At 48.9% G+C, this 70908-nt stretch overlaps 3 long non-coding RNA genes across 4 annotated transcripts; 2 read left to right on the top strand and 1 right to left on the bottom strand.

Moving 5' to 3' along the window:
- The first annotated feature begins 23877 nt into the window (after positions 1–23877).
- On the top strand, positions 23878–41742 carry LOC139045681 (uncharacterized). Its single transcript, XR_011504553.1, has 3 exons — positions 23878–24363; positions 39620–39833; positions 40293–41742. It is a non-coding gene; the product is annotated as an uncharacterized lncRNA (long non-coding RNA).
- On the bottom strand, positions 32318–41875 carry LOC123287061 (uncharacterized). The gene is made up of 4 exons (XR_011504552.1): positions 41736–41875; positions 40873–40985; positions 33214–33369; positions 32318–33068 (listed from the first exon to the last, which is right to left on the bottom strand). It is a non-coding gene; the product is annotated as an uncharacterized lncRNA (long non-coding RNA).
- A 19705-nt stretch (positions 41876–61580) lies between these two features.
- Positions 61581–68509, top strand: LOC123286832 (uncharacterized). 2 transcript variants are annotated; one of them, XR_006529629.2, is made up of 4 exons: positions 61581–61646; positions 64703–65269; positions 66259–66366; positions 67734–68508. It is a non-coding gene; the product is annotated as an uncharacterized lncRNA (long non-coding RNA). The 2 variants fall into 2 exon arrangements; XR_011504868.1 differs by having other exon boundaries at positions 61587–61646; positions 64703–64785; positions 66256–66366; positions 67734–68509.
- The last annotated feature ends 2399 nt before the right edge of the window (positions 68510–70908 follow it).

Below are 70908 nucleotides of genomic sequence, written 5' to 3'. Positions count from 1 at the left end.
CTCAAGATTCCACTAACCTCTCGCCTCCCACGTGGGTTCTTTGGCTTTGTGAGACAGATAGGGTAATATATTACCATCACCATTTTATTGATAAGGAAAACGAGGAGCCAGAGAGGTTATGTGACTTGTTGAAAGTCACACGACTAGTTAGTGGCAGGGCTGGACCTGGGAGCCAGCGTCGTGATGGAGAGGCCTCCTCTGGCTAACATGCTGCTACTGCGTGCGCCAAGACTGGCTGCTCTTTCCGAGGCCATCTTTAGAATTGTTCTCCCAGCTGATGCCCTTGAGAAATGAGGTAACATCTCCCCAGCCCCTACCCCCTAAAGAGCAGACGCTTACTATTTGCTGTGAAAGCAGTGGATTCCCCAAGCTCAGTGTTTCTGGACTGTAAACCCACTTCATGTGTAGTGTCAGTCTGGGCCCCCCGGACCACATCTGTGGAACTCGAGGGCAAGGGGAAGCCATGCAAATATGCTGATGCTCATGCTGCTTGCTCTGTCGTGAGTAATATCATCTTTATTTCTGATCCAGGAGTCTCATGGCTCCTGCCAGCATCCACGAAATGGAATCGGCTAACTTGTTAGCTTGTAAAGGGAGTAAAGTCACATGTTAGACCTGATGCCCAGCTCCTGGCTGGGGCTCCTCCCACAATTGTACCTTATGTAGATAACTCAACCCAAGGGGAAAGAGTGATTGTCAGAAAGCTCACCTGGTGACGTAACTAGATCTGTTCCATGGTCCCTCCTTTTGATTGTCTAGGTCTGGGCTGCCATTTGCAGGCCTTCAGTAACATGTGGTTGACTGGTTTATTGGTAAGCAGAGATCCCTCGAAGCCAGTGAGGCTCGTGTAAACCAGCCGGTGGAAGTGATAGGGAGGGAGCAAGGAGGAAGAGAGAGAATAGAAAGGGAAAAGGAGGACCATTTTGCAAAGACATTTCTTTACCATTTTATGTACCTGCCATGTCAGGACAAGAAAGAAAATGGTGGGGAAGTTGTTCTGCTAAGGCCGCTGCATCCTTGAGGGTCTATGAAATGGGGCAGGGGAGCAGGGCTTGTGGGGGTGGGGAGGGAGCTAGTGAGGGTGGAGGGCTGGTGGGAGAAGAGCTAAGCTGGGAAACGTCACGCTGAGTGGGCCAGGGTAGCAGGGGGAAACGAGGCCAGGCAGGGTCACGACTTCACCCATGGCATTTTATGTTATTTTTTATTTTTGAGGAAGATTAGCCCTGACCTAACATCTGCTGCCAATCCTCCTCTTTTTGCTGAGGAAGACTGGCCCTGAGCTAAGATCCGTGCCCATCTTCCTCTACTTTGTCTGTGGGACGCCTGCCACAGCATGGCTTGCCAAGCGGTGCCATGTCCTTACCTGGGATCCGAACCGGTGAACCCTCAGCCTCCGAAGCAGAACGTGCGAACTTAACCCCTGTGCCACCGGGCTATCGGCCACCCATGAGATTTTCACCTTGCTGACCAGTTCCTTGCAAGAATCCTAAAGAAAGCTTAGACAGTGAGGAGAGGCCGAATCACGAGTGAAGCTTCCAGTTTCTTTAAGCCAGACAAGCCTCCTCACACATGTGGTCCACAGAAAGCGAGGCCAACTCTGGCCAAGACATGTCAACCACTATAGAAATCTGAAACGATAGCAGGTGTTTCTCAAAATAACTTTCCCATTATTGATTGAGGTAGATAGGCCTCTGTCATAACACCTTTAATTGCTCATCAAATGTTGACTAAAATTGAGTAGTTTTCTTTCAGGAGGAGTTAGCTTTCTTAAATCACTAGCAAATGAGAGGTTTGTAAAAAATTTGCCACAGAACTGTGTGTGTGTACACAGTGGTTAATGGTCAGTAACTAGATAATTTTCTCTATTGCCTGGAGATTCTATTTAATGTTTAATTTAAAAAAGTTGTACCACTTAGACGAGGTATCCAAAGGAGTCAGATTTGTAGAGACAGACAGTAGCATGGTGCTCCCAAGGGCCGGGGGGGGAGTGGGAATGGTGATTTGTTTAGTGGGTACAGAGTTTCAGTTTTGCAAGATGAGAAAGTTCTGGAAATCTGTTGCACAACAATGTGAATATATTTAACATTACTTTATGTTGTGTTTTTTACCACAATTCAAAAAAATTGCAGAGGACATCCATGTATAGAGTGAACACAGTGTTGACTTTGTAGTTTTAACTTCCCTGGCTGATTTAAATTAAAATGTTCATCCTGTGGGAAGAAGCAGAGATTGGAAAGGAAGAGACTTCTTTTTCATTGAATTTTGGAGAACTCCCCAGGCTGAAGTGGCGGCTAGGTGAATGTGTGGTCCATCTATGGAGGAATGGATAGAACACATGAGCACACATGTAGAAAATTTGAATACACTTTACATTCCACTAAAGGTCATTGCATGGTTTCTTGTGCAAAAGAAAATCATATCAATGCTTATTAATTTTTCAGCCATTATAAAAGATCACTAATTGGGGAAGACATTCCTGGGTATATATCCCAAAGAAATGAAAGCAGGGTCCTGAAGAGAGAGTGTTACGGAGCCCTAAGGGACCCATGACGCACAGGTACATCCTTTTGCCTGGAGCCGCCCGTGCCAATAGGATGAGACTGGGTTTGGAACAGCAGAGCAGAAACGTTATTCACTGATCAATGAATGGAGGAGGCAGAGCTCATGCTCTAACACACCTTCTCCCTGAAGGGAAGGTGAGCAGGGTTATTCTGGGATGTGAAGGGGGAGGGGTCTCCACATCATGGTTCAGGGCAGGGGCATTTGGGGCATGTCCAGATCTTCCCTTCTTGCACATGGCACCTTTTGTGTGTGTTTCCTTTTGCGCACAGAACCCCATCGCCATCTTGGACTTTTCTGGTTTGGACTGGTTCTATGATTTGGGCATTTGGCAATGCTCTGCCTTGGTTCCTATAAACAAGCACAACTTAAAAACAAAGTGTTAGACCTGGAAAATGTTTTACGGACTTCCCTGAGCAACAAAATTTGTACACTCATGTTCATTGCAGCATTATTCATAAAGACCAAAAGGTGGAAGTAACCTAAATGTCCATTGATGGATGAATGGATAAGCAAAATGTTGTCTATACATACAGTGGAATATTATTCAGCCCTAAACAGGAAGGATATTCTAACAAATGCTACAACATGGAAGAACATTGAAGACATTATGCTAAGTGAAATAAGTCAGTCACAAAAGGACAAATATTGTATAAATCCACTTACATGAGGTCCCTAGAGACAGAAAGTGGAATGGTGGTTGCCAGGGATTTGCAGGGGTGGATGGGTTGGAGTGATCAGGAAGGTAGTCTGTAATGGGGACAGAGTTTCAGTCTGGGAAGATGCAAAGAGCCCTGGAGGTGGATGGTGGGGTGTCTGCCCAACAGCGTGAATGTACTTCATGTCGCAGAACTGCACACTGGAAAATGGTTAAGGTTGTAAATTTTATGTTCTGTTTGTTTTACCACAGTTAAAAAAAATGATAGAAAATGCTGTTAAAAAAAGATCCCTAGTTAAGGAAGAAACTCATCCACTTTGCCTTTTGGGTCGTGGATTTCAGGTGGCCCTGGCCCGTGTGGAACTGGGCGCACAGGAGTGGGCCGTCCGCTTGACACCCTCTCCCCAGCCCTCCACGTCCCAGCTGGACAGGGGCTCACATGGTTGAAACGTCTAAGTCTTGTCTCACTCTTGCTCTTCTTTCTGACACCGAGTCCTCGTGTCTAAGGAGCTGGAAGGTGCTTGAACTAAACAAGACCTCCCTCCTGCCCCACTTGGTATTCTTTTCACGTTCTCAAGCATTTGCAGTTTCCCACCGTGCATATGTGTGAGGAAGATTTTCTGATATCAAGGATATTTTGTCTTTTCCTCATTAAAGAAAGCCTTTGATTCAGCCAGAATCCTCTCTGAGTGAGGTAATTTCTCCAAATGTTTCACTTGTAAGAATTAGTGATTCTTAAGCGAGACCATGGTCATATTGACCCAAGATGTCTGTTTGGAACTGCCCTCTGAGCCTCGCCAGGGTGAGCCCGACACCTGGACGTCAGCCTGCTCCCATCCGAGGGAACGTCGCCCACACCACCAGCCCACATTGACGATGATCGTGTGATGGGAAGGCTGTTCAGTGGCAACACTGACTTGCTCCCACAACCACAGGATCCTGTGTTGCTTTGTATGCAAAATTCCTGCCCCGAAAAGAGCAGTTTGAGCAGTTAAGACTCCGGACAAAGCCATGATGATTGGAAAGATGATTTACTCCATATTTCAAGAAAAACCGTGTTTCCCTGATCAGCATTAACCCACAGGTATTTAGTTGAATTAGAGGAAGGAAATGACGAAATTAATCCAAGTCAAAAGGAAGTGAATAATGGGTTCCTTAATCCAGAGCAGAGACAGAGTGGGCATTATGGAAACAAAGCACGATGTGAGGGCCTTGCAGCCCTGGTCCTCTGCCTGGAGTTTCGGCCTCAACTGCTTTGTTAACTCTAAACGAATAGGTAACCTAAAGTAGAAACATTTCTGAGCGTTAGGAGCTCTGTCTGTCTCTACATCAGGTTGTTTCGATTCCCCCTGATCTTTGGCGTTTATCCTGTCCTCGTGCATCGGCATCTCTTGGATGTTTGGAAGGCCCACAGCGGTGCAGGCCTTTCCTTCCTCCTGCTGAAAGAGTGCATCGGCGCACCCCAAAGAGGAAAGGTCTGTAATGAGCATCATCGTCCCATATCACAGAGAACAAACCAAAACTTAAAGAAATAATATACTCAAAATCACTAGCTGAGAAAGAGGTGCCTGGGATTGACCCCAAGGAGAGGGGTTTGACAGCCCAGGCCTCGCCCCGTCCATGCCCTAAGTGCCAGGGCGCTGCACTCCATTTCTTCCAGCCTCACTCAAGAGGGGCCTTGAGCAATTGGTCCCCAGGATAGGGAGGTCTTGAGCCCCGGTGCTGCATTCAGAGAGCCGTGCACACAGTGAGTGGTGTTTCCTTCGAAGCCGAGAGAGGAGTGCAAAGAGCCTCGGGGCTCGGAGAGCTGGTCTGCATGTATGCTGGAACAAGGTCCTAGGGGGGCTTTCTTAGGCTACTCTGCCTGGGGTACTGACAGACTTCCTCTGGCAACACTCTTCCCCTTGTTGACATACACTGTCTCTCCCTAGGATGAAAGCTGCTTCTGGGACGTGCAGTTAGGATGGCCTCAGGCATCTTCCACCGCTAGAATCTAGAGCCCCAACTAAATTGCCCCCTGACACCCCATGTTTCCTTGTGGGTTTGAAAGGTTTTCTCTTTCAACTCCTCCGTGTGAATGGATAAGAGAACTCTCCTCCCTTCCCTTAGGAGTAAGGGAACTACATAATTGTCCTCACCAGTCCGAACCCTCCCAGAAGAGTAATGTTCTGATGCGTCCCTTACTAGAGCAGGACGTCTCTCCTCAGCCCATTCAGCACTTAGCAAGTGCCCCGGCACCTAAGCTGGGATGAAAACAGTATTGGCCTGATCCTGAGGTTGGCAACATGGCTTGAACACTTGATTGAAGCAAATCCTTGCTAAAGTGTTTCTGCTTCATACTAGGCTTTCAAAATTCCTCCTTTAAACTTTTGTTTTCTCCTCATCTTCTACTTTTAGTCTCACTAACCATGTGCTTGCAGTCCATTTTCCTAACCACTCTCAGAGGGCATCGTTTGCAGTGGTGTCTATCTTTTCAGATGTATATTCGGAAATATATGATTGCTATTTAAAAAAGCGTTAAATAACAATCTTCAAGGGCACTGTGTGATGTATGACGAGATTCCTTAGTTATTGTCCAGGTTTTGAGTTAATGACGTCCAGCATTATTTTCTCCTATCTCTTTCTGTTCCCTGGGAGTTATTAGCTATCCATTCACCTCTGGATACTGAAATTTAACAGATGCATTTTCTTCACAAATTGCCCATTTGATCCTGACTCGAACGTCATCAACCTTACAATTGACTCGGATCGTGCCTTCCTCACTGGAGAGTCTGGGACTTGTCTCCGTCTACCCAGGGCTCTTTTCTTCTCACCGAACAGTTTTTTCCGAGAGTCTGTTCATCACCAGTGCAGACGCTTGGCTGAAACTTATCTTAATTTCTTCCCTTCTGTTTTTGAAGTTCTTATCCATTTTCTAATCGCTTCCTGACTCCAACTGCAATCTCCCGTTTATGGTCATCTTCAAATGTAGTTCTCTAAACTTCACATGGTTTAGATAGAACTCAGCCCAAAAAGGCTGTGACTTGGACGTGAGATGCTAGGATACCCAACACCTCCCAGTGGCTTACAGTTGACTTGAACTTTGAGTTCCAAATCCTCTTGGACATACATGTGGGACACTTCTGAGCACATAACTAGTTGCTTCTCTGTCCACTCCCTCTTCCCTTCTGTTTGACATGCTTGCCACTGAGACCTAAGGGAGCCTTCATGACCATGAGCAGGCGTCATCTATGAGAGGGAGGGCGGGTGGATTGGGTGAGGAGGAGCGGGAGGAGAATTAAAGAAGGAAGGTGGTTCGTTCATGCCCACGGATTGCCTTCACAGATGATAGCTAGTTCTCATTCACAGAAGGCACCTGTGTAGGATACAGGCCTACCTCACCTTATTGTGCCTCACTTAATGGCACTTCACAGATACTGGAATTTTTTACGAGACGCTCCACCAGTAAAAAGATTATGACTTGCTGAAGGCTCAATGATGGTTAGCATCTTTTAGTGATAAAGTATTTTTTAATTAAGATATGTACATTGTCTTCTTTAGACATAATGCTACTCCACACTTGGTAGACTACAGTATGGTGTAAACATAATTTTTATGTGCACTGGGAAACCAAAACCTTCATGTGACTCGCTTTATTGTGATATTTGCTTTATTGCGATTTTCACTTTTTTGCAGTGGTCTGGAACCAAACCTGCAATATCTCCAAGGTATGCCTGTATTGCTCTGTTCTTCCATACCCCCAGGGGGCTTCTGACACATGCCTGAAACTGTTTTAATAAGGCTAAAGCTTTTCATTCCACTGGCTGCAAACACTGGGGAAAAGTGCATATTGACTACAGCCATGCTAAGGTGTGAACACACCTGTGCAAATCCTATAGGGTATGATAGGGCCAGAGGGGAGGGAGAGAGAATCTTAGGGTTAGGTCATGGAGGGGAAAAGAAGATATGGGGCGAGCAGGTCTAGGGTGTTGCTGATTCCGCATCTGTCTCACAGTTCTGTACCATTAGGGCACACGTGGACACCAGTCATACCATGAAATTCTGGGGGAGTTTGCCTACATTAGGAAGAGGCAGGGTCATGACAATTCCTAGCACAGGTGCTGCAATGGTCTGAATGTTTGTGGTACCCAAAATTTATATGTTGAAACCCTAAACCCCAATGTGATGCTAGGAGGTGGAATCTAGGAAGTGAATAGGTCGTGAGGGTGGAGCCTCATGAATGGGATAGGTGTCCTCATGAAAGGAACCCCAAAGAGCTCTCTCACCCTTTTCCTACCGTATGAGGAGACAACGAGAAGTCTGTACCTGGAAGAAGACCCCCAGTAGAGCCCGACCACGCTGGAGCCCGGTCTTGGACTTCCAGCCTCCAGAACTGTGAGAAATAAATTTCTGTTGTTTAAGCCCCCAGTCTGTGGGACTTTGTTACGGCAGCCCAGACTGCCTGAGGCAGGTGCTGTGATTTATCAGGAGTCCTCAAGCTCGGGGAATGTTCTAAGTGGCTTTCACTGAGTTGAAGAGGGAGAAGAAAAATGACTGGCTTTGGTTTATGTTACTGATAAGTAGAAAGGAGCTGCATCTTCAGCACTTTAAAGGTAATGTTTCAAGAAATGTTGCAAGTGATGTCATAAATATGAACGGGTCATATTCTTCACAATGAGGTGAGGGCCTGCTTTACGTTCCTTCAATCTGCCCAACAATGTGTGAAATTCCTTCTCTGTTCAGTGTTAGTGCGTGAAAGAAACGTTCACTCTTGGAACCAGACTGTCCTGAGCGGGAGCCCAGGCTTAGAGCCAACGCCCTGGGTCTTACTCCAGGCTCTGCCACTTCCCAGTTGGGTGGCCTTGTGCAATTTACTAAGTCTCTCTCTGCCTTTAACAGGATCAGCTGTACAGTTTGCCAGGCTCAGTACAAATGAAAATGCAAGCCCTTTTCCAAAAATTATTAGGCAAGCATTCGACCAAGCCTGGGGCCCATGTGACTGTGCAGGTTGCACACCCATGGAGCTGGGCCTGGTCCTCATTCCTCACGTGTAGGTGAGGATATCGATAATAACACCCTCTCAGGTTGTTGCACAGATTCAACACGCTATTACTAACAGAGTGTTTAGAGTGGATATTAGTATTACTCAGGGGTACGACATGCAGGTTAAAAGAAAGAGCCCTTTATTAGGGCCAGTCAGCCCGGATTTGTGGGGTCTCAAGCAAGTCTCTTCCAGCCTTTAATGTCCCACTGTGATGTGGAGATTACAATGCTTGCCCCACATCCCTCACAGAGCTGTTGTGGGGGACAAGGCAGTATGGACAGGATGACCATCTCATGCCTGTAGGCTGGGTTCTCTGGTTTTAGCACTGGAACCCCATGTCCCAGGGACTGTCTCTGCCCTGAGCAAACTGGGTGGCTGGTCACTGCATTATTGAGCTTTGGTCAGGCTTTTTACTAGGCAGCCCTGCACTTCATTTCATTTCATTTCCCTCTCCCCAGCTTCGTGTATGAGACAGAGAGGCTCGCCTCCATTCTGCAAGTGTGAAGGCTGAGTTCTGAGAGGTAATTGGTGGCAGCTCTGGGGTTAGAATTGAGGCCAGATTGTTTTAATTTCCAAACAAATGCTTATGCTTTCTTCTGCACCAGTAGTGCTTGAATACCAGCACGTGTCGAAATCACCTAGAGAGCCCACCCTGGAGGTTCCAGCTCAGTTGGTCTGTGGTGGGGCCCAGGAATGTGCATCTCTAACAAGTTCCCAGGGGTACTTGTGCTGCTGGTCTGGGGACCACACTTTGAGAACCACTGCTCTGGACCAATGTTCTCAGTCTGGCATCACAGGAGAGTCACCTGGAGACCTTGGGAAACACTGATGCCAGGGTCTCCCCCGACCAGAGATTCTGATGTTACTGGTCTGGGGTTTGCTGTGGGCATCAGGGTTTTTAAAAACTCCCCAGGTAAGTCCAATATGCAGGGCGGGTTGAGGTCTATTACTCTGTACCTTGCTGTCTCCCAATGTATGAAGATGAAATGAGGCAATGGCTATCAAATGGCTTTGGAAACAAATGTAGGCGTTCTCTTTCCTATCTGGAAAGAAACACCAACTCCAGAACACCATTGGCTTAGAACCCAAATCTGATAGTCAAAGGCATGCCTGAACCCTTACACAAGATAAGACAAAATCAAGACCAAAGAAAACGAGTAACAGATGTCTGGGAGATGTTGGGGCCTTAGAAGTGTTTTTCATCTCTGACTTTGAAAAAATATTAGCTGGGATCAGATAAGAGGCCACTCCCAAGGCTGGATGGTGACCTTGTCATAAGGTGCCTGGCACCAACAGAAGGAGGTGCGGGGGCCTGCAGACCTCCCATAGGCAGGCATCCTCCAGCTGGAAGTTCTCAGTTTACTTTTGTTCTCTCCAGGAAGAAAATACAAGCCGCGTGTCAGCCCCCGTGATGGTGTTGCTGGGAAGCAGACCGCGGGGAAGGTGTTTAACGAGTGCTGGTCCTGCTAAGGTAGGGACGCCTGAGACTGGGGATCGAGTTGCCAGATTTAGAAACAAACAAACAAACCCCGAAAACAAAAAACAAACAGAACTCCCCAAAACCAGATGCCCAGGTACATTTGAATTTCAGATAAATGATGAAAAAATTTTTAGGGTGTTCAATGAAACATTTGAGATGTACTTACACGAAAAACGTATTCATTGTTTCTGAATTCCAGTTTGTGCGGGCATCTTGTCTTTTGTCCGGTAGCCTATCTGGGGAGAGCTTTATATTTGTCAGGGCGTCCCTGTGCTCCAAGGCACATTTCTCGAGTCACCTGTCTGAATAAGCAGAGAAAGCGTTGACTTCTCTGTTTTACTCACAAAGAACCGTTTGGGGAGCTCAGCTGCCCAGCCCGGGCGGTTGGCAGTGTGGGACAGGCCGGGACTAGAACCCGGCTCCCTCACTTTGTGGTTTTGTGTTTTCTCCTCTTCATTACGCTGAACTTCACGAGGAAAAACCATCACAGAAGCTGAGCCCTTGGCTGAATGGAGCGCAGTTGTGTGACAGCCTCACATCCATTCCGGGATCACTGACCTCCTAAAGAGGATGCAAACTGTTGGAATCAGCTTCATCGTGCTGCTGGGGGGCAGGTCGGGCAGCAGTGCAGCATCCCCCCTTGGAAGCCCTTCCCAACCCCTCCAGGGCCTCTGCTGTCGGCCACTTGGGGGCAGCAGATGCCCACCCGGGGCCTCTGGGCGGAGGGAGGTGGGGGCCTGCAGGCCCCAGGATGGCTCCAGGGAGCAGGGCAGGCCGTGTGGTCAGGAGGGCCTGGCCTGAGCGCCGTGAGGCTTGGCCTCTGGGTGGCCCGTTGCGTCAGTTGTGAGCCAGGAGTTTAGGGAAAGGATGCAGAACCCGAGGTCCACAAGGGGCGTCTCCAGAGCAGAGCCATGGGTGATGCTATCTCCCCTTGGAACACTGGGTGTCAAGTTGACACTCGGGAGTGGTGGAGCGGCCTGGTGGCCCACGTGGGGAAACCTGAGTGGCTCTCGGCGGTCAGTGTGACGGATATGGGTGGCGGGGTTCGTGAGGAAGGAGAGGCCCTGGGCTCAGGGCATGCTTGGGAGGGGTTAGGAAGGCCAAGAGTTATTTTTAAAGCTCAAGGAAAGGAGAAGTGAGCTTGGTCCCTTCCCTCTTCGTTCGGCTCCTGTTCTGCACTGGCTCTTCTGCCACACACAGGGCCACTCTCAGACTGAGGCTGTGTCCTTCCAAGGGCCTGAGACCAAATCCTAGGTTAGCCTGGGTAAGAGAAGCGCTCCCTGCATGCTCATTAACCCACTGCAGTCCATCTGTCAGTGCACGTGGTGGGACCCCGGACTCCAGAGCCGGCTGCCTTTTATGGGCCTGCTGATACGTTTAGCGCTGGGAAGCCCGGGGAGGCTCACGGCTGGCGTTGACTCAGGCTTGCCAACTAGTTGAGAGAAGAAAACGGTGTGGGTGACCAGGCAGGTGTACACGTGAGGGGATGCACCTACAGTATGTGTTTCTAGGTGGCAAGAAACTCCAGTAGGATTTTGACTCTCATGCTATCCAGCACATACATTCTTTTCCATCCTGTCCCCTACAACGATGACTTCGATGGCCAGATAGTGAAGAACCTCCTCCGTGTGCTAATTCTCTTTGCTCTTAGTCGTCCCCAGTCTCTCCCTGCCTGCGTCCCTCTGCGACTAGGCTCGATTCTCAGACGCTTCTCAGATGCCTCAGACTCACCACGGCCCGACCGTCCTCAGTCAGACCGTGGAGGGGGGCATCTCACCCCTCCTTCTCTCTCCTGCGGGTCCAAGACTCACACCCCCTCAGACGGAAAAGGCTGGTGGGAGCAGAGGCTTAGGCTGCGAGGCAGGGTGAGGACTGCCCCCAGATCCACAGGGCCGATAATAGAACCCAGAACCCACATTTGGATGGGGAGCTGTGATTTACCGTTTCCCTCCCCTGCCTCACTGAGTCCCAGAACCATAGCAACAGGCTGTGTGGTCCTAACACATTCCTCCACGAGGAGCCGGATAGAAAAGGGCTCTGAGGTGGACAGAGAGAACCGTGTCGGCCACCTTGTTTTCACGACTGATTTGGGATGTCTATCCTGGCCGCTGGTGCCAAGAGGTGGGTGAATCAGCAGGTCTAATTAGCAGATGTAAAGAAGTGTCTTATGTATTAACAATTAAAAAAAAAACACTTAAAAAGTAATTAAAAATTATCCCTGTGAGTATAGCTATGTTCTATCCACACACACGGACAGTTTCTTTAAAAGGATAGTTTTCTTTGCTATGTGTCAGTCAGTCAAATCCTAAACTTTTATAACTGAAGGAAGTAATGCACTTCGTGGACAAATTAGAAAATAAATATAAGCAAAGAAAGACTAAAAGGGAAGCCGTGTACAGAACAGTCCCCTTGTCCTGCCACAGTCACTGTTGCTGGTTTGCAGCACTCCTTCCAGGCACTCCTCTGTGCACGCACAAACACACACCCTCGACTCCATTTATCTTATTTTTACAAAACTGAAACCCTTCTGCACACACTGTTTCATACCCCGTTCTTCTCCTTTAGTGACACGTGATGAGCCTTTTTGCGTGTCATGAAATATTCCTCTAAGTGCACTTTTTAATGGTTGTAGGCTATTCCACCGTAATCATGTGGATTTACTTAACACCCCTATTGTCAGGCATTTAATTTCTTGAATGTCTAGAACAGAAACTAAGTAGCCCAGAGCAGGAAGGTGCCAGATCTTTTATTCTGAGGAAATTACTGACCCAGATTTCCCTGGGACTGTGCAATGGGTCCTCTCCGCGGAACGGGGCCTGTGGAGAAAGAGGCCGCAGGCAGAGTGGCTGCTGCCCGGAGGATTCTGTAGCTACCTGCTCCCTTGGGAGCCGGGGGCGTGACCTTCTCTCAGCGTCCATGGTGTTTAGCTTCATGGAGCGTGTTGGCCTGAGTGTGACCTACAAGCTTAAGGTATTAATTCATGCTTCCCCCACTCAGATTAATATCTGATGTGAAATTAGTAGGGGAAAAAAGATGTGCTACTTAACCACTGAGCCCTGCACGGCGGAGGATGTAGAAGTCAGAGGAGGAGATAAAGTTACATCCCTCGGGCATTAGCCGCTTGGGGTTTGGAGCACATGCCTTTGATAATCAGCGTCAGTATCTCTTTCATGTCACTGAACACAAAATGAGGCTGCATCAAAGAGACTGTTTCAGAAAAGAAATTGTGGAACAGGCTTGGCTGGGTCGACTGATGCTGGAAGGGGCGGGGGTTGGGGGGGAGTCCCCTCTCTGGGGCGAGGCAGGGGAGCGCGTTCATAGGCCTGTGCTGCTTCTGCAGCTCTGGGGGCTGTCCTGGTGCCCCGCACATCTCCCCGTCTGCTCCCTTCATGGGCTCAGCGACCATTAGCGTTGTCAGGAGGAAGCATGAGTCACTTGGTGGCCAAGAGTTTGTTAGGCGGAGTTTTTGATCTGTCGCAGAACTCAGTTACCCAGGCTTGCTGATTTTTTTCCACTCCCTAATCATGACTTTTTCTTAATGTTAATCTACTAGTAGATACTCGTCCTTTTTCAGAGACACTTGGGCATCCAACAAAAATAAGAGAAAGAACAGCTCTTTGTTTGCCTGCCTCCAGGATCCGGCTCAGTGAGAGCCCCAGAAACTGAAGGGCTTTATAATGATTCAGTTTTCTTGGCTGGAGCCTCCCAGGGCCCAGCGACCTGCAGAGCAGCCATCAGTGCACGTGTGACGTCACTGTCTCCTTGGATCATAAGGGGACCTCGAGGCCCACCCCACAGTCTCCTGATCTCTCAGCGTTGCTGGCGTTGTCTCATCTTTCATGAGTTTTTCTTTTCTTTTAATGCTTAAATTTCAACATAATATAAAGTGAAGAAAAGTCTACTAAGAATTCGTGTGTGAGCATGAACACAGATGGTGTGTTTCAGACACTAGAAACCCAGGAGGAAGAAACAAGAATCACTTTCAATTACTTCTGTCGAATGGGGTTAAACCCGCCACAGGGTCCTATTTAGAAATGGGCAAAAACTTGGTACAAAATGTCCATGGATGCTAACTGAAAGGGTCAAAACCATTCTGGGGAAGTTTTACGCAAGTTGCTTCTTCTACCTTCCCTCCTGCAAAGGCTTTCGCTTGTCCTCGTTCTCCTCCGGTGGCTCTTGCTGGTCTCATTCGTCCTCTTACCTGTAATGGGACCCTGTGGTGGGAAGGATGGGCGCAGCCCTGCCAGGGCGGGTGTGAGAGGCTGGGACGGGAGTGGCTGTATGGAACAGTGCTGCTGGCCCAGTCGGGGTGGTAAGAGACCAGTCACCCCGCGGAGGAAGGTGGTCAGTGTAGACGTGTGTTTGCATTTGGATGGAAGGGCTGGACTTGTTTTTGGAGGTGTGGAGTTGGAGAGGAAAAGAGGGATAGTGTGGGAAGTATGTTGGGGGTGCTGAGAATTTTGTCTGTTTTGATCCAGTCCTTAGAGTCATGGGTAACAAATATCTAAATTAGACACCTGTCAAACACAACCTGGGCCTCAGCAATGGAGGGTGCCCTGCTTGACTGAGTAAGTAGCCTCAGCATAACTTCTGCAAGCAGTCTCGAAGTTGCCAGCACAAGCTGCCTGACACTGGACAGGTTTTGCTCTCCTCTGCAGATGCCAGCCCTTCCTAGCTGCCACGCAGCTGCTTCCCACTGGGCCGGCACCTCCTTCTCACACTGATCGTCAGGCCCCTTGCTGGGCACCGGTCCTTGGAATCCAGGCCGGCCCTGCTTTTGTCTCCCGTGTGTTCTCGAGCCTCCTCGGGGCCAGTCGTGTTGTGGAATGAACGCAGGCAGGCCCCAGGGGGCTGTTCACGGTCTCCTCTCCCTCTGTCTCTCCTGGGGTCCTTCCCAGATTCTTCTTCCTCCTCCCAACCTTTGCACACAGGTCTTTCTCAAGGACCTGTCCTTGCCCTTAATATTTAAAAAATTCTTTTTCTCATGTCAGTCCCACAAGTTTGACAATTTCATTTATGCACATTATGCATAAATTTCATTTATGTTCATTCTGTAGGTACCTTGGGGAGAAACCATGTTTTCTGTCACCTTTGTACCCCAGTGGCACTTAGCATAGTGACTGGTACAAATCTGGGGTCAATAACATTTGTTAAATACATAAATAAGTGATAGGTAAAGATTACATCAAAATGAAGTTCACCAACCGTGTGAGCTTTATCTTGGCTGGGGCTTTTGCTCAAAAGTGCTGTGAGCAGGGAGAGCTTTGCCCAGGTGAAGCACGGGCCACCCTAGTCTGCTGCAGGCTGACAGTCACTCCCTGGATGACCGTACCCAGGCCTGACAGAGCAGGCAGTGCAAGTGTCAGTTGAGTTCGTGCACTTTCATGATAATTACAACTCTTTCCTTGGGAGAAGGAAATAAAGCAGGAGGGCCCATGTAGGCTGTTGATGGTCGAGGCCTTGCCGTTTGGCTTCTCCTTACCAGCGACATCAGAAGGGTAGGTCAGTTCTGAGTGTCACTGTATTAATCAACACGTGCCCATCAAACACATGCGGCCTGTGCCTCGGATGGTGCAGGCAATGACTTGATGGCAGTAACAGGAAGAAGAAAGACTTGAAAAGACCAAAAATGTGTGAACAGAAGCTCCACGATTAAGTCAAGGATGAAAATTTGTTTTCAAATCGTTTGGTTGTTAGGGCCCCTGAAAAACCACCTCCTCTGTCCTGGGCATGACCATCCTGGGTTGAGTTCAACAAATGATTATTGAGCGCAGGACGTTTGTGTGTAGGCAGCATGTAAACACAGGTCACTGAAGCCAGGGCGTGCGTGAGTCCCATGCTAGGAACTGGTGCTTGGCTAGAAAGGCAACCAAGACAAATCCTCTTGTCCCAAGAAGCTCACAGCCCAGGAGGGGAGGCCAACGTGGTAACACACAATTTACTAAACAAAGAGCGAGGTGCTGGCTCCTTATGCGCAGGGACTTGGAAGCAAGGACGAGGGACCCTGAGCTCTGCCTTGGTGGTCAGGGAAGGCTCCCAGGGGAGGAAGGACCTAGGGGGTTACTAGGGTGGTGTTTCTCTGTCTCAGCACATCCTCACTTATTTCCTGTGTTGAGCTTCTTGAAAGATGATAAGAGGGCTTTGGTGGTCTGTGCTAGAGCTGCTGTGGCAGGTTGAAACCTAGAATAGTGAGCCAACGTTTGTCTGGGGTCTCTAATGTAGCGGATCCCTTGGGACAAGCTTCCCACCTCCCACCGACCCTGCTTCAGTTGATCTTCCTGAAACAAGTGCTACTTGGTGTGGTTTGCCACCAGCCAGCATCTGGGAAATCTGGGAGCCCCTTGCAGCCTGAGCTGTATCCATGCAAGGGTCTCCATGTTGCTCTTCCAGCCAGTGGGCAAGTGCTGCCCTGTGTGTTAACACTCTGAGATGCCCCAGCCTGGGCCGGATGTGCTGTGGTGGTAGACAGGGGATGTGCTTTCTCTTATGGGCTAGAAATGCAGTGAGCTGTGACTGATACGTGGAGTGAGCTGCGCTAATTTACTGAACACTCAGCTGGAATCAAATATTCCTTGTTTACTCAAGCATGAATGGAACTAATGTCGTTAAAAAGAAATCCAACCAAGCAGGAGAACAGAATCCCTAATCCTAAACTCCAGTGTATCAGTTTGAAACCAAACCTATGTATTTTCAATTTATTGAGCTAGATGAAGGCATCAAAATATTTTAAATTCAGCTGCTCTCCATTTTGTTTGGCTTCCCGGCAGCCCAGAGGATAAGAAATCAGAGGGCAAGAGGTAAAGTAGAAGAATGTCCCTACAATGCTGGTGACGAGACCCAGGCCGACTTCTGCTCAGTCTGCCAGAGATCCCATGTGTCATGTGTCCCCGCGTTTCTGGGAGTGCTGGCAGTGGAGAGCACCCGTGCTCCATGAGCAGCTTTGCCCTGGCCTCCTGATGGGAGGTAGAGGTTATCCTTCCTCTTTTTTCCTCACATTTTGGCTCTCATTTCAGTTTCCTCATCTATAAAATGGAGATAATAACGTGTAGCCTGCATACTTCACAGAGCTCTGGTGATAGTCAATTGGGATCATGTTATTATTTGTGTTCCCATATCTTCCCCCAGAAGAGACAAACACTCCAGTAAGAAGAAAGATGACATCTGGTTTCCTGAAAAGTTTAATATGACAGATACTTGTAAGTTTCAGGTCAAGAACACCTGGTAATTGAATACAGGCCACCGACCGTTCATTTCAGAACTATTTAATGTGCCCCAACGATGTGCGAGGACTGTGTGTACCAGATGCTGGCCGTAGAGCTGTGAACAAGGCAGACACAGTCCTTGTCCCCCGGAAGCTATGCGGACAAGTGTGTAAGTAACTGCAAGAGGCAGTGTGAAGATGCTGTCAAAGGAGAGTGTCTGGTGCATGTGAGTGTGTGGAGTGAGTGATGGCAGGCCTGGGCAGTCTTCTCAGAAGAAGTGAAGCTTATGCTGGAATCCAAAGGAGATACAGCAGGTAGCCAGATGAAGGAAGAGGGAGAGGACAGTACTGGGGAGCCCAGTAAAAATGTCTGCAGGTTTTGCCAACATGATGCCAACCATTTAGCTGTTTGGTGACTCTGAGTTTTTATCTGACGTTTTCTTCCTTTTAACGCTGACACTTAACTGGGGGAGCAACCCCAACGATGAACATATAGACATCCTAGCTCGAGGCAGATTTTAGCTGGTCAGATTACCACCCTAAGTGTTGACATTCCCAGAGTGAAATGGATGTCTGTCTACACCTGGGATGGGACTCCGAGTCATGCAGGAGGAATGCTGACTCCACATTGAAGGCTCATGCATGTGCTGTTCACTTGCAGAGAAATAGAAAGATCCTTGTCTCCAGGGGCCGGTCACAGCCATTGTTCTAGCTCCCGGGACAAGACCCTGAAGTTCTTGTTCCCAGCCCTATCAAATAAAGGAGATGTGTTTTTTTCAGCGAAAGAGGGTTTTTTCCTCAGCAAAAAAGGGGGTTAAATTGGGCAATCTGCAACTGACAGCCCAGTGGAGACTGCTGCTTCTCTACCCCAGCTGAATCCAGGGGGTTATCTGCTATTTCCTCACCTCCCTTACGGGTGGGCTGACTGCCACGTTTGCCTGGGAATTAGAAGTTTCCTGGGATGTGGAACTTTGTGCCCAAACTGGGAAAGTCCCCATCAAACCTTCTTACGGAGTTCTGGACAGGAGAATCATGTTTTCCAAACTGGGAAACACAAGGTGTGTGAGGAGTCCACTGTTCCTGATCCCGTCCAAGTTTTTATGAAAGAAGTGTCAATGCCTTTAGAGAGACAAATTTGTGGCTCTCTGGACCACCAGCTCCCTGCCCCTTGGGTGTGGTCTGAGAGGGCAAAATGGAGATATGCCCAAAATAAACAAAGTGACTTTGAAATGAATCCAAATGAAACACTCCCGGAGAAGCACGAATGACACACAATATGGCTCATCTCTTTACGAATTAAGAGGATGGGTCTCGGCACACCTTGGGTGTGTGGCCTTGGGTGAGCTGCCTCACGCCTTCAAGTCTCCTCATCTGCAAAATGGACACGATGACACTTGACCTCACTGGGCCCTTGGGAAGATCAAAGGACAAAGCTTGCAAAACGCAGTGCAAGTAGTTCCTCAATAATGACAATTCTTGTTATTGTTGTTGTGTTTATACTACATTTAGCTTAGAAAGCTGCAAGTTGGCTAAATAACTAAATATGTAAAATGGTCTAACCTCTATTTTTAAAATAACCTCTATAGATCAATGGGTAGCAGTGCTAGTTTAGGATACAGGAACCCTTGGGGCTGCCTTCCTTTGGAGGTCCCATTTCACATCATGCATATATATGGAAAGATATCTATATTCTTCATTACATTTTTGAAAAATTTGGAAAGGTTTTAAAAAATTATAAAATTTTGTTTCATTTAAAAAGATTTATTCATTTTGTTTTTGTGATTTTGTTCACTATATTTGTATATATCTATAAAAATTGAGTTGATTTCCAATTGACTAATTGACTGCACACTGTACTTTATAGATGCGCTATCCGATGTGGTAGCTACTCATCCCATGTAGCTATTTAAATTTAAATTAATTAAACTTAAATAAAATAGATGGACATCAGTGAAAATTGTGGAGTCAGGACCTCTGAAAATTCTCTCCTCCGTAAGACCAATGGTAACACTGGCAAAAAATGGTCAGAATCAACTTTTTCAGAACTCTAGAGATGAACCAAAGCCTTGCAACAACCCAGGGAATGTTGGGTCAAGAAAAAAGCTGACTCTCCAGAAGAACAGTGAGCTTTCTGATGTTTTAACTTGCCCTATTCCTACAACTCCCCCTCTCCCCAGGCTCCATAGTAGTCTTGAAAACAAGTAGCCTATGATTATGGTGAAAACCAGTAGCCTGGCAACCACTGAAGGGGCAGAATAGGTTTGGAGCTCCTTCAAAGCCCCATTTCCAGAGAACTGTCATTATTTGACCCCTGGTTCCCTGGAAGATGCCATTCTCAAGGCTGCCTTTATCTGACCTGACTTGGAACTTGCCAACTGTGAATAGCCTTCACCCAGGCGTTTGTCAAAAACGATGAGAGGCAATTATTGAACATCTTGGCTATCGGAGGCACAATGAAAGGCTAACTAACAAGCTTAAAAGGTAAACCTGAAGAGTGAGACGTCCAAGGAGGGGTTTGGAAAGCTCCAACACATTCCTGGATCATACCGATACTGGCTCTGCAACAAAGACACACAAAATATGATTTTATGATTTCTATCTGCAAGAAGCTGTTGGCCAACTGATGAGTGAAATGCCAAGAGAGATCTGTAGGAAAATCAGAGGGGTTTTGGCCAGAAGATTTGTATATGACTTCCAACGTTAGTACCAAAGTCAGGGGCATTGGCAAATACCTTAACTTCTCTTAGTGCCAGTTTTCACATCTTAAAAACTGAGAATAGTAACAGTAACAGTCAGACTTGGGTTTGACTCTCAGCTTTGGCAGACTGTGACTTCCTGTAATAACTCACCCTCTCTGAACTCCCCCTGCCTTATCTATAAACGAGGGGTAGCAGTCCATATTCTATGGGGTGCTATGAGGATTAGACGAGATGATGTATATAAAGCATTTGGCCAATACCATGCACTCATTAAATACTAGTTTTCCTTTCTTTTTGAATTATTGCATTTTTTTAAAAACGTAGGTTTTTCCCCAATCTCACATTCTTTCTGCAGGATGTTCCTCCGCAGTCTAGTGTATACGTGTAGTGAAATTGAACCCACATGTTCTTCATTTGTGTCTACTGAAAACACCAAAATGTCATTCCAGAAGCTTTGTTTGATGTTCAAAAATCCTAAAGTGGCAGCACTGGGAGAGTGCCCTGCGTGCCCCTGAGATGTCCTGTCCAGTCAGATTTCAAAGCCTCGTCAGTAACTGCTTTTCACGTCCCGTCCACTTAGCCCACTCTTGAAGTCACCACTGGCCTATATGATAGCAAAGACTGTGAGTGCATTGTTTGCTACAGAATATGATCCCAAATATTTTCTCATTAATCACTGAAACAGCCTTGTGTGAGTATGTGAGTATGTTGTGTGGTCTGTGTGAATATTACGTGATTGTCAAACTTTGCAGATAGGTGAACTGAGTGATTAAAAAAAATCTGTCTAGAAACACAGAATTGAGAGGCAAAGGGGACTTTTAGGGGTTGTTTCATTCCTGTAGGCGTTCACTGTTTCATTCAGCAGTGTTTTCTGAGGTCCTGTTGTGCCCCAGGCACATGCAGGGTGCTGGAAATCCAGTGTCCACCGCAGTGGATACAGTCCTTGCCTTCAGGGACATGGGTCAGTCTTTCATGCAAGCCTCTAAACTCACAGGTGAAGACATCGGCTTCGAGAAGGGAAATTACTTTGCCCCAGGCCACATGGCTGGTTAGTTACTGGCAGGTTCTCAGCCTTCTAACTCCCAACTTCACCAAACTCCCACCATAGCCACCAACTTAGAGGAGAGAAGTCCCCCTTCTCTGTGTAGAGTAGCCTTTTCTCTACGTCGGAGTGTGGGAAGAACAAACACCGTCTTCCTGGTAGCAGTTCCAAAGCTCTGGAGTTTTCTTCCTATTCCTCTGATGTGGTCGATGATGTCCACTTGATGGATTGTCGTGGGAGGGAAATCAGAACAGCTTCCATGGAGAGGGATAAGCAGGGAGCTAGTTCTGGATCGCAGGTGCTGGTCTTGGCAAGCTAGTGATGCTGCACCCCCCAAAAATGAGTGTTAGGAAAGCATCTCAGAGCTCAATCCCCTGGCCTCTCTCTGCTGGGGAAGACACCGCCCCTGTCTCTGAGTGCGGCCGCTCCTTCCCAGGGGAGGAAGGCCAGCCCCAGAAGAGTTCAGATTCCTCTAAGTCGTGCCGCACAAACTCAGGAAACAGAGGGAAATAACCCCAAAAACCCCACAGATGGGGGTCCGTCCCTAAAGTATCAGGACCCCGTTCCGCCTCAATCAAGACATCCGGTCACTTTGTTTCAACAGGACAAAGAGTCTTTTCTTCCTAAGCCAGGATTTTGTGTCTTTAATCTTTTCCAGAAGAAAAGAGCTCTCATTACGTCTGCATCTTATCACGTAACTGTACATCATAAAAGATGCCGTTATCACCTCTTCCTTCTGATTAACTGGCCCTGAGTGATTCTGGCTGATGTTATGAGCCATGCTCTGAAAACAGTGACATAGTGTCGTCAGCCACGCACAGAGGCCAGAGTCACAGGCACTGCTGAGCAAGCCGCAGGAATCTTTGCAGTCTCTTCATCAATGACGAGAACAGCTCTTTGTCCAAACCACGATGAAGAGAGCCTTTCTGTGCATACACGCTCTGGCACCTGCAACCAGAGCCCGCGAGCCTCCAGCAAACTCTTTTCCAATATGTGGCCTCACTTGTTGTCTTTGTTTCCGGAGTCAAAACAGCAGAAGTGAATGGAGATGCAGCACCTGGTGTCTTAAATGTGGCCAAGCAGCCAACAGGCGCTCTTTCTCGGTGGGTCAGGCACCCTGAGGAAGGTAGCCTGGCAATGAAGATGGGCTTTGCCTCCAAATTTGAAATGTGGCAATCAGAGAGAAGTTGGATATTAGAATAGCATGTCAAGGATTGGTGCGATAGCACTGATGGTGATGAGGATGTGACAGCAATGCCAATAACTTTCATTTTGTAAGTGCTACCACAGTGAAAGGACCTGGTACTTGGGGTGCATAGGTTAAGTCAATAGCACTCAACCCTGGCGCTCTAGTAGACTCTGGCGGCCCAGGCTCACCCCCCCAGGGAGGCTGATTTAATTGTTCTATGCGAGGTCGGGCCTGGGCATTGGTACAGTTTCTGTTTAAACTCTCCAGGAGATTTTCATGTGCAGCCAGAGTTGAGAACCTCTCCTCTTGATGAAAATCACCCAATCTGGTGGGAAGAGGAAGGAATGTACAAGTCAGTGACTTTTAAGTAAGCAAGGTGGAAAGAGAGGAAGACAGTATAGGAAAAGGAATGGGAAGAGCGGGCATGGGGCTGAGGGGTGGGAGGCAGCAGCCTTTTGGGGGGAGCAGGATGAGTCCTGCTGAGTCATCAGAGACTCCTGCTGAGTCTGGCAGGAGCGCCATATGGAAGGCGGGAAGAGCAAGCCTTGAGGCTAGGGCACAGGGGGGTGGGCTGTGAAGCCTCTGGAAACGGCTGCGGGAGTTGCAGCTCATCTGCAGAGTGATGGGGGCCACTTGGGTGACTTTGAGCAGGGTAGGTGACATCAGATATATACACATATATCTCAAAGCAGTCAAAGGGGTTTTCATTTGCAACATGGAGAGTGGATCTGAGGGCAAGACTGGAGGGCTGAGGCCAGGGAGAAGCTGTGGCTCTGACTTGGATAAGGGCGATGGCGGCCTGAGCAGAGGGAATGGCCCTCGAGGGGCATTCAAATTCTGTAAGAAGGTGGAATTGACAGGATTTGGTGCTTGACTAGCTGTAGAAGGTGAGACAAGGAGTCAAGGATTCCCGGGAACCTTTCCCTGCTCTTCTCGGGCTACCTGGCCCATGCTTCCCCCTCCCAAGCCCAGTGGCTTCAGACTTGTCCTTTCCCTGGCCAGCTACCCTCCCCTGGCATCAATCTCCTGCTGCTCCCAACCATCAGTTTCCTGAGAAATGATTCCTTCTAGACCATCATGGCCGAGAGCATGCGTGTGGTTCTCCTCCAGGAACACGTGCATTTTAATGGGAGAGCTCCATGGTTTTCCCGCTCATTCTGAGAGGGTCACAGCATACCAGGAGGAGGGTCTGGAGCGCGCCCATCTTACCAGTGGGTGGGACTCTTCCTCTTCCCAAGCTTCAAGATGCCCCCGGCCCACATTTACTAGCCCAACTGTCCACCCCCACCCTCCATTCCTCTAGACACCAGCCAAGGGGGGACTTTGGCTGAAGTCATGCTCGCAAAAGCACACTTACAAGGAAAGCACTCGCAGTTCATGGTCGGACAAAAGCCGGCTGAACGTCATTGCTTAGGGGACACCTGGCTCTGGGCCACCGCTGTGGTGATGCTGTTTCTCGGCCTGTGGTTGGTTCCCGGCTGTGGGAGGCAGTTTTCCACTGGTCTGCTCGCTGTGCAATTTCAGGTCACTGAACTTCCCCCGCTGGGATTAAAACCACTTGGAGTTCACACCCTGTTGTTTTTGCAAAATCCCTCAGGTTTAGGAGCGACTGAGAAGATTCTGTCTTAGTGAAAGTTTATCAAAGAGCTGAATTATCTGTGTCAAAAGATAAATTTTGCCAGGGGAGAGGTAGCCAGGGGAAAATGGCAAATGACCCCAAGGAGGACGCAGGCTCCATAACAGGTCAGTGAAGACCACACAACAACCACATCTGACGTTGACGCCGGCTTTATTTGATGTGCTCACAGAAGCTTTGCAGGCACAAGCCTCAATCCAGCAGGCCAAGCGGATGCCAGCGGCACAGCCACTGTGGCACCCACTGTGGCACGGGCGGTGGCCCAGTTCGTGTGCTGGGGCTGCCCACATGCGTCTGCTTTGCAGAGATGTGCTAACAGAGCCGGGCCAGTTCCCTTTGGCCCGCGGACATGGCTGAGACTAGAAATACGGGCTCGACATTGCAAAATTTGTTCACTTCCCCATGAGCAAATGGGATTTCAGGCAATCTTTACTTTCTCTCTTCCTTTCTGTCTTGTTTGAATGTGTGTCATTTTTATAATCAGATGAAAAACAAAGTTACATTTTGGAGAGAATTTGGAAGGGCTTATCTAAACAGACGTGTGAGAGATTCTGGTCATGCTGACAACTCACCTAAGAGACCGAGCCTAGAAGAGAAGAGAAGCTGCCGGTGCTGAGCTGCAGAAGCTGGGGTCTGGGGCGGCCGACTGCGTGGACAGCCCGGAGAGCCCAGCATAACTGGGTCTGGCTGGGAGTGAAAGTAAAATGTAAAATAGCAAAAAGCAGAAGCTTCTTGAGGAGATTGTCTGGAAGGGCTGTGGCAGGCCCCGCCCGGGTGAGCAGGAGCCACCTCAGTGGGGGGGTCCCCTGAGGGAGACCTGTGTCCACCGTGTGTGCAGCACGTCAGCGGCCAGCAGCCTTGCCTCGAGGGAACCTGGTGAGTACAGGGAGATGCGCAGAAAAGCATTTGGGAAACTAAAATCCGTGGCACAGCCCTTAGCCCCAAAGCTTTTGCATGAATTCTGAGCCTCTTCTCTTCAGTTTTCTTCTGGAGGGCTTCCTGGCTGGCGCTAGTGTCTGGGACACACTGTCCAGTCTGACAGTGCCTGGTGCTCAGGGCCATGGACGTGCTGATGTTTCTTCACGGCCAGGCGGGCTCTCGGCAGCCATCGTGTGCAGGCCCCTCAGGGCTGCTCCTGCCATCACCATAGCCAATCCCAGGTACTACTGCTCTGGTGTTTGTGCCCCCTGGACATCTTAGAATGTTGTTGGTCCCGTCCCACCAGGAGTGTGTCCGCAGGGCCTGAGCCAGCGACAACGTGTGTGGTGGGTACTTGGCAGTGTACTCAGTCACCCTTCTGTGTGAATCTGACCCGTTCCTTGTTAGCCATAGATGCTGACCTCAGTTCATTCACCCCTTAGGATGAGTTTTTCTCCTGGTTTTGGTTTTCCCTGCAATTTCGGCCCCGATGGGCCCACCCATTCAGCCCATACTTACTGTGGGACCAAAGATGCCCAGATCTCAAGAATAACACAATTCAGGCATCCAGGTGGCATGACTGCCACAGCAGAGTGTCATAAACAGCAATCTACAAGCAGAATTCAGAGATTACCTGAGAAACAGAAGGGTCTACATCATAGAATTGTGGTGAGGATGAAATGAGCTGATGTCAGGGGCCTAAACCATGCAGTGTACCCGGCCACTGGGTCCACGGCAGCTGTCTGCTCACGCAACACTCACTTCGCGTACAGCGTGGGCAGGAGTGGGGGTGGAGGCTCCTGTGTTCTGAGTGGCACCCAAGCTCCAACCTCCTGCCACCTTGCAGCCTCCCTTAATGTCAGCGCACCTTGATAAAGAGGCTGTGGAGCTCACGCTCACGGGCCAGAGGGTGGGTGTCACTTCAAATAGGCCGGGAAGAGCTTTGGATGGTGCTTGGCATTTGTAAGCTATACTGCACACAAATATGACATTTGAAAAAGTCACTTCCTGTGACTGTGAAAACGCAAACTTTAAATGAAGAATTGTTGTCTGTTTAATCATCACATTTGTTGTGAGAAATGGCATGGAACCACTTTACAGGGAAAACGTGTCCTTTTAGAACAAATATCCAAAGACAGAAAAATGTGAAGATTCAAAGTGATAACTTTCAGCTGCTGCTCGGCCATCAGCCAATATTGTTTTTCATTTCCCCCTTCGAGTGGAGGTTGCTGCTCCTGCTTTGGAGAACGTGGAAGCCCAGAGCTAGAACGGGGAGGAACACTCGTAGCTGGTGCAGCAAGGCCTGAGCTGGTGGCTCCAGGAGCCCCGCACGTGGGGGTCTAACTTGGCCTCAGGAAGGGAAGTGGGTGACACGGACAGTGCTGTAGGTGCATTTCTTTCCCCGGGAGCCTTCTGCCTCCTCTGCTCTGCCACCCAGGCTCCACTGGCCGGCAAATCATGGGCCATTCTGATGAAGGTGAGAGGAGGAAGTTCAGAGCAGAGTTTACCCCCGTTCCTGGAAAATAGCCTGGAGCTGTGGTTTGAGGTAAGAGATGCTCTTTAAGGATTACTTGTATTTTCAAAAACCACATCAAAGGGAAGACCCAGAATCACAGAAACTCTGGGCTTGGCCTTGCGTTGGAAGATGTTGCAATGATGTGGACAAGTAGTGAGCTGCCAGGAGGTGCCCAGAAGGGTTCTGGTCTTATCTAAGCTTCCATTTTTAGCCCAGAGAGTAGATGCCCTGAGAGCAAAGGGCTCAGCTCAGCTCCACAAATCCCCCAAACTTAGAAGGTTCTCGCATGTCCCTCTTTGGAAGGTAGGACAGCACAAATGTGGGGCCGAAGGCTTACAGACTGCAGCGACTCACAGAGCTAAGAGCAGCTGAGAGCCCTTCGCTAGGACCAATGGGGTTTTAAAAGACAGCGCACTCTTATTGGCTCTTGTTGCATAATTTATCAGAAGGACACATGGTTCTGGACGGATAGGCCATTTCTACAGTCGGATGGTAAAATCCCGTTTGCTGAGTGCTTGTCTCACCACAAGGGGGCTTTGGGAAGAAAGTGGGCTCTCTGGAGTCTGAAAGGTCAGGTGAGGGATCGCAAGACAGAGGACATCAAGGGGGCTCTGTCCAATGTGGTGCTCAATATCAGAGAGCCGTGGGGTGACTTTAAAGGTTGATCGTGCCCTAACATAAATGGAGCGGCCCAGCCGCTGTTCCAAGGAGATGGTTGTCATCAGACTTGCTTGTCGCTCAGCCTGTGTGATCTCTGAAGCAGCCTCCCAAACTCTGATCACCGTGAGGAAAATAAAACAACACAGCTGATAGTGCTTTTGACAGGGGAGGACATCCGAGCATGCCAGCCCCGCATCCCTGCCGGGGGGGGAGAAGGCTGCTCTGCCTGCTCTGTTTTGCTTTGTTGGGTTGAGGGAGCTTGAACCAGCCCAGACTGTCCGGGGTAGAGAGGGGTGTGTAAGATCCAGAGGGCTGAGCGAGGAGGGCGGCACAGCCAGGGCAGGCTGGAGGGAGAAGGTTTTCTTTGGCATCTGAAGGGGAGGAAGGGACAAGGGTGGCTGCCTCCTTGTGGGGGGACACTGAGAGACAGATGGGGCAGAGTAAGAAGTTTTGGTATGAGTCATGGATGAGAGCTCTTTTTGCCATTTTCCCAGAGATTCCTGTAAAGATTTAAATTGCTGTTCAAGGACTTCTGGTAGTCAGCCTGGCGTTTCCTCTGAATGGCACGTGAGCTGTGTCTGGCTCCGGGAGGGCAAGCAGGGGCCGCTGTGCAGTTTGCCTTCAGCAGTGGCTGTGCGGCGTGCGGCATTTCCACAGGAATCGTGCCTCTTCGCTGCGTTCTGCAAGGGCCGCTTACCTCGGTTGCCTGCTGTAGACACTTGAGCATTAATGGACGATTGTCAGTTGGGGCCACTTGGGCTGTATAATATATCTTCCAATTCTTTGCTGATGTGCTCACTGTGTTCATGCATTCTTCTCTGCGTGTCTGTGAGCATCCTCATTATATTTTGTTTGAATTCCTTGTCAAGGGGGTCGCTAGTTTCTGTTTCACTTAGCTCTTTTTCTGGTGTTTTGTAGTGTTCCCTTGCTTGGAAAGTATTCCTTTGCCTCCTCATTATGCCTCTTTCTCTGTGCTATTTTCTTTGTACTAGGTGAGTCAGCTATGTCTCCTGATCTTGGAGAAGTGGCCTTATGTATGAGATGCCTTATGAGGACCAGCTGTGTGCTTCCCTCTCGTCACCAGTCCGTAAGAACCAGGAGTGACCCCTTTGTGGGCTACTTGTGTCCTTCTGCTGTGGCAGGGTTGCTCCTGCTGCAGGTACCCAGGGAGTCTGATCTTTCCTTCCCTGGCCAGCTGTTTGTAAATCCGGTTTGGAGGGGCCTCAGCACTGTTGGCTACAAAGTCTATTAGCACACTCTTATTGCGATTGTCCACTTAATTGGGTTGCTACCCAGTGTACCCGGTTGCTAGGCTCAGGGGCTTACAGTTGTGATAGGCCTCAGGCCAACAAGGCTGATGTCAGTTCTCTTAGGAGTGCAGCTGAGTGGGGCTAGCCCTTGGCATGGAGGTGCTCAGTTGTTTCAGGCTTTGGAAGGTGGGGCTGATCCTTTTGATGGCTATTTGTGAAGCACAAGTCTTCTGCCGCTGATAAGCCTCACCCCCCTCTGGACCACATACACTGTCAGCACAGTCCTGGTCTGTGCACACTTCACAACCCCCTGGAGCTTACCCCACCGCCACACTGCAGAGGCCCCCACCTCTGCCCCAATGCCCCCCACAGTTCACCTGGTCCTCACACAGGCCCTGCCCCACAGAGGCAGACACCCTTGCCTGCCTGTAGAGGATCAAGGCACTCAGTCAATGCAGGCTGAAAAGTAGCCTGAGGGCTTGCTGTTAGGTGGGGCCAGTCCCTAGGGTGGGTTGCCTGCCCTGGCTGAACTGGATTAAATCTGTGCTCTAGTGGGTGTGGCAGACCCCTGGGCTAACAGCCCAAGGGACGCACCTCAATGGCCCCCACCTGTGTCCGTATCAGCAGGCTTGGACCAGCTCAGAACGATGGCCCCCACCAATGTCTCAGTCTCCGGAGAGGATCCTCCTCTCACCAAGATGCCCCCAGAGCCCACCAGGTGAGTCTTGTTTCACCGAAGGACAGTCAGCCTTCTCTCTGGTGATTTTAGGTTGCTGCAATGAGTGAGTTTGTGCATGGGCCCTTTAAGACCTGGATCTTTTCGGCTTTTGGCTGATAGCTTTTCTGGAGTGTCCTCGCTGCAGTTAATAGCCAGCAAAGCCAGGCAGTAAGACCCCCGCTCTCAGCTGGGCTGAGTCCGAAGGATGGTTATAGCAGTATTGCCCCCGCTCCGGACCTCACTCCTCCAGGGAGGGCTGCGCACCTTAGGTGCTCCCGCCTGGCCAGCTGAGAAGCTCCGCTGCTCCCAAAGGTGGCTTTTTTCCTCTCTAGCTGGAGTTACTGCCTCTTCTGCTTTCGTCAGGACTGTCCCTTCTCGTGGGGATTCTTTTTATCCAGTTTTCAGTTTTCAATCCAGGGTGATTCTTCCCAGAATTGTTGTAAGCTGGTTGTGTTCATGGGAGGAGGCGAGTTCAACGTCTGCTCACAGCGCCATCTTGACGAGAACTCTGGGCTGTATAATGTATAAAACAATATTTTAATGAAGACTGTTTAGCCCAGGCCCTCTTCATCTTCTCTCTCTTTTAATTGTGGTGAAATACACAGAACATAGAATTTACCCTCTTAACCATTTTTAAGTGTCCGGTTCAGTGGTATTAATTACATTCCCATTGTTGTGCAACCATTGCTACCCTCCATCACCAGAACTCTTTTCATCTTGCAAAACTGAAACTCTGTCCCTGTTACACCACGACTCTTCACTCCCCCCACTCCAGTCCCTTGGGAACCACCCTTCTACTTTCTATGAATTTGACTACGCAAGGTCCCTCATATAAGTGGAACCATAAAGTGTTTGTCCTTTCGTGATTGGCTTATTTCACTTAGCATAACGTCCTCCAGGTTCATCCACGTTGTAGAAGGTGTCAGAATTTGGTTCCTTTTTAAGGCTGAATAATACCCCATTGTATGGATGGACCACAAGCTGTTTATCCATTCACCTGTGATGGACACTTGGGTTGCTTCTACCCTTTGGCTAATTATGAATAATGCTGCTATGAATATGGATGTACGAATAGCTCTTTGAGTTCCTGCTTTCAATTCTTCTGGATACATGCCCAGAAGTGGGATTGCAGGATCGTATGGTAATTCTATTTTTAACTTTTTGAGGCACTGCCATACTATTTTCCGTAGTGGCTGCACCATTTTATATTCCTACCAGCAGTGAACAAGGGTTCCAATTTCTCCACATCCTCACCAATGCTTGTTATTTTCTGGGTTTTTTTGACAGTCATCCTAATGGCTATGAGATGGTATCTCTTGTGTCCTGCTGTCTTCTGACAGAAAGAAAGTCTGATCACGCTGCTTCTCTCCTGAAAGTGCTCGAGACAGTAAGAGCCCCGGTCTTCCTGATGGCATCGTGGGCCCCACAAGATTCTCCTGTGACGTCTGGCCTCACCCTCTGAGGTCTCCCTTACCCCTCACGGTTCTGAGACCCACCGGAAGGCCCTGATGTCCTCTCTGGGAGGCCTTCTCCTGCTCCAGTATCTGTTGGTGCCCCTGCTTCTTCCAGGACTTCCCCCAGGGTTGGCTCTGCAGAGGAGCTCTCTGTTTTCCCTACGAAAGCAGACGCTCCTCACCCCGTCACTGGATGCCTTGCTTGGCCTCATTTTTCACCACAGATGTCTTACCACATGGACATTACATATCTGTTGCTTCCCTTGTTTACTGTCCCCCGAGAGGTAAGCTGCACGAGAGGAAAGCACCTACTCTGCTCTGTTCTCTGCTGACTCCCGGGCACCTGGGCACACAGTACTGGCACACAGTAGGTGCTCAGTAGTCAAATGAATGAAAGAAAATGGCTTATGCTAAACGGTAAACCAAGACCTCACAGAGTTAGTGACTTTTTAGATATTGATTTATGACCAAGTTTTTTCTAAATTCTATTAGTTTTTAATGGATTCTTTGGGTTTTCTGGTATATAATCCTATCATCCACAAATAATGGCTGTTTTGCTTTAGCTCCCCCTTCTTTCCCTTTTGATATTTTCCGGCATAAATCTAGAGAACAGGGTGGCAGTGACATACTTGTCCTGCTCCTGCCCTACACGAGGTGTCCCAAGCGCTCCACCACGGGCGCTGAGCTAATGTTGGCTTCTGCTTTGAGGTAGCTATTTTGTCACATTAAGGAAGTGCCATCTGTGCCGATTTTACTCGGGACTTTTTGGTTAAAGTCAAGAATGAAGGGTCAGTGCTCTGAGACGCCTCCTCGGCATCTAGTGGGTACTAGGTTTTCTCTGAGACTCCTTGATGTAGCGAATTACGTAATGGGTTTCCTAAAATTGATCCACCATCATATCTTTACATCTGAAGGCCCAAAGTGCTCCTGTGGCACGATGCTGGTGGCAGCCCCTGGCCGACGTGCCTCGGGACTGGCCTGCTGCAGACGTGGCTGGCTTCCTGGGGAGTGCTCAGGATGGCTTATTGTTTCTGAATTAAACAAACGAAGAATGTGATTCAATTAGAGGCAGCATAATATAAACCAAGATGGATTTATATTTAGCCAGACAGAGACGTGGGAAAGAATGGCACTTCCTTCACTGCAGGGCTGGAAAGCTGCCTTTGAGGCGATGGAGCTCCACTCTTCCCGCTATCCTCACCTCCCCCAGACGCGTCCCCAGAGGTTTCTCTCTAGATAGTTCAGCTTCTTGGGAAAGCATGAGGGTTCAGTGGAAAGCAAAGTTCTACAATTTTCATCTAGGACCCTCACTGTCTGCTAAAGCCTCCTGAGAGGGCGGAAGCCACGCTGTCTGGGTTTCCTCATTTCCAAGTAGGCTGACAGCACCTCAGAGTCATCCAATGTGATTTTTAGAATAGATTAAAAAATGGCAAAGACCTTAATACATTGAACTTTTATCTCCAAACCAAATCCTAGAGAGTACTAAGCAGAGAAACAAGATCCTCTTTGTTCTGATTCTGTATGGGTACCCTTTTGGCAGGAAAATGAGACAGGAGGAGGATTTCATGCCTGTCTCTTAGTTGAGAAGAGTGAATGATTGTGGAACCATCAATGGTGATGGCGAGGACCAGCATCCCATAGCTTGCATCACCTTCTTTGCTCTGATCCCTGCATGAGGCTCCACCTGCGGGGTGGGTGTCACTCTGTTTAAGTGTTGCGGGGCTGCTGTGCTCATAGCTGGGCTGCCTGTGCGTCCAGATCTCTGCTCTTAACCTAGGAGAAGGAGACAGCCACTCGCTTCTTTCTCTTCCAGACCTATTTCTTTCCGGTTGTACATAAGCTCTTCTGGTTTGCTCCGGTCTGACTTTTTTGGTAACAATTGAAACTACTTTGCGTTTGTTCTAGGATAGAGCAAAAAAGTAAATATATTGTTGATAATGAGAACCATGCTTCTCACTGTCGGAGAAAGGAGTTACAGATCACCTAAGGCGGCAGGCTAGAACAAGCCCTGTGGTGTATGATTGGAATTGGAGGTCTCACAACGAACTCGTCTTTCATGTATATACATGTAGACAGATACACATATATAGAAACGATAAATTTCATAGATGTCATTGCACACAAGTGAGAAAAGAATGGACTAGTCAATAAAAGGAGCTGGGACAAATGGTTATCCATATGAAAACAAATAAAAACGATGGCCTACCTCATACCATAGCAAAAACTAATTCCAATTGTATTAGAAACTTAAATATGAAATTAAGAAACATTAAAACACTAGAAAAGATTATAACAACATATCATCAAGTCTTTTTGAGGGAGAAGGGTTTTTTTTTATTAAGACAAAAAAGCATAAGCAATGAATAAAAAATAGGGATAAATTTGACTCCTATTAAAATTAGAAATTTGGTTCCTCAAAAGACACTAAAAAAAAAAGTGAAAATCAAGTCACAAACTGGAAGAAAATGATTGTAATACGTTGAAGTCAATGATTGTAATACGTTGAAGTCACGAGTGATTAGTGTCCAGAAAACATAACAACTATTGGTCTGAGGCCAGGCTGTTGTCTCTGCGGAACAGCTTCATCGGGTGGGAGCTGCCCTAGGGGAGAAGTAGGAAGAGATTGCCGACATAGACCTGCAGGGGTGGCTTCCTTTCCTAAGAGGGGCTTCCAAGTTTAAAGCAGCAGGAAGGCAAATGGAAATCCGGGGCCTTGGTTGTTGGGTAAAGAAAAATGAAGAGTGGTTCAAGCTTCCAGACTAACGGGAAGTGTGGAAGTGGTAACTGTGTGTCTTCTTTTGAAGAGCAGCTGGGAGAGGACTGGCGGGGGTGGGGGGTGGGGGGTGGGGGAGGTGGGGGGCTGCGGGGGGTCGGCGTGGGGTGGGGAGGGCAGGCCAGTGCAGATGTCCTGAAACAGCCTCTGAGGGAAGCCAAATGTGGACATCACCCTTCCGATAAGAAGGAAGTTTTGGATGAGCGGAACAGTAGGTCTTCCTGGAAAATAATGTGGACCTGGGACTCTGTATTTTGCTGATCTCTTTGCCTGCAAGAGTATTATGTTGCTTCTGAAATGACAGAAGGAGCTTGTTAAAAAGCGTATTGTTTTTCGTATTAACTATACTTTTCTAAAAACGAAGCATCCCACTTTGCTTGTTTCCCTCTCGCTCTGCCCACCCTCCCCCTCCCCTGCGCTCCCTCCAGAAGGCTCACCCAGGGCCTCGGTGGCTTTAACCGGTCACCATCTCAGGGGCTCTTCTGCAATCGCCCTGTTTTATGAAGGTTCAGAAAATGAATAACTTCCTTTAAAAAAATTAGTGCTAAGGATTGTTTTCTTCTCCAGACTTCTGGAAAAAACTCAGTGGTCCTCTGTGAAGGAGAAAAGAGTTAAAACTTGTCCTATCTTCTCCTTATTTTTACATCCAGGAGTGAGTGGAAAATTCAGACCTTTCTAAGATCACCAACCCTATGGCAGTTGGGGCGTGCCCTTGTCTGCGTATAGAAAGCATGTCAAGGCTGATTCAGTAATCTAGTTAAAATACTGACCACAAAGAGCCGGTTTATTTTGGCTGGAGGAAGGTCAGCTCAGCCAGCCCCTGTGCCGTTGTGCTGATGGTCGCTCCTACAGGCTCACAAAAGGCCCACGACCCCCTGGCTCCGAATAACCTGCTCCTGGAAATGTAAAGTTGGGATCCACGTTCACCACTGGGGACAGGACTCACGCTAGCAGGGACTGAGGACGGTTCTTTAGAACATTTGAGACACTGTCCTTGTCTGTGTCTATTCACTATAGAGACTTCAAATGTGAAAAAGGCAGGCAGTTATTAGTTTTAGTCTGCACAAAAATTCGCAACTGTTTGACTACTGACTGAGCTGACCGTAGTCTTGATTGGGTGCTCGTCGCATTATGAAGATAAAACCTAAGATCCACAGAGCATATGCATTCGAAATGAGTAAAAAAGTGCCAGAAAAATTTCTGCTGTTTAGTGACTACTAGATAATTGTTGGACAATTGGTCACACAATTGCAAGGATGTCCTGCCGGTGTGGCACGGCCCAGAGAGAGGCGCTGCTTGGCGGGTCGTGGCTGGTCCTCAGGCCCTCAGCTCCCACCGAGGACAGGGCATTAATGCTTGCTCATTATATTCAGGCCAGATCAGGTTTCAGATCATATTTCAGATCAGATCAGGCCTGGAGTAAAATTCGGGGTACAAAATACAAATATGCTATGCGTGACTTAATTTAAGTGCAGCCATCAGGGAATGGACTGAGCCTGGCCTCTGTTGTTGACCTAGCACAGGGTGTAAAGCGTTTCTGAGGGCGTTACAAACATTCTGTTGGTCTGGCAGTCATTCAGTGAAGGGCTCCTGTAGGGGTGTTGGTGCAATATCCTCTAAGTCCTTAAATGGAGGCCATCACTTTGAAAGTGAGAGTGCTAAGACTCCTTCTTGTTTTCTTCTACTGAACCCAGGAGAGGAGGGGCTGGTGACTGAGCACACTTCAGAGGGAGGCCAGGCTTTCCGCCGACCCTTGAGGGACACGAGAGGTCTAGCAAGTGAGGGGAAATGTTCCAGCAGCAGTCAGCTCCCACGATGCAAGACAACTGGCTCCAGCGCTATGATGGTGCTGCTTCCTTCTCCCTCCCACCCTCCTTCCTATCTCCCTTCCTCCCTCCCTCCCTTGCGCCCTCCTTTTCTTCCTTCCTATCTTTTCCCTCCCTCTCTCCCTCCCTCCCTTCCTTCCTTTGACATTTAATAAGTATCTCCTTATGAGATATCAGTGATGGCTCACAAAATTTTTTTGATATTCCATAACATTAATTGATTAGTATTTCCATGAAATTTCTTAAAGCTCTGTGTGCAACCATCTTACTTGCGGGAAGAGAAAAGAAGAGCAAAACGTCAGCTTCTGCTGGGAAAATTTTTCCACAATGTTGTCACGACTCTCTCTCATTTTGGGTGTTCTTCACTCCTCTGTGTAGATCTAGATTTCCAGCTGGTGTCATTTTTCCTCCGCCTGAAGAATTCCTTCAACATTTCTTGTGGTGCTGATCTGCCAGGGATGAATTCATCCAGCTTTTATATGTCTGAAAAATCTATTGTGCCTTTATTTTTGAAAGTTTTTTTCTGGATATAGAATTCCAGGTCAACAGTTTTTTTTCCAGTACTTTAAAGCTGTTGAACCTCTGTTGTCTGACTTGCTTTGTTTCCGAAGAGAAAATTGCTGTCATTTTTATCTTTTTTACTCTGTATGTAATGTGTAAATTTTCTCTGACTGCTTTTAAGATTTTTCTCTTCACCACTGGTTTTAAACAATTTGATAATGATGTGCCTTGGTGTAGTTTTCTTCATATTTCTCATGTTTAGAGTTTTTTAAATTTCTTGGATCTGTGGATTTAGAGTTTTCATCAAATTTGGAAAAATGTGGCCTTTTCTTCTTCAGTATTTTTTCTGCCCCTTACCATTGGGGATTCCAATTACATATATATTAAATTTCTGAGTTTCACAATTTGGTGATGTCCTGTTCATTTCTTTTTTAGTCTTTTTTTCATTCTGTGTTTCATATTAGATTTTAATGCTAGGGTTCAGTTTTTCTGCAGTTCTGCTGTTAATTTCATCCAATGTATTTTTCACTTCAGATATTATATTTTTCATCTCCAGGAGCTGGATTTGAGTCTTTATTGTATCTTCCATGTCTCTCCTTAACATGTTTATGCCATCCTCTACTTTTTTGAATGTATGGAATATAGTTACAATAATTATTTTAGTGACTTTGTCTACTAATTCTGTCCTTTGGGTCATTTCTAAGTCTGTATAAATTAATTTTTCTTTTCATTATGGGTTGTGTTTTCCAGCTTACTTGCATGGCTGGTAATTTTTGATTGAATGCTAGACCTTGTAGGGCACTGGGTTTTGGTTCTCATTTAAGTAATTTTGGGCTTTGTTCTGGGATGCCGTTAAGTTGCTTGGAAGCCGTTTGACCCTTCTGAGGATTGCTTTTAAACCTTGTTAGGTTGGAGCAGAGTAGCTCCTAGTCTAGGATTTATTTTTCCCTACTCCTGAGACATGACACCCGAGGGCCTGTATATTGTGACACTGCCCACTCTGGCTGGTGGGTATGTGAAGTTGTCCCAGGCTGCTCTCTGTTACTCTGCCCTGTGAACTCCAGCCTCCTTGGCCTCCCTGAATTCTCACCTCTTTCTCTTCCGCTCAGTGAGACCCCAGGGCTCGATGTGGGTGTCCCCTCCTGCTTTGCAGCCTGGAAACTCTCTCCAGGCAGAAAGCAGGGCAATCACAGGGCTCATTTTGTTTCTTTCCCTCCTCTCAGGGATTGTTATCCTGCATTTTCTGTTGTCCAATGTCTAGAAACCATTGTCTTCTATATGTTGTTTAGTGTTTTAGTTTTTTAAGATGAGAAGGTAAATCCGGTCCTTGTTACTCCATTGTGGTAGGATAAGCATTCTTTGAGCGACTAGAATACAGAAATCACTACGATCGAATTAACCTCTGCCTATATGGAGATTATAACACAGAAATGCAAAGGAATTTTCATATATTCATTCATTCAGCAAACTTGCTTTGTTCCTTACCATGTGCTGCATGGTATCCTAAGGTCTTACATTCTAGTTGGAGGAGAGGGCAAACAGATGTTAAATATAATGTGCTAGAAAGAAGGAGAGACAGTGATGATGGGGTGGGTGGATATTGCTATTCGAGACAGGGCAACAAAGGATAGCGTCTCTGGGGAGGTGGAAATTGGGGACACAAACTAAGTGAGGTCACCGGCCAGGAGAGAAGCTTTCAGGCAGCGAAGAGCAGTTGTAAAGGTTAGAGGAGGAATGTACTTAGTCTACTTTAGGAACAGAGAGGAGGGGAGTGCAGCTGGAACTACCCGGTGGGTGGGTGGGTGAGTGGGCGGAGCTGAGGTCAAAGGGTAGTCAGGGGCTAGCTGGTGCCTTAGAGTTATGGCAAGCATGGAGCATTGTGAGAGGCGTGCGTAGCGGGGTCTAGCTTGGTCTTGTGCCGGTTTTGGCTTTAGAGAACTACTTTTAAGGATAACTCAGTACAACTTCACACATAACCTCCTACTTCTCTCAATTAACTAATCTGCGATTATTACTCTTATTTATTACTGTGTTTCTCCATCCTTTATTCTAACAGCATCTTGAGAATCCTTACTTTGTTGAAGGTGAGCTGATTCATAGAGAGGGTATGTGGTATAAAGCCAAAGAGCAAAGTAATACGGCTTTTTAGAACTAGAAACCAGACCTCCCGAGTTTTAGAGGAATTCTACTATGCCTCCCATGCCCAGGAGGCCCATGGGAGTAGTGTTTGAACCGGTTTTCCTAGAGGTATAATTTTTTAATTAAAAAAATTTAAACTTTTTTAAAAACAAAAATAATATATTCTCATGGTAAAAAAACGCAAAGTGAATGGAAGTCCTGGTCCCCAAAGATAACCACTGTGAATAGTTTCATGTTTATCCTTCCAGAAATTTTCATGGCATTTGAAAGCAACGATTTGAATCTATATTCTTTTTGGTTAAACAAAAATGAGCTGATTCTAGCCCCCAGCTCGTCCCTTCTCTTCACAGCACTCTGTTAGGGATCTTTGCACGTCAGTGCTGAGAGCCTGGTCTTTCCAATGGCTCCGTTGTGCACATCTACTCTCTCTCATTCAACTAATCTGCTACTGGTGAGACGGAGATTTTATTTTTTTAAAGATTTTATTTTTCCTTTTTCTCCCCAAAGCCCCCCTGTACATAGTTGTGTATCTTTAGTTGTGGGTCCTTCTAATTGTGGCAAGTGGGATGCTGGCGCAGCACGGCCTGATGAACAGCGCCATGTCCACGCCCAGGATCCGAACTGGCGAAACCCTGGGCTCCTGCAGCGAAGCTTGTGAACTTAACCACTTGGCCACAGGGCCAGCCCCTGAGATTTTGTTTTCTCCCATTTTTTTTTTTTGTTGTAGCAACAGTCTTCTTGGTCTATCTTTATGCAGCATGGTTCCTGCAGCGCTTCTTCATTTCTTTGTGGGAGTGGACCTGCATTCATTTTTTTCCTGTCTAGAACATTTAGTATTTCTCCTGCTTTACCTGCCCTCCTTCTCACTTCTTTCACTGTATGCTCTGCTGCATGGAAATATCTCCAGTATGTTTTGTGTTACCTAAATGAATAAATGAGTGAGAGAATGGTGACCGCAGGAGAATGCAAGGCGTCTCTCGCGGCAGCTCTTGCTCAGGTCCACGTCCTCAGGGCATAAGGCAGCCAGCTGAAGCAAGCGCGTGGCCGTGAAGCTCTGCAGGCTTCAGCGAGGCCACGTCCCAGGCTGTCACTCATCCTTTTGGATTTTCATATTTTGCGGCTGTTTTCCAAAGCAGGAAGTAATTCTTAAAGTCCTGGCATTAAGGTGCTAAACAGCTTTCATGGAAGCCCTGCTTGATCTTACTATGGCACCTGCTACTAGGCAAAGGGGCAGGCGGTGGAGCCAGTGAGGCTAACTACAGAGACAGAGAACGCTTTTCAGGTGTGGAAATTGTAGCGTGTCATTTTGCACGCCAAAAGAACAAAATCAACTGGAAAATAGAAAAATTGTGTCCAAAGGAGTATCTGATACTTGAGACTTTCAACCTTGTGTGCCTGAGAGAAGCCCAGCGATGGACTGATTTCAGAACGAAGACCAGAACACGGTCCCCCTGCCCTTCTGCCTCAGAGTCCTCTCCTGCTCGGCTGTTTGTGGATAGAGCGTGTAACACCAGCTAGAGGGCAAACACGCTGAGGGCAGAAGCTGTGTCTTCTACACCTGTGGGCACTGCTGCAGAGCCTGGCTCCGCACCAGGCGTGTGGTCCATACAACGCCCTCGTGGAATTAATCCAGTGATGGCCGGGTAATTCAGCCTCCGACGGACGTAGAGGCTTGAGAGAATGTCAAGCGGTGGGAAATGAGGAGACAGAGATACCTAGCTAGCTGGTCGACCTTGTCAGTTTTTATTAGAATGCTTGGGGTCCTCTTGATGCAGTTTGTATATGTAAAACACACACACACAGGTGGCCACACACACAAAATGGAGCAACAATTCTTGTCTAAAAGGAGATGTGAACAAAGTAGCTTTCTTTTGATTTCCTCACCTCTACACCAATTTCAATCCATGCCTCTTGTTCCATTTTGGAAAGGAGGAAAGATGACTCTGTCCTCTGCGTGCAAAGCGTCTATTTTTTGATTTATCTGCAGATGCCACAAAACACTGTTTAAGTAGATGTTTGGTCGCTAAGAGAGAGGCTAAGCTGTTGGATTAGTGACTAGGGTGAGAAGACAGAGGTGATAGGATGGCAATGCCGCAGAGGGTTCAGTCCATGTGATCATCTCAGGGCTTCCCAGAGCCAGTCTCGCCCTGGGCACAGGGCCAAACGGTGTGGATGATCTGGGGCTCTGCTCTCAGCCGGTCCTGGAGTTCAATTTACCTGAGGTCTCATCACTTATGGGTGCGGGACAGGTGACCAGGTAGATGGCAAGCAAGTTCTCTTTGACCCAGTATTCTCTAAATTTATTAGTCCATGGAACTTTTTTTTCTTTTCTTCTTAATATAAAATGTATTAACAGTCCATGGAACTCTGTTCTCAGAGCCAGGCTGATAAGGAAACATCCCTAGTGCCCCAAAGGGCCCGGAAGCACCGTGCAGATGGTGGTTTCATTGGGTGGCCTTCAGGGAACCCCACCTCACACAGCAGACGCTTGGAGAAGGCCACTCAGGATGGTGTCAGCTCAGTCTCATCTTCCAAACTTCTGAGGAGTTTTATGTCACAAATAAACAGATTTCAGTCCAGCAGACTCAAAGGTGAGTATACACAGTTACACATGAAGATACCTATTATGTTAAAATATTTGCATTTTTTTCTCATTGCTACCAATACAAATGTTCTATAACTGATATTTATTCTAAAATTAGACTAGAAGTTAATTTCATTTTGAAATTATTTGAGGTCTGTTGAAAAACTGTAGTTAGGTTGGATTGAAAAAAAACCAAAACAGAACTGGAAGTTCGTGACTCCCTCCCTCCCTCATGTTGGTCTGATGGATGTCCAGATGATCAAAGACACTGACCAGCATCCATCCATTTGGTCCCAAATCACACAGATAGTCATAGTTTCTGAGGATCAAGAAATACAAAGCCATGCACCCTACAAATTCCATGGGGGTTGAACTTCTCCTTGTAAATAGATTATGCTTTTAAAACTGACAATTGGACATTCCAGCGCGTGCTGATAAAACTGTCATTCCTCCCTATTTTTCTTAGAATCTGGCGAGTACTAAAAAAAAAAAGAGTCCTGCCTTCTTGAGCTTCCAAGTCAGAAAGTCCGTCTCCCTGGAGTGAGAGCGACAGAGCCGCAGCTCGGGGCCAGCAGCCTGTGAAGCTGCCCACCACAGCCCTCCGCCCCAGGTCCTGCCTAAATACCGACCTCCCGCTTGAGTGCGACGCGAGGGATGAGGGACACCTGCAGCACAGGCGCTGCGGCCCTTTCAGCTGATGGCCTGGCAGGGACACAGGGCGTTTTTTGGCCCTGGGATGGACACCCCCCTTCAAGAGCTTTAAATGAGGAGCAAGACCATAAGCTCATGTCTCGACTTATCATTCAATAATCACTCCTGTGAAATCAACCAGACCCAAGGGGTCACAACTCTGCCTTTCCTTTAAAGCTCCCTACATACCTCCCATGTGCCTTCTGCACCCCTCCTCCTCCAATACCCCTCCTCCTCCCCCCGCACCCCCCCTCCCCCCGCACCCCTCCTCCTCCTCCCGCACCCCTCCTCCTCCTCCCGCACCCCTCCTCCCGCACCTTTCCTCCTACACCCCTCCTCTTGCCCCCATCACACACCTCCTTTCTTGTGCAGGCCTTTCCAGTGAGATGGAGGTGCTGCTTGGATACTCTGGGGCAGTCTAGTGACAAGAAGCAGATGTCCTCAGGCCATGTGCATGAGGGAGACGGGGCTGAGAAGGGAGAAGAGAGAGGGAGGCAGGATGCGCCAGCAGAGGAATGACAGTGATGCGGAGGAAAACCTACAAGGGTGGGAGTGGGACTGGGCAGCGCGTTTGCCTGCACTGGCTCTTCTGTTGACGGGTGAAGATATCATGGCCTCTGTGGACCAGGAGTCTAAAGACCTGAGTCCCGGTCCCAGCTCCGTCACCAAGCCCCAGGCTGATCTCGGGCCAATCACCTCCCTCCCCTAGGCTTCGAGCTCCTTCCCTGGAAATGGTGGGTCAGGCCAGATAACCTGCAAGGTTTCTGCAATTCTGTGCATCGCATCCTTACCCAGGCCTCCCCATGAGAAGCCTGCTTCCTTGGTTTCCTCCGAAATGTGATCTGCAGGGGCAAGCTCAGACTCAAATGCTTATAGCTGCATAGTTATAACCATACAGGGAAGCCCTGATGGTGGTGGAGTTAGGATGTGACAACAGTGCCCGAGGCCATGTGCCCCTGTGACCCCACAAGTGTTATTTATGGCAGGGCATGTGCGCTGTGAGATGGGTTCATTCATAAACACAGGCTCCTTTGCCACCCCTACTGATCTTAAAGTCTGACCACCTGGGTTGAGCACCTTTGTTCTTTGGATGGGGAATTTCCATTGCTGAATATGCTTAAAGCTTTTTTTTAAGGGGTTGCCTTTCTAAATATTTTGGTTCTTAATTTTTGAGAGTTTTTCTGTGTTTAATAAGGTGGTTTCCTTTTTATTTGCTTACCTCTTTTTCTGGGCAAGATCAGAGTCACCACCTGTGCTGGTGGAATTTCCAGTCCACCGCTGATAATAAGAGCCACAACAGTAGCTGGAAAATCATGGTGAAGAGTCCCTTCTGCCTCCTTTTCTGCCGCGTTTTTATAAACAGAGGGCAAATGTTTTAGTGGAAACCATAATATTGCCCCAAGTAAGGAAAACATCTGGGGTTCGGCTCCTTTTTTTGTCTTCGGAGAGCATTTATTGCTGTCTTGGGATTCAACGTGCCCATTTTTGCCATGGAAATGGTGTGACGACTATGAACATCTACCGGGCCAGATCGCAGCGTCTTTCCCACCTTCTCCCTTCTCTGAGCTTCCACAGACCCACTGGGACCTGGCTGCCCTCCTCGGGTGGTTTCAGTATCTTGGACATGCTTTTCTCACCAGATCGTCAGCTTCTGTGCATTTTTGGCCTCTTTCATTACGCTCAGTGAAAAATGCTGGGCACGAATGTCTTCTTACAGTCCTGCTTGTTGGGGGTCTCCCGAGGTTGGTGGAAGGCCTCTTCGCACCTGATGCTGCCTTCGGACGGGCTCCTGCAGAGGCTGTGCCTGAGCAGGGCTGCGGGGCACTGGGCGGAGCCTCCGCTGTCTCACTGATAACCCGGGAACAGTCTCTGTTGATGTGTCTCCCGGGGTTAAAGAGAAAGTCCTGCGGAGAGCCTCCCGCACGCCGGGAGGGGGTGGCTGCCGGAGAGCAGCCAGGGCTCGCGGGCTCCGGAGAGGCCCTGTGCCCTCCTTGCCTCCCGCCTCCGAATGAAGCCTCAGCGAGAAAGCGGGGCCGCCCGAACGCAGGCGCTGGAAAGCGCGCTGACGGCCGATCGTGGCGGTCGAGGGGCTCCCAGCGTCCTGTTTGCAGGGAGGCGATCTTTGCGGCGGGCGGACCCTTGCTTCCTCCAACGCGCCCTTTGAACCATCGCCTTCCTTCGTTCCGCCCAGCGCCGCCTCTCACGCGGGCCTCCCGGCAACGGGAAGGGGATCTTGGCGTCGACTGGCGTTCCTTTACTCCAGCTCTGCAGACCTCGGCTTCAGCGGCCCTCCTTGCACAGAACAAATTAAATCAGCAGTTTTCAGCCCAAACCCTTCCATATTTCTGTTTTGCATGTGACACGTCCCTAACCCTACAAGGCTCTTTGCAGTTAGTCATGAATATTGGAGATGGGAAGGGTCTGAACTTCAGTTTACATGCAAGGGAAATGAGGTTCAGAGTAGCTGACCAACTTGCGCGCTGTCACAACAGTTTGTCACTTGTAGAACTGGGACAAGCACCTAGCTTTCCTGGTTCCCAGCCAGCACTCTTTCCACTTCTCTGTGCTTCTGTAGGAAGGGATGTGCATCTCGACTCTAACTTGGTGTATGGTATGTCCATGCACATAATTTATCAGTTTATAAACATCAATTAGTGAGCATTGCTATGGAAGGCAGAGTGGTTCGATGGAGAGAGGGCAAATGCTCTGAGGTTCTGATTCTGGTCCCGCCTGCAGCGACAAGCTGTGCGCTGTGGCAAGTCACTCTGCTTTTCTGGGCCCCATTTTTCTTGTTTTAAGTAAAAAGTTTGGATTTCAAGACCCCTTCCAGCCTTGAGAATCTGAATCTGTGACTAAATCACACCACATTTAAAGAAAGCTTGCTATTTAAAGATGTTTCATAATGAATGTGGGGTTCTTTTGAAAAGTGCATAGTTACTCCCTGAGTTCTTGTTTCGACAATTTCAGATTTTCATATTAGTGTGGGAGATGAGCTCTGATGAGTCAGGAGATACTCTGAGGAGCAAAGCTTTGAACTACAGAAGCAAAGGGCTCTGGCAGAATGTGAGTGGAGGTCCACCACATTTGTCCCTGAGCAGGACGTCCTGGCTGGCCTTGTCGAAGAGCCTGGCACATGTCCTGCTGGGCAACTGGTTCCCCCCACCCCATGCTGGCGGTCCAGGCAGAAAGATGTGGCGCTGGGGTCTGAACGAACAGTGACAGCATCACAGGTCCTCACCCCATACATAGAGGTCGTTTGTCCTCAGTCCCAACCTCTCTCCACCTGTGCAGTGGGGCTGGCCACGTCACCATCAGCCCCAGCCCCTTGGGGCTTTTCCGTGGACGCACTCACAGGTTAGAAAAGGCCTCAATGTGGTCGATTCAGTTATTCATATTAATCAAGGGAGCTGCCTTATAAATAATTCAAAGTTGCTACAAATCTGCAAATCTTTTTCACATTGGCTGCTTGCAGCAAGCTCTCCATAAATGTTTGTTGAATGACTGAATACATTAACATATAAATGAATATTTTGCAATAGGTTTTGGTATTTGTATTTGCACATCTGTCTGTTGAATGTTCTGAGGATTTGCAGCAGCCCTCACAAACTGATGAAGGCACCCTGCCGAAACAGGCTGGCGGACCGAGAAAATCAGAGCACGCCATGGTTCCCCTGCTTTCCACTGGGTGGCCCGGAACAGGGGGTGTCCCCTCCAGCCAGAAGCCCCTCCGGCAGAAGGCTGTGAGGCTCCTGACACACAATGGGCTTAATTTGGGTGGTTAAACACTTATTCTGGGTTTCTGTCTCCTCTGGCTTTGGTCAGAACTATAGAGTGGTAGGCAGCATGGCCCCCAAAGATGTTCACGCCCTGCTTCCTGGAACCTGTGACCATCCACGTTCCATGGCAAAAGCACTTTGCAGATATAATTAAGGTTACGGACCTCACAATAGGGAGATCATGCTGAATTGCCTGGGTGGGCCCGATTGGATCATATGAGCCCTCAAAAGTGGAGAACTTCCTGCAGCTGGAGCCAGAGAGACGGGGCAGAAGGAGTCAGGGAGACTCAAATTGGGAGAAGGGCTCCATGTGCCTTTGCTGTTTAAAGAGGGAGGAGCAACGAGACAGGAATGCAGGCGGCCCTAAGGAGTAGAGTGGCCCTGGATGACAACCTGCGAGGAAATGGGGGTTTCAGGGACCTGAATTCTGCCAATAGCCTGAATGCACTTGGCAGTGGAACCTCCCTAGAGCATCCAGAAAGGGATGCGGCTTGGGAGACCGAAGCAAAGGCCTGAGCCTCGGCTCGCCCTGACTTCTGACTGGGGAACGGCGAATAATAAAGGGGTGCCAGTTTAGGGCGTTGGGCTTGTGGTAATGTGTTAGTAAGGGGTTGATTTGCGTGGTAATACAGAAGGTGTCAATGCCACTGTGACGGGGACACTACCTTCAGCTCCCGGCCCGCTGCCTCCGCAGCAGACTGGAGGAGTTGGACCAGGTGAGCTCTGCCGCTTCTCCCAGCTCTCAAGTCCTAGGGATTCACTATCAAAATTTCATTGAATTGATAAAAATACCAATATGTTTTGAAATAAGGCTTTGGAGTCAACCAGACTGAGTCCAGAGAGCTGCTTATCAACTTGAAACTGTGCCAGCCCTCTGGGTTTTGGTTCCTTTTCTGTAGATGACACTGGCCTTACCAGGTTTGAAGGCTTCAGCGGGGTACTGCGTGCCTGGTAAATATCACTGCCCTTCCCTACCTCATTTTGACTGTCCTGCTGTTGCAAGTGGGGTTGACCACAGAAATGCAAGGAGGCCTCTGAGCCACTGTCATGGTTTCTCCCTGTGGCTGGGACCTGGGCCAGAACCCTGGGGACAAGATAAGGACCAGGCCTCACTACAGTTATGAGGAAGCTGACCAGCCAGCAGAGCTGCCGGAAGCAGCCACATTTTCTCTTCCTTTTGGGTCCAGCCTGGAGCCCCCGCCAGCCTGCCCACCAGCGAGGGCCACCCATGGGGCAGGCGCTGCCATCCAGCTGGGGCCAGAGCCCGTCTCTTTCCTTTCAGGCTACAAGGAGTTCAGTTGGCTCGGTTCCATGGCCACCATTGGCTTCACTTCAGACGTTGGGGTCACTTCTTCTGACATTTGCTGTAGTTCTAGAACTTTCCAGGTTCTCTGGTGTGTGTGTGTCCTGGGATTTGCCATCTCGAATCCAGAAAGCTGACTGCTCCAGGGAGAGGCGTTTTTCAGCGGGCCCTTCGATTTTCTAATGCTGGAGTTCAGTTTCTTTTATCTGTCTTGGTGACACCCCCGCCCCTCCCAGGGAGCTGGTGCTGAGGCCCCATTAGCTCAGTCAGTCTTCAAGGTGACAGGAGCCAGGGCACAGGGATGGGAAACACAAGAGTTTCTCATAGGCCTCTCGTTTCCACCACTCTTGGGCCTCTCAGCCCGGCTCCCTGAGGGTTGTGATGTGCTGGTTCCCTGGCTCCCTCTGGAAGCAGCTGGAACCTTCATCAGGACCTGACTAATGAAGAAACCCACATTGTTTCCTCACACTCTGGGAGAGATGTGACCAATGACCAACACACACCGCCAACTGTGCCTCCAGGCAGGCCCATCTTTGGAAGGGGTGGCAAGTAGCACTCTATTTAAATGTGGCTTGGGGAACTATCTAGGCCTTATTCAGTGAAGTCTGACCCTTCCATGGCATCGACAAGTCCATTAGGTCACAGGTCAAAATTGTAGCTGGGAATATCTGAGGGATCTTTCTTTAGTTGTGTCAGTTCACATCTCACTGGGCCCGCTGGGAGTTAAACACTCAAACAGACCAGAGACAGTTGAGTTGAAGTGAAACACATGGGATGAGCCAGCACTTTACAGACTTGGAGCCAAGCAGCCCAGTCAAATTCTGGCTCTGCACCTGACGGCTGTGTGACTTTGGTCAGGTTACTTAACTTTTCTGTGCCTCAGTTTCCTCATCTGTAAGGGCTGCTATGAAGATGAAAGGAATTTAAATATGTACATATGTAAAGCAGGCAGAACTCTGCTTGGTCCCAGGCAAGTGTATTATGTAAGCGTTAGCTGTTATTGCCGCATGCTAACGTGGTCTCTGTCAGGACCAGACACTGCTGATCCCCTGAGCTGTCCTCCATTCCAACAAGCCAGCAGGACCCCGTGAGGACTTACCTTCTCACTTGAGCCCTCTCTCGGGTACCTGCTCCCCCAGAATCTCTCTCAGAACGGTGGGAACTCGGTGGCGGTAGAACTCTCCACACCACTGAGGTCAGGGCTGTCTTTCAAGCGCCAGGATTGCTATTCCAGATGGGCAAACTTCTTTTTATACATTTCTAGTACTCAGTTTTAAGAAATTATGTCAATAGCTTTATTGGCTCAAGATCAGCAAAAGAAAAAAGGGGGAAAAAGTTGTGCCTTTCAACAGAGCAGTCAAAAGTACTGAACATGAAGACTTATTCATGGCTTCTTTTCAGAATTCTTTCCTTCGGTGGTTAAGACGTGCACAGTGTCTTTGAAGTGGGCTGGACATGTTTTCTGCATGTGTGAGCAGCCGTTTGCCTCTCTGCAGGGCTGGTTCAGATGAACCGTTTTTCCTTATGATTTCCAGTCATCGACAGAGGGGTCTCGCACGGGACTTTGCACAGGATTTGGTCGCAGTGGACAAATAGGGGATTCCAGAGGTGGTTCCTCGGCCGCTCAGAGCAGCGTCTTCAGATGCGACTGGCGGCAGCGCTCTCCTGCAGTCTCTGTAACCCACGGATGCTGGCGCTGGGACGGCAGGCTCGGGAGCCGCCCTTCTTCCTGTTTGTTCCGACACTGCTTCTGTGTCAGAAGCTACAGCATATCGGTTATACAGAGGAGAAAGCAAAAGAGCGTGCAAATGTAACCGGAACGCCTTTCCTGTCAGCTCCAAGACCCACTGTCGGCGTACCCTCGGGGGTGTGTTCCGACCGTGATTGAGTCTGTTCCAATTATGATTTCACAATGACCCTTCCAGGCTCTGCTTTTCCTCTCAAAGCAAAATCTATGATTCCATAATTAGAGGTTGATTAAATGTGATCGTACATCAAGTGAGTATAACTGACACACAGTAAGCATTCAATAAACTTTATTGTTAGCTATCAGTGTCACATGCTGCTTTAAACGGGGACTTCGGAGAAACAAAGCCTCCAAGATTGCACCACTCATTCCCCATGCTGCATCTCTCGTACTGTCTCTCTCCCTGAGCCTGTCAATGTTCCTAACACTCCCCTGTCCTACAAAAACATTTTAAACTCTCTGGTTCTGCATACACTAGATACTATGCTATCTGTCTCCTTCCTTACAAAGTCAATATCCAAGAAATTTACTTTGTCTGTTGACTTTTCCTCCAACCTTTGACCCTCCGCTGTCGGCTATGCCCCCAAAGCCACTGACAGCATCGCTTCCTCTGCTGCCAGGTCCGCCGCCTCAGCCCTGCGTCCCCCTTGGCTGCTCTGTGCTGCCCATTGAGCTGTCCAGAATGGTGGCCAACCCGGCCCAGGGTTATTGAGCTCTTGAAATACTTGATTCAGTTACTGAAAAACTTTCAGTATGATTGGAACAACTTGGGTCTGTGAATCCAGTTTTTCAACTGTAAATGTAATGAAATCTAAACACAGATCAAGCATTTCTGATGAAAATTTAGTGTCTGAATTGAGATGTGCTGTAAGTGTGAAATACACACCACGTTTCTAAGATCTAGTTAAAAAAAACACCTGTAAAAATCTCTCAATATTTTTTTATACTGATTACATTTTGAAGTCATAATATTTTGGCTACATGGGGCTAAATAAAACATATTAAAATTGATTTCAGCTGTTTTGATTTTCTTTTTAGTGTGGCTACTTAGAATGCTTGTGGCTTGCATTTATTTTGATGGGACGGCACTGCTGTGAGCCATTTGCTCCTGGAAATTCTCTCCTCCCTGGCTTCTGAGGCCACCCCCTCCCATTCCCTCTGATGTCCTTCCCGTGAGCTGGTTGCCTGAGCCTCCCTCTGGGATGTTCTGAGCAGCACGTCCTCGGACATCTCAAACCCAACCGCCCCCGGTTCATCCCACCCTCCTGCCTCTGACTCCTGATCCTCTTCCTGCCTTTCCTCTCCCTTGAACGGTGCCATTACCACTCGTGCTGGAAACCAGGGCCAGGCTAGAGTCCTCCCTCTTTCTTCTCCATGACCGTGGGCATCAGCCCCTGAGTCCACAGCTTCTCCTTGCTAAATGAGCCTCCACTCAGCCTCTGTCCCTCTGTCTCAGGCCTGGCTGGGCCGCAGCCTCGCTCCCCCGCACTTGTCGTCCAGTATCCAGGTCTAGCCAGAGGGAGGCGTCTAAAACGCAGCCTGACAGCACTCCCCGGCTTAACAGATTTACTAAAAAAACTGTTAAATGCTTTGTTTTGGGTCATGCCAATTCATTTTTTTATTGAGCTATAATCAATGTATAACATATTACTTTCACGTGTACAACATAATGATTTGATATATCTATATATTGCGAAATGATCACAAGTCTAGTTAATATCCGTCACCGCACACAGTTACAAATTTTCTTTTTCTTGTGATGAGGACTTTTAAGACGTACCCTCTTAACAACTTTCAAGTATAAAATACAGTATTACTAACTACAGTCACTATGCTGTATATTAGATCCCCAGGACTTATTTCTTTTATAACTGAAAGTTTGTACCTTTTGACCCCCTTCATCCAAAATACTTTCTGATGTGTCAGGTACCTGGCACAAAATCTGAAGAGGGAGACAGGAGGACAGAGAAGCACAAGGTAAAGTCCAAGGTTTCCTCCCAATTCCTCAGGACAGTACTAAAGCCCTTAGTCCACCTCTCCCTTCGTATCTGCTGGACCCTCTCTTCCTCACTCCAAGCTCCCTCTGTGCCAACGCGTGTAGTGCACCAGGCTGTGCCACGCTTTGCCTGGCCGGCCTCCTCTGCCCAGAGAGGCCCTCCCCCAACCCACCTACCTGGTGACACAGACTCCGTTCTTCTACGGCATCTCTACTGATGGTCACACACCGTAGGATAGAGCGTTGTCTCTCTGGGCCCTTCTGAACTGTGTGGAGACTTCTGTCATGTGGCCTATGTAACCTGACCATCGCCATGACTTACTGGCCTGGCCATAAAGGACCTCACATTAAGATTAATGCCCAAATTGTGGCCAGATTGCAATGGCTCTGATCCAGCAAGTCAGGTGCCCCTGGAGTCCTCGCTGGTTCTCCGAGGGGTGGTCTCTGACGAGCTGGGGCTCAGGTTCGCCCAGGATCTTCTCCCCTCCACTCTGTGAGGTGACTCACCTGGTCCCCTGCCTGTCAGCTCATCTAGGAGGCAGGTGGCCTGGGAGTGGTTCAGGCAATAAGGGGTGCATGGTCTGCAGCAAATTTTAAAACAATGATAAAACCGACTGGAGGTCAGTCTGCTTTTATGATCACCCTGCAGTGGGAACTCTAAACGATGGCAGAAATAGCATACTCCTTCCCGCCAGGGTGGTGCTCTCCCATGTAGCCCCTCCCTTACTCAAAACATTTGTCACAGCAACTTACTCACTGTCTCGTAATTTCTGGTGACTTCTCTAGATCATTTACCAGACCATACATTTTTGGATTTTATATTTGTGTTTTTCAGGGCCTAGCACAGAGGCTACAATAGAGGAGGCATTAAAAATTTATTGAATTAATAAATCAGTGGATTTATTCAATTTACCAGAATATCCTCTGGCAGGAAATCATCAGTCAAAAAAGCAAGCGGTAAGAAGACAAATTCATAGTAGGGGTTTATTTAAAATAATCTTGTGAAGCATATTCTAAGGCTGCTAGAGACTCAGCCAATAACTTATACCTGGCTTCTATTTTTATGGTATTGACAAGGAATTAATGCATACAGAATGTGAATATGAAGCCCTTAAGATCTTGAATTAACAACGAAAAACTTAATTCATTACTATTTTTTACTTGGCATGTGTGAGGCCCATGCTATGGAGTAAAGCAGGAAAATGGACTGATATATTTTATTGAAACTTTCCACAGTGAGAGTGAAATTGTTCTGGCGAATATTGAACTGCTAGGAAACCAAGTCATCCAGGCACAGAATTCTGTGGGCATTTCCTGGGATAAGGTGGCAGCTTCGCCTCGCCGCACAGCCCAGCTTCTGCTCCATCAGGGATGATGCCTGGCGCTTCAGCCAGCTGACGACACATCCAGCACTCTCGCAGGAGAGCTCTGAATTTCTGGGTCCCTTGCTGTTCGTGACAGAGATCAGACGGTTTTCACCCATCTGGACAGATTTTATTCATCTGCGTGTGTGTGTCACACGTGCACAGAGGAAAGACTTGCCTGGTTTCATCAGCCAGAGTCTTTAAGGAACACGTGAGCCATCTGTTTTCTTTGCAGGAGAAGCCCTGGGGTGTGCCGCCTTTGATCTGGGCAGGAGACAGCCCTGCGTCAGTGCCGAGTGGGATGGGCCACCGCTCAGATGCCATGGATGAACTCACTGAGACTGGACGGGTCAGTAGTTACCTTGGTTTAATAATTTAAAGCCACATTTTAGTGAAAAGCCATTTGCTTCTAACGCCTGTGCACAGTTAGCTGTTCAGTGACATGATGTGAACTTCAGTTTGTCAATATCGTAAGTGTTCCCCAGGGCAAGACTTGCTGATTGGGCAGGAAATAAGGATTATTTCATTCCTGTATACATGTCTCTAAAAAATTTCATAAAAGTTGATGTGAAAGAGGACATGGTCGAAAATGTTCAAGAAGTCTTTCAAACTAGGCTCTGGTGTACAGACTTCGAGCTTAACCCACGTCTAGCGTAGTCCAGCCCCATCAGGTTTTCCCTTTAGGCTCTGTCTGTGTGCCATGAACTGTGGAGAGACGAGCAAGTGTTCACAGTCAAGTCCAACCACTCACAGAGTAGATGGGGTGAACGTACACATATGTCACCACAGGAGAGGTGTGTGCGTAGCTTGGAAGGACGGAACAAAGTCGTGGCTGTTCTCATGCTCCATGGGTTGGAGCCAGGCAGGCCTGCTGCAGAGCAAGCCCACGGCTCTGGCTCCCCACGCATCTCCCCCTCTGTCTTCAGTTTAGCCTGCTGGTCGCCCACATCATCACAGCGCGAGGGGGCAGTGGGAGACCTCTGTCACTGGTCTCTCCCACTCCACATCCCTCTCCCCTTGCTGGGGGCTGGCCCTGCTGACTTCCAGCTGAGCACCAGGCCCAGAGGGAGCTGACTTGCACAGGAGCACCATCCAGCTCTCACGTGGAGGCAGGGCCGTTCCCCCTAATGACCCGCATTCCACATCGCTCTGCTGGCCTGCCGCGCCGCTTGCACCCTGGCTGAAACGTATGTCAGCTGTTTCTGAGGAGAGAAGGACTCTGAGGAAGAAGGCAGCCTGCTCTTCTCTGTCCCAGAGATGCCTGGACAGGAGGCAGGGGTGCAGCTCTGGGACGGGGGTAGAGGGAAAAGGCTGGGATGGGCCTTGGACCTTGGACTGCAGTAACTGGAAGCCTTAGGGGTGTCTGCTTTGGAGAATTTTGGAAATAGGCAGGCTCTTCTCTTTCTGCAAGAGTGGCGTTGCTGGAGGCAGAGGAATGAACACAGCTTCTCAGCAGCTCCTGACGGGAGGTCACTGTGGTCAAGGAATAGAGAGGGAGGAAGCAGACCCGGGGGAGCCCCAGGCCCCCACACTGCAAGCAGCTTGACCTTCGACAGCTTGCTTAATCTCTCTACGTGCAGCGAGGGATCAAAATACTGGGGCAATGGCAGTTCCCATATCATTGGCTGTTGGACGTGCAAGCACATGCTTTTTGTTTGAATGCCATGCAATCCACAAAGGGTTACACAAATGTTATTTTTATCCATGTGTCCATTAAAATAGTAAAACATTGGATTTGCATTTTTCTATCTCTAACGATGCTGTGGAAGGAAGGAGTCGATGAGTTGAAAGTCAAACCTTCTCAAAACATCTCATAAAAGCAATACTGTCACCTGGTGATCAGGTGTCCCGGACACTGTGACAGGCATTGCAGATGTGCGTCTGTCCCATTCCCAGCCAGGCCAGGCCCTGGTATCAGCCAGACAGTGTGCCGACAGGAACCTGCAGAAATGGGTAGATAGGGACGAACAGAACTAGATCCTCGTGTGGGCAGGAGAGATCTCCCCCTCAAAGTCAGAGGAACTGCTTTCTCACAGCCTGTCCCACTCCCATGGCAGAAAGGATGGGACTCGTTATTTTAAAATCTCTTAAAAGATTTAAAACCCACCTCAACTAGGATCCTGCATGGAAATTTCTACCATGATATATCTCTCAAAGACTCATTCTCATTTCAAAATAGCTGAGTTCATAAACAGCTACGTGCAGGGTGAACTCGGTTCTTTTCGGACGTGTTCTGGGGAGGTAGGCATCTAACAGGGAGAGCCGTGAATGCAAGACTTGAGGTCAGCACCCTGGAGCACGGGCTTTTCTGGTGACTGTATTTGTAGACAAGGTCTAGTAAAAATCACTTGTATTCTTAGAGACCTCTCTGTCTGGGGCGGGAGCACTTCTGCCTTTGAGGGCAGGCACGATGATGTCCCAGCTGGTGTGACAATCACAGGATGAGCTGGTTTACAAAATGCTGAGAGCGGGGGAGAGGGACACAGGGAGAGGCAGCACAGGGTGAGGGCGCTGACTCCGTGGGCTCTGGGAGAGGGGCAAGGGGCCGGGCCCTGTGGGACGCTCCCTGGAGGAGGTCATGAGGTGAGGCAGGCTGCTGGCTAGGACCTCTCCCATGGGTGCAGGCTGGCAACCCCCTCCCCACCCCCAACTGCAGAGCCTGTGGGCCCGCAATGGGGCCCAGATGCGGCAGGGCTGGTCCTCCCAGGGGAGGAGTTCTGACTGGTGCTGGCCTGGGGTGGTAGTCGGGTGGTGGAGGGTCAAGCAGGTGGGCTGATGCCCCAGGGGAGGCGTGGCCCCAGGGGACACATCTTTTTTCCTTTCTGTCTAGAACTAGCCTGCTGAGGGGTCCTTCAGGGACATCTAAATCCAGTCTAGCTTGAGGAGGAACTCTGAAGACTCCTATACGTTGCTCGTAGTAGGGTCTTAGTAAATATTTACCAATCTAATTTGTTTACTTCTTTCAACAGAAATGCAGATGGTCACCCATTTCCTTAATTTTTTTCAGTCAATTGACACATTTCACTTTATAATTTTTATTTATTTATTCATTTTTTTGGTGAGGAAGATTGACCGTGAGCTAACATCTGTGCCAATCTTTCTCCACTTTCTATGTGGGATGCCTTCACAGTACGGCCAATGATTGTCTGCAGGTCTGCGCAGGGATCCGAACCCACCAACCCCAGGCCGCCCAACTGGAGCCTGAGAACTTAACCACTGTGTCACTAGACTGGCCCCTTACTTTTTAATTTAATTTAATTCTTTTTCCTTGAGAAAGATTAGCCCTGAGCTAACTGCTGCCAATCCTCCTCTTTTTGCTGAGGAAGACTGGCCCTGAGCTAACATCTGAGCCCATCTTCCTCTACTTTATACGTGGGACGCCTACCATAGCATGGCTTTTGCCAAGCGGTGCCACCTCTGCACTGGGATCCAAACCGGGGAACCCCAGGCCTCCGAGAAGCAGAACGTGCAACCTTAACCACTGCGCCACCTGGCCGGCCCCTATAATTTTAAAAATAAGTTCACAAGTTCAGTTTGAGGGGGCTCTCCTTCAAAGACACACACTATGATGAAATGGAATTGTGCGGCCCGTTGCAGGTGTATCTGAACACAGGTCTGAGGTGGAAAAAAGGAGCTGGAGTGTCTCTCTTGGTCCGCCTGACCCCCGCAGCTGACTGTCCCCTCCCTACCGTCTCCCCAGGGTCGTCCCCTTCTGTCCTGCCTGTACCCTGTCCTGGGGGAGGCGGGGGAGACGGAGAAAGGAAAAGGAAAGAGGCAAATCGGGAAGAAGAAGAGAAATAGACTGACACAGAGGGCTGGGAACCGCGCGGAGAGAGGGCCAACCTGGGTGAGCGTGGGCCGGAACGCTTTCAGCTCTGAAAAAAGTTAGTGCACTGCGAAACTCTCTTCTCTTTCTCCAAAAACAATCCCGGTGAAAGCACGGTGCACCAAAGCCTGCCAGCCGCTAGCCACAGCCCTTAGACCCGCTCCCCAACGCAGGACAGAGCTGGCGGGCTGGGGTGCGGGGCCAGGGTGGACAGTGGCGGCACCCCCCGTGCTACTCCCACAGCTGGGCGTGGTCATGGAGCGTTTTCCCGTCAGTGTGACACAGGCCACAAGTCTGTGTCCGTCCACCATCCGTCACCGCCTCGGAGACACTGCATGGGGAACTAATTAACCAGACGAGGGGTCTCCAAAGGCTGGGGTTCTGAAACTGACCTCCCACTGGTCACGTGGGGCTTCGTGCTCCTGGGTGCTGGACAGTGAGGAACCTCTGCTGTGTGCTGCCACGGAGCCCTCTCATAAAGTCAAGATGCTCTGCTACCTAACTGATGCTGACTTGGTGCAGGGTTTTTATTATTTTACAAAGTTGATGCTATCCCTTTGAGTGATAAGAAACCAACAAGATCTCTTGGTAGGAGTGGCCCAGAGCCGCCAGCATTGTTGTCCCCTCTACCTAAACCATTGGGTGCTCACGACGTGGGACTTTGGACTACAGTCAAGATTCCACGTGTTTCCTGCTCTGGGATGTGACCTCCGGTCCCTAGGGCTCTGAGGAGCTCTGGTGAAGAGGTGTGTAGGGCACTCGGGGGTAGTGAGAAGGGAGAGGGAGGTGTGTTCTCTGCCTGCCATCTTTTCTCACCAAGTGGCTGCTGGAGAGGGGCCTTGTGGGCAAGAGGATATGTGGCCAAATGAGAAGCAGCAATTTGAGCTTTGAGGGGCCAGCCACCTGTTTCGCCCCTCTCCCCCCTGCCGGCTCCCTCTCTTCCTGCTCACCGTGTCTCTCCTTCCCTCCTCTGTTCCCTGCTTTCTCCCACCTCCTTGGCTCATGCTTTCTACGTGTTCTCCTCCCTTCCTCCCAGCACAACTTGTGATATGCCACCCCCTGTGATGGACGGGGCCTGTCCTACATGGCTCCTGTCCTCAAGGGGCTGCCACACCCACTGCCAACTGCCCTCTTCCAGCTGTGGACAGGTCATTCACTAGCTGAGAGGACCTTCCAAGGATGGGTCGCTTCTTTGTAACTCAGGACCGAACAGGTTAGTAAGTCAGTGAGGCACTCAGCTTGTATGCAAGAACTGTCGACCTGAGAAATAGAAACCAGTTTACAAGGCAAAGAGTTTATTTTGAATCAAAGAATTGCAATTCCAGGAGCGCAGATTCAGGTAGAAACCCAAACAGTGCCCCACTAGAGAGTGAAAGTCAGGGGCTTTGAAGGCAAAGGAAGGAGGTTGTATTATGAAGAATTGTCATTGGAGTTGGGGCAGAGAGCTGGTCTTGGCTACACATTGATTGACTATTGAGTCTGTTTTCAGATAGTGCGCAGTCCTCAGTCTTTGGGATCAGGATGTCCGTTCTCCTGCTGACTTCTCCAACAATTGCTCGTGAACAGTTGTTGTTTTGGCCCAGTCCAAGGTCCAAGACAGCAAGGCAGTTTCTCTGGAAAAGCAGCTCTGACTCCATTTTAAAATGGCTGCACTATGGTCAATTTTGACACAACTAATCTCTTGTCTCCACAGTACTATTGGGAAAGTCTGTTTTTTGTTTCTCTAGATGGTTTGTCGATTTGAAATAGCTGCAGTGCCCGTAGCAGTGGGGGTTAAATGCCACCCACAACTCATCGGTGCCCTGTGTCTGTCTTGCAGCCTGCAGAGCTGGCCTACTTCTGACACTCAGCTGTCCTAAGTCCTGGCCGCATGTTGGAATCACTGGGAGCTTAAAAAATTACCAATGGCTGGTCCCACCCCCAAGACTTCTGATTTAGATGGCTTGGATGGTGGGCTGGGCGTCACTATCTTAAAAATCTCTCCTGGTGCTTCTCATATGCAACCACGAGGCAAACCACTGCTATAACCATGTGCAATTAGGAAAGGCAGGGGCCAGAGAGGGCTGGGGGCCTGGAGCAGGAGTGGGCCGTCAGACCCCTTTGATCTGCAGTGTTCTGGAATGGTTTCACAGGAGTCTTCTTTCTCCAGTAGATGGAAACCTTGCTCCCTGGCTTCTTTATTCACTCAGCAAACATAAGGTGAGACCCTAATAAGTGTCAGGCACTAGGGAGACCCTTGGAGAAGACACAGAGGCGGCTTGCACAGACCTTACAGGCTCTCAGGGAAAGTGGAGCATAATTTAAGAAGGACTAAGTACCAGCCCAGCGGAAGGATGGGCTAACTCAGCACACACATCTTTGAAGCAGGGCTGTAGAATGCTTTTTAGAAGTTATTATTGTTATTCGACAGTGAGAAGGTTGAGGGGTTTGGACCAGGTTGTGAGCTCTCAGTTACCTGAGCTCAAGGGGTGACATGGCACAGGTTCCCCCAAGCTCCCTCCTCAGATGTGTCTAAAGAGGCTCCCCCCTCCTGCTAAGGGGATGTCCTGCCTTTGCATTCTGAGATAAGAGATAGAATCTCTGGAATTAAAATGTTTCTACCTCCTGCCACCTGGATCTGACACTGAGTCCTTAGGAGTGCACTGTGGGTCGTCACTACTTAAGTGTGGCCTGTAGACAGCAGTGTCAGTGTCACCTGGGAGCTTGTTAGAATGGAAGTGCTCAGGTACCACCTCCAATCAACTGAGTGGGAATCTCTGGGAGTAGGCCCAGCAAACTGTATTCAACGTCTTTTGGGGCGACTCACATGCATGCTCTCATTCGAGAAGCCCTCCCAGAGGTCGCTGACTCTCTTCCTGATGGGGTAATGTGCTAGGTTGCATCATTCTCCCCGATTTTTCATCCTCTCTGTATCCATACCCCTTGCCATGGGACTCTGCAGTTCTTCCCACTAAAGTAGGAGTATATTCCCCTGCCCCGATGATGTGGGATTGGCCAGTGAGAGTCTTTGGCAATAGAATGTGGGAGGAAGTGACAGTGTGCCAGTTTTGAGCCTAGGCCTTAACAGGCATTGCATGTTTCTACTTGCCCCTCTGGGAGATTCCAATGTACACATGAAAAAAAAAATGCCACCACTTAGCTGCTACCTCTTCAGCCTGGGCCCCAGAATAACCACATGGAGCAGAGCCTCTCAGCTGACCCGCAGATCTGTGACCCTGAGAATAAATGCATAGTATGTTTGCCACTGAGTCCTGGGATGGTTTGTTATGCAGCAATAGCTTACTGACACAGTTGATTGAAGCAGGTTTTGTATATCTAGGCAGACAAGGTTTGGTAGTTCCCCAGAAGTCAGATATTGGCACCAGGAGGTAAGGCTAGCAGTTTGAGGTCAAGTGTCAGGGGCCCAGGGTGAGGCTGTCTGTGTGCTGTGGCCCTTAGGCTCCCTGTCTCATGAATTCCCGGCAGCTGCTCCTGAAGCTTGCTGCCTCATTCTCCTGGTATGACTTGTTTAGATCCCCAAGGAACTCTGATTAACTGTGCCATAGATCACAGAAGCCACCACGGCCTCTCATCTGAGTCACTGCAATAGTGTCCTAATAGCTCTCCGTGCTTCACACTCTCCTCCTGTCTGTTGTCAACAGAGCAGCCAGATTTATCCTTTTAAAATCGAAGTCCGGTGGTGCCGCTCCTCTGCCCCAAACCTTTAAATGACTTCCCATTCTACCGAGGGTAAAACCAGAGTCCCCGCCATGGCCTACACGAGCCTGTGTGTTCTGGGACCCTGCTCCCCACTGATCCTCATTCCTGTTGTCATCTCCTCCATTCACTCCACTGGGCCCCTCTCACTTCTTGCAGTTTCTTGACAAACCAGCTTGCTCCACCTCGAGGTCTCTGTGCCTGTGGTTCCTCTCACTGGACCATGCTTCCCTCGTTCAGGGGAATCTGCACGGCTGTCTCCCTCATGTCGTCAGTTACCTGCTCAAATGTCCTCTCGCCAGAGAAACCTTTCCCGTGAGACACGGAACACAGCAATCCCCCCACCCCATCGCCACTCCTTCCCCTAGCCTGCTTTATTTTCCTGTTGAGTCTTTATCTCCATCTGAAATGTAATCTACTTGTCTATTTTCTGATGTATCACCTGCTTCCACCCTCCACAATATGATATTCATGCGAGCAAAGAGCTGGCTTTTCTCACGGCTGCGTCCCCTGTGCCAGTGCAGTACAGATGCTCAGTACATATTTGTTGAACATAAGTGAATGAGTCATCAGCTAGACCGTGGTTTGGGAACCTGTGTTTCAGAACATGACGTCTAAAGCTGCCCCTCGGCCTGGCCCTGGGGAGGAAAATTTCCCCCTCCGGGACGTGTAAGTGTGCCGGAAGCCACAGTTTACTACGTCTAATGAAACACTGTCACAGGACCGTTTCAGCTCAAAATTCTTCTGATCTGATACCCTCTCCCTGTCAACAAAACTACACTGGATGCCAATCTTGAGCAGAGGTTTTTGGTGAGCACTGAATAAGAACAAGGGGCACGAGGTGGACTGATAACTTAGGGGTTTCAGGTAATTAAACCAGTTGGGCGGCACCCTTCTCGGTTTCTGCCTCCTAGAGGACTTCTCCGGGAGTCAGAGGCGCTCCCAGGCCCAAGGCCCTTCTCCCAGGGCCAGGCCTGGAGGGCAGGGGCGGCCCTGCTCTCTGGACGCTCGTCCCCTGCGGGTTGAAGCGCGGGCACAGGGGCGGGCTCGGCTGCAGTAATGACCCCTGGCATCTCGGATTCAATACAGACCAGCCGATTTCTTGCTCCCATGGCAGTCCGAGGTGTTCAGGCGTCTCTTTTCGTGGCCCTTCTGCAACTGGGACTCGGAGCCCACGATGCTCCCACGTCACCTCTGTCTCTGGAGGGCTCCTGCTCCCACGCCCCGCGCAGCAGGATGCCCGCTCCCAGGCGCGGCCCTGCGGCCTCTGCCCCCAGCCGAGGGGAGGACCCAGCATGCGGCGCGAACGCGGCTCCAGCCGCGGCTCAGGATGCGTCTTCCTGCATTCCGGGCGGGGAGGTGGCGTGGGGCAGGCACGGAGCTGTCTCTGTATTCCTGTAGGTGAGGGAACGTGGCCCTGCTGCGGCCCGTTAACTGTTGAAGACACAGTTAGCTCTTAGAGGGCCCCTTATTTCTAGTAACGTAAGAGGTAAGCGGGAACTAACCCAGAGGTCGCGGAGAGCCGCGCCAGGTTGCGGAGCAAGGAGCAAGGAGCGCAGCCAGCCCGCGCAGGCGCGGGAGGGAGACGTGGGGAGGGCAGTGAGAGAGACACTGCGGATGGGCCCAGACTACCTGCGTGCGAGCCGTTTAGATGTGTGTGCAAATCATTGGGACCCTTATTGCTAAATGCTTGTCACAAATTTGAGTAAATGGCTGGGACAGAGGCGTGGTGTTGCTAGTGTTTGTTAGCAGCTTGCATTACTCGGCGCTTCTGATCATTCGACCTGGAAGGGTACTGAGCGATCACTGAATCCACATCCTTTCCTGTTAAATACGGGGTGACTGAGGCGCAGGGGAGGGGAACAACATCCTCAAAATACACCCAACAGAGCCCCCCCCCCCCCCCCCCCCGGGCCTCCCCTCGCGCCCCAGGCCTCCTCTCGGGGTCACTTCTACTGGTCATTGATGTCAGCCGTGCCCCAGGGCTTCCGTGCGCCCGAGGGTCTGTGCTGCCTCTGAGCTTCAGCCATTGCCTGGAAGCGAACCTAAAGGAAGTGAGTGGGGTGTTACATGTACTGTTACCATCGGAGGGGAGGGAGCCCACTTCTCGCCCTGCCGGGTGGCACCGGGCAGACAGGAGCTTTCCGTAATAGCCTTGGGGACAAACATTTGGGCAAAGGTTCTTTGTGTCCTTTTTGGGGCATTTGATTAGCTTCCTTTGCTTTGTCTGTAGTTTTCCTGGAATAGGCAACTGTGCCTCTCATCACAAAGATATTAATAAAGCAGTGGAAGGAGAACAATAACCAGGGGTGGAGCATCTGACCGGGAGGGAGTCGGTGGAGAGAGGCGAGGGCACTGCCGTGAAGGAAAGTACGGATGGAGAGCAGCCAGGGCACTTTGCTGTGCCGCGGAAAGATCCGAAAGATCCGTTTCCTAGGCGTAGCACACTATGATAACAGGAATTTTCTATGGTGCCCTGGGTGATATGAAACATAGCTTATTGTTATTAGAATATATATGCTATAGGATATTATATATTATTATCTGGTATGAAACATACCAGAATTAGCTGGTAATTCTAGGAAGAGCATTGGGAATAATTAGCAGTCACTTGCCAATCACAGGGGCAAGTCGGCCCATCCTGCCCGCTGCTAGTTCGCAGTCAGGGCAGGGAGAGAAGACGGGAGAATGAGCCTCAGTGACAAACTGTCCGACTCTGAATAACCCTTAGGAGAGCAAGGTGCTATTTTAGGAAGACACTCTGGGGACAGCTCCACAATGGAAAATCCTTGGTTCTGTGAGTCTGGGTTGAAAGAAATGTGGATTTCTTTTATCTGGGAAGCTTAATCACAAAGTGAAAAACATAGCCTTTCTTCCACAACTGGAAAATTTAACTAACATGGGGCAAAGGAGGCTTACTTTTTTTAAAGCCAATAAATGAAACTACCAATGTGTCAGTTTGGGGAAGCCAGTCTTTGGTTTTATCCTAAATGAAAACTTGTAAGGGGCCGGCTCCGTGGCCGAGTGGTTAAGTTTGCGTGCTCCGCTGCAGCGGCCCAGGGTTGGGATCCTGGGCGCGGACATGGCACCGCTCATCAGGCCACGTTGAGGCGGCATCCCACATCCAACAACTAGAAGGACATGCAACTAAGATATACAGCTGTGTACAGGGGGAGTTTGGGGAGATAAAGCAGGGGAAAAAAAAACAACTTGTAAGGCAGCAGGTGAGTTTATCCTGAAGGAAGCCTGTGGGACCGGCAGCAGCAGGCATGTGGCATATGTTTGTGTGCGTTTGTGTTGAAGTCCAGGAAGCCGGGCTCGGGGTGATGTGTAAACACTGGGAGAGGCAGGAAACTGGGCTGCTGGGTAGGGCTATGCCCAAGGAAACTCAGGCACATGTGTGCCTCTTGGGAGAGAGGAAGGTAGGTCCGGGGGCTGGGGGGTGGGGATGGGTAAGAATGCAGTGGGGTCTGTCCCACTCTCCAGGGGGCACCCAAACCTGCAAGAAATACTCTGCCCAGGGAGCAGTAGGAGGAAAAGGGGCTAGGTTTTCTTTTTGTTTTTTTTTTTTAATTGAGAGAGAATTGACGCATAACATATTAGTTCTAGCTGTACAAAGTGATGATTCAATATTTGTATATATTGTGAAATGACCACCACAATAAGTCTAATTAACATTCATCACTTCACATAATTACAAACTTTTTTTTCTTGTGATGAGAACTTTTAAGATGTACTCTCTCAGCAGCTTTCAAATATGCAGTACAGAATTGTTAGCTATAGTCACCATGCTGTAGATGACATCCCCAGGACTTATTTATCTGATAGCTGGAAGTTTGTGCCTTTCGACCCCCTTCACCCATTTCGCTCACCCCCTAGTCCCCACCTCCAGCAGCTACCAATCTGGTCTCTGTATCTCTGAGCTTGGTTTTTTTTTAGATTCCACACGCAAGTGAGATCGTGCAGCGTTTGTCATTCTTTGCGTGACTTATTTCATTTAGCATGATGCCCTTCAGGTCCTCAAAGGGCTGTGTTTTCTGAGGTTACTGTGTACACTGGGTGCATGGGGAAGTGAGATGACAAAGGCTGAGAGATGTCATCCACTGGAGGAGCGCAGTCACCCTCCAGAAGTACCCTGCCTGGAGCAGTTTAGGGACAATATAGAATAGATGCCCAAAGTAAAAATGGTGCCAGAATGGAGCAGGTCCAAGCTGAGCGGCGCTGTGTGTAGGACCTCACTCTGACCATGCGGGTGCGCTGTCCTGCATTTTTTTCAGGCAGAAAGTTCAGGTGGTAACTGTAGATCTTGCACAGTCCCTGCGGGCTGGACAGCGAAGGTCAGCAGTGATTGGGAGCTGGAGCTTAGGAGGGCAGAGGGCTCGGTTCTCCTGGGACCTAGGCTGGGTGACAAGTGTCAGACACCATATGGACCGCTGGGCTACAGACAGCAAAAATTACCAGGTGAGCTTTAAAAAGCACTGATGCCTAGATTCCAGCCCGGCAAGACTAAAGCAGAATCTCAGAAGGTGGGAGTGGGACCCAGCCAACATGGGTCTAAAGGGAACCCACAAGTGCTTACAAGGCAGTTAAGGTGGAGAAATACTGTTAGAGGGCTTGGGAGATTGAAGATCATCCTCTCCAAATTCATGTGCACCCAGAGCTGGAGGATGTGACCTTGTTTGAAATCAGGGTCCTTGCAGATGTAATTAGTTGAGTTCATACTGGAGTAGGGTGGACCATAAGTCCAATGGCTGGTGTCCATATAAGAAGAGGAGAGGAGGGCTGGCCCTGTGGCTAAGTTTGCATGTGCTGCTTCTGCAGCCCAGGGTTTGCAGGTTCAGATCCTGGGTGCAGACCTACACACGGCTCATCAAGCCATGCTGTGGTGGCGTCTTATATGCAAAATGGAGGAATATGGGCACAGATGTTAGCTCAGCAACAATCTTCCTCAAGCAAAAAAGAGGAACATTGGCAACAGCTGTTAGCTCAGGGCCAATCTTCCTGACCAAAAAAAAAAAAAAAAAAAAAAGAAGAAGAAAAGAAAAGGAAAAAGAAGAGGAGAGGACATGTGGAGATGCACATGGAGAAGAAGGCCATGTGAAGATGGAGAGAGATACTAGAGTGATGCTGCCACAAGCCAATGAGCGCCTGGGGTCACTATAGGCTGGAAGAGGCAAGGAAGGATTCTCCTCTAGAAACTTCTGAGGGAGCATGGTCCTGCTGACACTTTGATTTCTAACTTCCAGTTTCCAGGACCATGAGAGAATAAATTTCTGTTGTTTTTAAGCCACCCAGTTTGCGGTAATTTGTTCCAGCAGCCCTAGGAAAATGAACACAGAGGGGATTTACAATACCTGGCTTATAGGGCCTTTTTTTCTAAGGTGCAAACAGATTTATATCCAAAGAACCTCATTGGGGGCTCATATGTTCACAAGAAGGGCAGAATCTAGGCAGCCTTTTCGTCTCTGGGTAGCTGCAGGGACATAGATTCTCTAAATAAGGGCCCCTCAGGGGTCGTGAGGCTGCCTTGTGGAAGATGCCCTCAGCGGACAGCTGGTTTGGAGAGGAGTCCAGCAGTGTGAGGGGTGTCACTGCCCTGTGGTCTCTCAGAGCAATGCGGGCGTGGCTGTGACTGTTTGTCTGCGGAGAGGCTGCCCTGGAGCACAGCCACAAGGAGACACTGTGAGTCTCCCTCTCGGCCCCCTCCAAAGGGACGTGTGGCCATATTCCAGGTGACTGTGCACTGGGGAAGGGAAATAATGACTTTGGGGGATTATTAGCTGCTTATTGTGAAACGACACTACTTCCTAGGGACTCAAAATGCTGCTGTGGTCCATCCGCTAGAGCGGGGGCTATTGGGGCCAGGTGGTTAAGAGGATTTTGACTCAGATCCATTTCATGGTGGGCCAAGTGTGTCTCTGGACCCATCCTATGCTGATATCCCCAGTTCTTTCACACATAATTGGGATGGACGTAATCAGCAACTGGCAGAATCCCCACATTTTTCCCTGATGTGTGGAACTACCCAAGGACTATTGTGATGGGAAAGGTCAAGTGGAAGATTCTAGAACTGCCTCTATGCATTATGATATTCCTGGAGGGACTGCAGCGATTAGTGCCACTATCAAAGACTTGAAAGTCAGAGGTCGTGAATCCTTCCATTTTTCTGTTTAACTTGCCTGTGTGGCCTGCGCAGAAGACAGACGGATTTGGGGAACAACAGTGGATTCTTGTAAACTCAGTCAGATGGTGACCCCAGTTGTGGTTACTAGTCTAGATGCATGTTCTTCTCACATCCTCTGGTATGCAGCTAGCAAGCTGGTGGATGCTTTTTCTCCTCAACCTATTAATAAAGATCACCAGAAGCGGTTTGCCTTCAGCCGGCAGGGCCAGTGCTGTGCCTTCACTGAACTGACCTAGGGTGACAGCAGCTCTCTGTCCTCTGTCATCATCTAACCCTCGTCTCTCCATCCCACAGGGCATCACACTGGACATCGCATCACGCTGACTGGACCTAGTGAGCAGGAGGCGAGTTGGAGAGAAACCGACCCAAACACTTCAGTAAGACAAATGTGAAACCGACGGCAGAAATAGATCCCACAAAAACTCAGGAGGCTTTTATCTTGGTGAAAACGTCTAGGAGTCCAGGGCTCCAAAACACGTTGAGAGAGAAGTTTCTGCATCCAGCACTTTCTCCACTAAGAAGGAAACACAGAATCTAATGGGCCTTTTTAGATTTTGAAGGCAACGTATACTTCGTTTGATCACGTCACTCTGACCCATGTGTTGAGTCACCCCAAAGGCCACCAGTTTTGAGTGGGTCTCATAGCAAAAGAAGGCTCTATAGTAGATGGCTATGAAAGCTGTGCTGCCACTTTGTCCTTGTGAGAAAGTATGCTTCCGTGACACTTGGTGTGTCTCTGACATATAAGGTGCCATAAAGCTGGGCGTGGACAGCGTTCCATATCAGATGGAAGTGAAATGGACGCTGCTGGGCTTGCGTAGGTCCTGAAGGCACATGTGAGTTACACAAGCAGCAGCTCAGGTGCGCATGGCTCCTAGTTCTGCTACATTGCTTCCTCTCCCTCAGCCTCCACTTACGGCGTCACTGGGGACTGCCTATGACCTGTTTACTGGGAGAGAAAACTTCAGTCTTACTTTACGAATGGTTTTGCATGACATGGTCACCCAAAGATGGATGAAGTAACACATGGGACTTTATATGCTTCCTTGGGGAGAGACTTAGTATGTCTTTGTTTGTATGAGAGAGAGTTGCACCATGTTAGGTGAAAACATTTACCTTTGTCTTTATTTGGGAGTTAAAAATGGTTTAAAAAGGTGTATATGGATGTCCAGTTGGAAGGGGGTGGACTGGGGTGGTTTTGTACTTTGTCAACTTGGCAAAGCTGGAACTATGCTTTCCAGAACCGTTGCATGGGTCTGAGTTAGACCCGTACAAGGAGAAGGTTGTGTGACTTTTGAAAGGTGGAAAGAAAGCAGCAGCCGTCGCTTTCTGCAGATGGTCGTGGTTAGATGTGGTGAGAGACAGATACAGAGACACACTGGTTTCTGGGCTGTTCTCTCTGTTCCTCAAAGAAAGTTGGTCCAAGAGGTGTTAGTGGGGCCCACCCCTACTCCATATTCAGCTTATCTTCCCGACTGCTCACCCTGTTGGCCAGCAGCGACCCAGGCCCGCCTTCCATAGGCTTCTCCACTGGCTCGTCTCTGCGGCCCGCCTTCGTAGTGGCCGTGCTGAGTTTCCCAGCAACTCCGGCAAACACCGACTTGTCCGCCAGTGTGGGGCTTCAGGCGGTCTAGTTAGAGACTCCCTCCTTCAGATCCTTGTTTCCTAGCTTTCCCCACAATTGTATGAGGTGTTATTTCTATAATAAATAAGAATTGATACTCTGAGCTTGAGAGGGAAGGAGAGTCACCAAATCCTTGAAGAAAGGACAGCAAATCTGGCCATTCTCACCAGAGCACAGCAGGAATGAGGTGGCTGACTGTCTGCCTTTTTCACCTCTCACCCAGCAGGCAGCACGGCCAGCTCTGGAACCTTCCACGTGCACTTTTAGGCCATCGTGAGGGATGCGGCTATGCTTCCCCAGACAGGAGGAGCCCTCGTGCACACTGGTCTTGGCGGTAAGATTGTAGTTATGTAATCACGTCAACAGTAAAATCTCGTGTGTGCGATGGAGAGATGAAGCTTCCAGATTACATCAGTGGGTGGATTGTTGAGGTCTAACCCTCTGGCAGCCCATATTAACTGAAAATTTAGCAATAAGCAATATATGAGTTGGGAGCCCTCAGGGGAAACTGTTGAAACATGTTTCTGGCATCTCCAAATGCCAAGAGGTGACCGTTTTTTTAACTTTTTATGCCCTAAATATATGTTCATGGAGCCGGGATCGTAAAAGCAGACCTGTAAGATGAATTTGGAAATATTCCTTATCTGGACCCAAAACAAACCAACAAACAAACGAACAAACTAACCCAGGGCCTTATTAAGGTGCACTACAGGATTCTAGAAGGTCTTAGTTCCAGAGATCCTTAAACCTGGAACTTTTAGAAAATTAACTGAGCTCCATTAAATTTGGCTATCTTTGCAGGGCAAGGGGACTTCTAACGTTTAAGTCATGAGAGAGCTTAGTTACTAAACTAGAAGTGTGGTGTTTTATAAGAACTCTGACCAAATCAGGCAATCTAAGTTCTCATCTGGGTGTTCCCAGAAGAGTCACTTATTCCCTTCAGGTCGAAGTCTCTTCCTCTGTGAAACAAACAGCTTGGGCTGGATCAGAGGAGCTTATCTCCCGGTCCAGCCTGATCAGCCGCAGACCTGGGGCTGGAAGAGGGTGCTGGGGATGATGCTGCAGTGGCCCAGCGGGTGCTGGTCATTTAAGAACTGACTCTTTAGACCAGGATCTTGGATGTTCAGCTTCGCCACTTACCAGCTTTGTGATTGAGTTTTGAATTCCTCAGTTTTAAAATAGAAATACTGTAGAGCCTGCATGATATGGTGCTCGTGAAGGCTAAGCCAGGTGCCTGTCAGATACTTGGAAGAGTGCCTGGCACGTGGTAGCAGCTCGAAGAAAGTTGATCATTGGTATCAGTATCAGTATCAGCATTAGTATTCATGCTATATATTACCTACTGCCAGGTTTCCAAATGCCACTCTGTGCTTTGATGGCAGAACCAACTGTGTGCATCTTAGCAATACTGATTCCTGGATTTCGAAACTGGAGATCTGGTTCAGTAGGTCGAGTTTGGGAACAGAGATCTGTATTTCAAGAAAGTTTTCCGGGTAACAACTGGTAGCCTTGTTCTGAAATCCTTGCTCTTAGCCAACACACACTCACACACTCACACACTCACATACTCGGGTAAACACTCTCACACACTCGCATCTACATAATGAAGTTTATTTAAAAATAGAATTATAATTTGAAAAAGAATTCCTTGAGCTCACAATAAAATGAGTTTGCTTATTTGTACCCCTGCCTCATTTGAAGGATTGGAAGTGGCAGAAAGTGCTCTGCGGCACACTGAGTAAGCCTCAGTTAAAAGTGCTTCGTCTGACTTTCGAGAAGCCTGCAGGAAAGCCTGGCGTGGAGGAATGCAGGGGAGATGGCTGGCATCTGGACGTTCCTTCCACGTGATGGCACACATCTGGCTCTTTGTGGCCAGTGGAACATTTCCCTTCCAGTTTCCCTCCAGATGTTTGAGGATATGAAGATACAGCCCAAGGGGTGAGCAATTTATCAAGCTTCACTGATCAATTACAAGCCGGTGCGCAGCAGAGCCCTCGCTGGATTTCTTATGCTCATTGTGTATAAATGCCCAGGCTTTTTCACGCAGACACACCCTGCACAACAGGCCTTCAGTCAGACGGTGGACTTTTTCATCCCCTCCTCCTTGTATGCACACACCTCAGGGGCCCAGAACTAAGTGAGCGATTGGTGCACATGTGCAAGTGGACATCCTGGAGCCCACAGATGGGTGGACGGTTATTTGGCTTCTACAGAATCCACAGTAAGTTAATACCATTCAAATTCCTGCCCAGCTGTGCTATGCCTTCTCAAGGTTGCTGAAACTGAATTCAAACGCCAAAAACATATGCTGGCCGGGCTCAAAGAGCAACTGCTGATTGCAAACACCTGCTTATCAATGCCTAAGACATTCTGGGTGACTTTGGGGTTGTTAATTAAGTGAGGTAATCACAAGAAATATCAGTCAAACTCCTTGCCCTTGCACATGAACGCACATTAAAAACCGTTTTTTAAAATCTATTTTTATTTTTTCTGCTTTTTCTCCCCAAAGCCCCCAGGTACATAGTTGTATATTTTAGTTGTGGGTCCTTCTAGTTGTGGCACGTGGGACGCCGCCTCAGTGTGGCTCGATGAGCGTTGTCATGTCCGCACCCAGGATCTGAACTGGCGAAACCCTGGGCCGCTGAAGCAGAGTGCATGAACTTAACTACTTGGCCACGGGGCCAGCCCTCAAAACCATTTTTTTTTAAAGCACTAAGAAAAAAAAAAATCTCTGATGGAAATGCTCAATGGTCCTAAAGATGGAAACTAAATTTTGGATTTGAGTTTTACAGATGTCAGTGGAAAATGCCACATAAAGCAAGACACTGTGCAGTTAGGATTTCTTGCCTCCTTGGGCACAGTTTCTGAAACAAGGGAGATTAAGATCCGTGGCCATAGAGCGTCTGGTACAGGTATCTTAAGGCCACAGGGAAAAAAAGTCATGCAGGAGACAAATCTGTTCCATCAGTCAAGGGCCAAATCAAATGCTTACAGTTCAGAAAATAGCCCTTGGGCTTCGAAGGGGCGTGGGCGGGGTCAGAGTCAGCTGCCCGACCCTCAAAAATTCCTGGTGGGAGGCAGTTTGATCCTGGCAGGTATCCAAGTTCCTCAGCTTTGCCGAGTGGTTCTCTGAGGGCAGGACTGGCCTCGGCAGCACGGGTTAGGATCGTGTGGGCGAAATCTGAGCAAAGAAGGTGGTCCTGCCATGTGGAGGGAATGAGAACGTGCTACACAGGAATCCTTCAACAGGCTGCTGGGGATCAGGCAATTTCACATTCTGGAGTATTTTCTTTCAGTGTATGCCACTAAAATAACCGCCGGCTGGAGGTAGTGCGGGTCAGCAGGAAGTGCCCTGGCTCAGCCCTTGGGGCTGTGTTCTTGGCCTGCTGCTAATTTCCCATGTGGCCTTGGCGTTTGCTCTATCTCCTGGTCTCTGGTCTCTGTTTCCCCCCATCTCCCTCTTTAGCAGATTCCCTTTGCAGGAGGCATGCTTAGCAGAGCTCTGTTCTCTCCTCCCTTCCTTTGTTCTTGTCTGTAACCACTGCCCCTGCTGAGTAAATCAGTTTGCTTGTGCTGGTTAACACTTTCCCACAGCCCTTCCCAGCGCAATGATAGCAGGCAGGGCGTGTGTTTGAGGGGCAGGGGGGTGGGTAACGCTGCTGCATGCCTAGATTGCCACGGGAACAAAACCACAGAGGTAGCTTTTTCTATTTCTATCTTCTACAGTGTAGCTTTTTCTGAGATTCAGCCCTGAGCAGAGTTGAGGATCAGAACATTCTGAATTCAGAAAGAAATGAAATAAATGCAGTCAACAAGGATTTCCCCTGCTCCCACCAGTCCTGAGAGCTGGGCCGGGCCTGGTGTCGGCTGCTGTTGTCTGAAGCAGCGTTTTCCAAACACCCTCACCTCAGAAGATGCTCCAAGACACCAAAGCTCTGGGCTCTGCCTGGGCTCACTTCTCTGACAGTTGCTGTGCCCCTGGTAGGCTGAAGAGTGGGGAGTCCCGCAGCAAAGAGAATGATTTAACTGTATGTAACTAAGATCCCCAAACTTACTGACTCCCCAGTGTTTCCTTTTCTGGAACACTTATGTGCAGACTTGTGTACGTGTGAAGCACAGTTTGGGAAACTCGGGCAGTAATCAGCAGAGTTGGGAAAGATCCTACGGCAAGCAGGTTAGCAGGTTAGCAGACAGCGCTGACCAGACTCTGGCAAGGAATGCGTGTCAGAGGGACCTGTGACATTCTTGATTGTGTTGCCCTTTCGGGTGGATTCTCACTTGCAGCGTTTCTCAAACTTTCCTTTCATTATCACCTCCCTAAGGGAAAAAATTAGATTAAATTTAGATTTTCTCTAATGAGAGAAATGAAATACTGAGAAATAAGATTTTGTGAATAGCAGTGAGCTTTGGAGGACCACAACCTGTTAAAATAGCTGAGATTTTTGGCCCCCAAGAATCAATTTTTGCCACCTTCGGGGTAGTTCCCCACGGAGAATTCCCCACGGAGAATGCATGCTTTAGAGATCCAAGTAGAGTTTCAAGTAAGTTTGCCCGGTTCAGAGGGCATGTACTTGACCTCTCCTCTTTCTTTTGCTGGAACAAGTGGGAGAATGGGGAAGTTAGAGGGGTGGGGAGAAGAGATGATTTGGCCCCATTGTTCCCACAGATTCTGAGCAGGTTAGAAATGAGTTTTCCAGTTTCTGATAAAGAAAACAGATTCAAGACTATTTAATATGTGGAGGTGATATGGGATAGGTTTTAAGAGCAAGGGTTAAATCTTAGCTCTGACGATTGTCGGCTGGGTAACCTTAGGCAAATTACTTAACCTTTCTGGGCTTCACTTTCTCAATCTGTAAATTGGGCATAATAGTACCCC

This window comes from Equus asinus, chromosome 7 (genome assembly GCF_041296235.1).
Source record: "Equus asinus isolate D_3611 breed Donkey chromosome 7, EquAss-T2T_v2, whole genome shotgun sequence".
Taxonomy (NCBI): Eukaryota; Metazoa; Chordata; class Mammalia; order Perissodactyla; family Equidae; genus Equus; species Equus asinus.
Note: the sequence above shows the minus strand (reverse complement) of the source record. Positions and strands in the feature narration are given on the sequence as shown.